The sequence below is a fragment of the Ricinus communis genome, chromosome 3 (genome assembly GCF_019578655.1).
Source record: "Ricinus communis isolate WT05 ecotype wild-type chromosome 3, ASM1957865v1, whole genome shotgun sequence".
NCBI classification, from domain to species: Eukaryota; Viridiplantae; Streptophyta; class Magnoliopsida; order Malpighiales; family Euphorbiaceae; genus Ricinus; species Ricinus communis.
Genome location: NC_063258.1, coordinates 17,815,634 through 17,887,722, shown reverse-complemented (window position 1 = coordinate 17,887,722; position 72,089 = coordinate 17,815,634). Strand labels below are relative to the sequence as shown.

At 35.5% G+C, this 72,089-nt stretch overlaps 2 non-coding genes across 2 annotated transcripts; both read right to left on the bottom strand.

Moving 5' to 3' along the window:
* Positions 1 to 17,943: 17,943 nt before the first annotated feature.
* On the bottom strand, positions 17,944 to 18,048 carry LOC112534151. Its single transcript, XR_003078460.2, has one exon. It is a non-coding gene; the product is annotated as a small nucleolar RNA R71 (small nucleolar RNA).
* A 12,989-nt stretch (positions 18,049 to 31,037) lies between these two features.
* LOC125369613 lies at positions 31,038 to 31,142 on the bottom strand. Its single transcript, XR_007215290.1, has one exon. It is a non-coding gene; the product is annotated as a small nucleolar RNA R71 (small nucleolar RNA).
* Between the last annotated feature and the right edge of the window lie 40,947 nt (positions 31,143 to 72,089).

Below are 72,089 nucleotides of genomic sequence, written 5' to 3'. Positions count from 1 at the left end.
GTTGAAAATTACAGAAAACTACGCGTGAAAAAGCGCTGGAAATGAATTCTGAGTTTCAGCACGGTTTTGGAGCTCAACATGCCCCGTATACACACCCGTGTTGTCAACACGGGCGTGTTATGGGCAACCAAACCGTGTTGATAAAAACATGTGATTTCAGCACTTTTCGCAAGAGTAACACTTGTTGTAAACACGTCAGTGTCACATAACACGCTCGTGTTGAGGGCACCCAAACCGTGTTGTGCTAAAATGGGAATTCAGCACATCTTCTGAGAGTAACACGTGCTATGGACACGATCATGTCATGTAACACGCCTGTGTTGAGGGCACCTAAACTGTGTTGATAGAAAAAAATGGACTTCAACACGTTTTCGGCGACTAACACGTGCTATAGGCATGCTGGTCAGCACGGCCTAGAACACGAGTGTATTAGTTCATCGTCTATATAAGCCGTGCCATATCACAAGTAGCAAAATTTTCGCTCTTCTCTCTTTTCGTGCGTATAGGCCGATATCCTCTCCCCCTTTTCCTTCAAATTTCAAGTGCTTTTTCGGCGAATCAAGTAAGTTCTTCCCTTAACTTTGTTCAATTGGTTTGTGATTTTACTCTTTTTCTCTAATTTCTTTAATTATTTTTGAAATTTTTGGTATCGTTTCTTATTTTCATTAATCTCCTTGTTAATTTTATTATATTGTTAAATTCATCATTTTTGGTGCATTTTATTCGTTGTTTTATTGAATTTCTTATTTTTCTTTTAATGTTGATTTGCTATTATTGTTTATTTTTCTTTATTCGTTACTATTGTTTATATTTTTTATTTCTTATATCCTGTATTTGAATTGCCTGATTGCTGCTGTTTAATATATTTAAACTTGCTGGATTGTGAGCTAGTTTGGTAAATTAGTCATTATGCTACTGAATTGGAAATTAACTAATGCAAGGGTCTCTTTAGTGTAAGAATTACAGTTTTGGCAAGAGTTTTGATCAATTTCCATGCAAGTACTATGGCCGAGCAGCGTGAGAGACCCCGAAAGGTAGGTGTCTCCAAGAGAAGGCGTTCAGACCTGATTGAGCCACCTGCACCTTGACCACCTGCCCCAAGAGTCCAGCTCCACCTCCAGCTCCCGCATGACATAGAGTTTTATAGTTTCAGAGCCCTACTCACGAGGCTCGTTACCAGCAACTGCTATACAGGCAGTTAGGCTGTAGAAGATGCATCGACTGGCAGGCATTAGAGACAGTTGGCCTAGCTACTAAGGTTTGAGAGTTACTTCAGACTCCACATTTTGAGGCCTTCTTCGGGATTATAGAGCCCACTTACAAGGAGCTCACACTTGAGTTCACCTCCACTTTCTTCCTTCAGACGTAGATCAGGGACTAGTTGCAGCTAGAGGCCATTTCGTTTCGGTTAGGGGGGTAGACTTGCATGATGAGTATTCCCCCAGTTTGGTGTTGCACTTGGCTTCTATGACTAGGCAACCATAGAGTCAGATGATTTCAGAGGTTCCTTATACAACTTAGGAGTTTCTTTTGACAAGGCTTAGGAGACCATCTCAAAGGGAAACGACCTTACTACTCGAGCAAGTCCAAGGCATCCAGCCTCTTTAATAGCCTGCGCTATCTTCACTGCCTGCTTGCATATACAATGATAGGGCGAGGGGAGAATTTTATAGTGGTCACCCAGACTGATGTATTTTGTTTATGGGCCCTACATTAAAGGTGGAGGGTGGACATATGGTATGTGTTAGCCAAGTAGTGCAAGATTGTTACTGGGGACCCGAAGAAGACTTTTATCTGTTTTTGACCTTATGTGACTAGGATTGCTAGGAAGATGGAGCTACTAGACAGAGCTCTGCTGGATGAGTTGATGCTTGTGGGCGAGATGACCCCTGCTCACCTCTCTACTATGCAGCATATGAGGATGATCACCCAGAGGACAGGGACCTTAGGACTAGAGTATAAACTTCTTCGGTCAATAGCCCGGGCAGCTCGGGAGGAGCAGGGGAGCACCCTAGACCTGCAGACATTCCTGGCTCCTCCCGACCTTCATCCTCATCAGCTCCTCAGCCATCTATTATGCAAATTGATGAGCTGACTACAACATTTGATCAGATCACCAACATGCAGCAACAACACACAGAATGGTCCCACAGGTTTAAGGAGGAGGTTCCAGCACTTTGATGCTATGTAAAGGCAGATTCTAGATTTGCTACATAGGCAGTAGGCCTAAGAAGACAGGAGAGAGGCAACCTTGCAGCAGAATATGATGGACGATTTTGACTTTGCTGATTTTGGCGAGTATTTTCCACCTCTAGCAGCCGATGATGCACCTCCTCCAGTAGCACCACCGCCACTAACCCAACAGGATGAGTAGGGAAATATCTCTTCATATTTATCTCTTTTCTTTTTTTGTGTACTTGTTATGTTGCTTCCCAACTCTTTTATACATTGCAGACAACATGTCCTTCAAGTGTGGGGTGGGTAAGCTATTGTTTTGGCTTTTCTTTTTCTTATATTTTCTGATTTTTATATAATGTATTATTGATGGTGTATAGATTTAGGACACTTAGGATGTTTATTAGATTTTTGTTTATCTTTGAAAGATTGATAGTTATGATTATGAGGATGAGAATTTTCCTCCTTGTTGCTTGTTGCTTTTGGAATATTATTGAGTAATTTTTAGTTTATCATAGTGGCTGTGTTAAATCAGTGTTACTTAACCATTCTTTAAGTCAATTAATTTGAATTTGATTAGTTGTTAGATTTTGTGTATGAATTAATTAAATGATGATTTGATTATGGTATTTGGACACCTTATGCAAATGTACACACTTAAATTGTGAGTTTTGAACCTAATTGAGCATACATCATAAATGCTCATTTTTTCTTGTTTGAGAGTGCATTATGTTCTTCTTATTTCTAGAACTTGCTTGATATGCATTGTTTCCCACATGTTTATATGTCCAATTACTTCTGTTTTTATGCATAGTTATCTTGTTTTATGCCACAATCACCTGTATTTTGGTTCCTTTCATGTTTCAGGTGATCATCGATGGACATTATCAGTAATCGAGGGAGATACGTGCAAATACGAACCAGAATCCATCAAAATTGAGTAAGGGTTAGCATTTTAAGGTTGAGCACGGCCTGCACTATGGCCATGCTGAACCATCAACATTTGACCCTCAAAAGTGTCCTTTAGGCACATTTTTCGAGGCCACCACGGTCTCCATCACGGCCTGTGGTGGCTCAGCACTAGCGAGGGCACGGTCAGGGAGAAGACCTAATTTTTGGGATTCGGAGGTCCAGCACGACCTGGACTGGCCGTGCTGGGACAATTATATAGGCAAAATCAAATTATTTTGTTAGGGTTCAATTTTCTGACTTGATTTTTCACATACACGCACAAGCCACACTATTTAAGACTTCGATATTCGACTTTGGGAGACTATTTCGCATATTGAAGGACAGACTCTAGTGGTTTAAGCATCATATTGAAGATCAAGAGTGTATTTTGAGGCATTCAAGAGGCAATTTGAGGTTCATCATTTAAATTTAGGGATTTAGGGATGTTCATCTGACTTGAAAAAGAAGGGTGTACATGTTTTCAGTTTGCTTTTCTGTATTTGTTCCTTACTTTATGTTATTTATTAGCATGAGTAGCTAGAACTGTTGAACCCTTTGGGGTTCCTTTGTTGTTGGATTGCATTGAATGTTTATGAGATTTTGATTATCAATGCTTGTATTTTTCTTGCTTTCATTATTAATAAGAAATTGAATTATTCATGAGATGTTGTGAATTGTGATGTTCAGATTGCTTTATGTAATTGAGAAGTTAATTTAGTAATTGGAAATTTAAATAGAAAGAACTAGTTAATGATCACTTAGAGATAAGGGTAATCGACTAGCAGGATTAAGAATTAACAACTCTTAATAGTAGTGGATTTAATCTTAAAGCTAACCTAAAATCAATCGTTAGGAAGAGATTCCATCGTTTAGGTTCTTAGGTTTAGGGGAAATCGAATTCAATTTAGAATCCGCTCACCGGTAATCACAATTGGTAATCAATATAATCTCTACCTTCAATAAAATTCAACTAGCTTAGGTCCCCATGGGTTTGCTTTTTCCCTTAATTGTTTCATTAAATTTTCTGTTTGACATTTTGTTAATCACTTAGCTTGCATCAAGTTATAGAATAGTAACTTCATCGACTTTGTTAAGGTTAGATAACATAAGACGTTGCAGTAGCTCTAGGATCATCCTCCTGAGAATACGACCTTGATACTCACCATTAGTGCTAGTGTGCATTGTATTCTTCTTATTTCTAGAACTTGCTCGATAATTCCTGTTGAGGTCACATGAACAATCAAATGTTATGAAATGATAAGGGCACTTAGGATTCACCATTCTAGCCAAAAGCAACCTGTGAATATTTCCCATTAGTTAGCCAAGTTGAGCATATCCACTTTCTTCATGTTTACCATTATGCTTAATTATCACACTTTGTTAAGCCTTTCGTTTGTCAATCCTTACCCTATTTGTAGAATTTTTGCAATGCGTTCATTGAGTTGTTGAGTAAAATGCCAGTTTTATTTATACTTTGAATTCACTGAGTCCTTTAAAAACTTTGGTTTAGATGCTCCCTTCAACCCAAAGTAGTTTTATTATATTGTTTCTTCTGAAAAAAAAAAAGAACACAACACACAAACAATAGAGTCCTTTATTGAGTGTTAATTCATTTCTCACTCTTTGAGCATCTTGTTTTAGAGACTTGGAACTATAGTGAATTTAATTATCTTTGTTTGGCATTTAGTCTTTTTTGAGCTGAAATTATGGGTAAGGCATTACAAAGTCTAGAAATTATTTACACCTCACTTCTAAATCTCCATACCTAAACCTAAGCCTTATTACAACCCTTATGAAGACCCTTTAATTGTGATATATGATTGTTTGTAGTAGGGAGATGGGATTTGATGTGTGCTAAACACGACTAGCAATCTATAGGGAAATGCACCTATCGAATGTAATCTAGCTATGGTAAGTATCAATATCATATCCCACGGAAACTAAGAAACTACTGCTACTACGCTATTCCTATTATCTAACTGATCAAAAGGTCGTGAAACTTAGTAACTAAAAAGGATCGAGAATGCAATTGAAAGCTAAATCTTAACAGAGAGAATGAAAGTTGAAGAAAGACAATAAGATGAGTTAACCCAATTGGAGATCACTTTAGCTAGCTAGCTTACAAACAACAAATTATGAATTGATTGATTAAGAATTACGATCTGTGGATAATTTCTTGAATGAATTAGCTTCTCTCTCGAGTTAACAAATCCCTAATCCTAAAGATCTAAAGCTGGAATCTCTTCCTAACAATCGATTTTAGAACAACATTAATGTCTAAAATACTGCTAATAAGAGTGCCTAGTTCTCATTCCAAGTGGGTTTGCTAGAATTAGTTACACATGTTCACAATTAAACTAAAACAAGAATTGAATACAAAGTAGACAAGAATCAAAAAGAACATGAACACCCTTTTCTCAAATGGTGAGATGCTATCCTCTCTTGGATAACTTTGTATCAACACTCTACAGCTCAGATCTCTTTCTTCTTTCCTTTGAATCTTCGACCTAATCCTTAATGAGTAGCTACCTTGATAATGTTGAAGTGGAAATCATCTTTGTTTTCCTCTTCTTGATCGTCTCGAAGTTAGCCCTAAAGTTTGTCTCAGATACTTCAAAGTTATGCTCTTTTTCTCTCTGTGTGGCTCTCTCTTTTCTTTCTTTCTCTTTTCTTTTAATTTAGGTTTCGGGACTCAACACGGCCTGGATTTGGGTCGTGACCGTGCTGTGTTGAGCCAAAAGTGTATCGAACAACATTAATCTCTAAAATACCGCTAATAAAAGTGTCTAGTTCTTATTCCAATAAGCTATTACACCTATTTCTAGGATGCAAATCACCTAATCACACAAGTAGTTGTCTAAACTCAATTGAATTTCTCAATTACAAAGGACTTCTTAAATTAATTCAACCTTGAAGAAGAAACAATAAATTTATTATACTTGAATGAAAACTACAATCTTAAATCAATAATCCAATCATTTAAGCACAAAGCAAGCCTAACATGGCTAAAGATCGCCCCAAGTGGGTTTGCTAGAATTAGTTACACATGTTCATGATTAAACTAAAACAAGAATTGAATACAAAGTAGACAAGAATGGAAAAGAACATGAACACCCTTTTCTCAAATGGTGAGATGCTATCCTCTCTTGGATAACTCTGTATCAACACTCTACATCTCATATCTTTTTCTTCTTTCCTTTAAATCTTTGACCCAATCCTTAATGAGAAGCTATCTTGATAACGTTGAAGTGGAAATCGTCTCTGTTTTCCTTTTCTTGATCGTCTCGAAGTTAGCTTTAAAGTTTGTCTCAGATACTTCAAAGTTATGCTCTTTTTCTCTTTAATCGGCTCTCTCTTTTCTTTCTTTTTCTTTTCTTTTAATTTAGGTTTCGGGACTTAACACGGCCTAGATTTGGGCCGTGCTGACCATGCCGCATTGAGCCAAAAGTGTACTTTTGCCCTTCTGATGTGTGCTACTTGTGTTAGCTACAATCTAAGGCAGTGTACCTATCGATGCAGTCTAGCACTAATGGCGAGTATCAAGGTCGTATTCCTCGGGAAAGTGAAAGCCTAGAGTTACTCCTTTGTTCTTTGTTATATTAACCTAAAATAAGTGATGAATATTTTCTAAAGTAACTAATAGCTATAATCTAAGTTCTAAGGGAGATGCAGGAGTAATTAATAATTAAAATAACCAAGACAAGAAAGCAAACCCAAAGGGAACCTAAACTAGATAGCAATCAAACAAAAGATAAAGGATTGGTGAGTCTAATTATGCTACCCGTGGACGAATTCTTAACCGAATTCAGTTTCTCTCTCGAGATAACCGAATTCCTAAACCTAATAACCTAAAGTTAGAATCTCTTCCTAACGATTGATTCTTAAATTAGCATTAAGCTTTAATCCGCCTCTATTAAGCTTTGTTAATTCTTAATCCGGCTAGTTAATTATTCTTATCTCCAAGCGATTATTAACCAGTTCTTGCTATTCAAAATTCCAATTGCCAAATGGACTTCTCAATCACACAAAGCAATCTAAACACACAATTCACAACGTCTCATGAATAATGCATTATCTTATTAATACTGAAAGCAAGAAGAATACGACCCTTTGTCCCGGCCATCCCAAACAATCCAACAATATAATACTAAGCCAACATAGTAAAGAAATCCCAATGGATTTAATCAATCTAGCTAATCATGTTCATTATCAAAATACACAAGAATTCAATTACAACAATGAGTAAAAGTAAAGAAAACCTGATTACACCCTTGGATGAGAGTAAACCGCCCCAATTCCTCTTGCTCGAATTGAATCGATTCTTGTTCCTCTTGCTCGATTTGAAAACCAATCAATGTACCTCGCCCAATCTTCAATCTTTGAAGGGAATCCAATTGAAACCTTGATCCAAGTCTCCTTTTCCCTTGGTTTTAACTCAGAAAACCCTTAGGGAGAGAAAAATTAGGGTTTGGGACGTTCTCCCCCGCTCTCCCTTTTCTTTCCTCTCTTCTTTCTTTTAACTAATTCCCCCTATCGCCAGCCAACACGGCCGTGTTGGTGGCCGTTTTCCCAACACGGTCTGGTGTTGATGCCCATGTTACTCTCTGTGGCCGTGCTTCCTAAAACTTCTGTTTTTTTTATGTTTAAAGCACCAACATGGTCGTGTTGGTAACACGGCCAGTGTTGAAACCAACACGGCCATGTTCAGATTAGGGATGTGCAAACTCGACTTGTTTCGGCAACTTTGACATCCAATTCTTCCCTTTATCACTCTTTGACTTCTTTTGGACCTAAAGCACACAAACAAATGCATAGGGTGAGTGTTGGGACCAATTCACATCCAAATGTACATAAATTCTGCCTTAAAATCCCTATTTAGATGTGTGTATTCTACATACATCAAATAACCCCACACTTAGCTCATTGCTTGTCCTCAAGCAATCAAAAGTAAAATAAGGAAAATAAACCACTAAGGAACAACACTTAAACTGACAGACAAGCTAGAGAGCTCCTGCACATATCCTTAACAAGCGCAAGTCAAACAAAAAGAAACGAAGCAATCAATTCAAGTATCACAACCAAGATGCCAATAATTCACAAAATACTATCTCAATAAAATTATTCAGAACCAACTCCTTACCAGATTCACTATAAATCACTCAAAGTGTTTAAAGGGTAGTGTTTAATCACTTAATGCATCAACTACTGCCATACTTCATCAGATGCTTGTTTCCAAATCCTACTCCTACCACTTATGGAGAGTCAACAACCATGTCAAGAGGTCTTTATAAGAGTTGTAATGGGGATTAGGTAGGGGTAGGTAAATTTGGTAAGAGTTGAACCTATGGTGTCCTGCAATGAAATACATGACCTGCACACAAGCCACAGTGATCACAAAGGGTAAACAATGGACAGTAGTCCAAGGTGGGAAATAGGAATCAAGTTAAAATGTTTAGCTCACTTACTTACTTTCTTTCTTTTCATTACCTTTCCCTCTTATTCTTCTATTTATTTTTTTTCTTTTTTTTTTTGGATTTAATCATAAGGGAAGAACATTCACATAATAGAGTGAATTTCTTTTGGATTGAAGAAAGCTGCTATAAGATTCCACACTATTCCCAAGACAAAAATTCCCAATAAAAACAACTCATATGAAAAATCATAACCCAAAGCAGAATAAAACTAAGTGGTAATGAAATATGATAGAAAATGGTGAAAGAGGGGGTTATCTACAGAATCAATAAAGGAATGAAGGCTATTTGGCTAGAATAAAAAACCTAAGTGCCTCTATCATACCAAAGTGTTAAACTCTCCTTGTGGCCCTCATAAGCATTACCGAGCAAGTTCTAAAAGTAAAGACAGTAATTGGCACTCTCAACAAGAAATAAATACAAGCATATAAAGTGTATGCTTACAATTTAGGCTCAATTTCTCACAAGTGTGCTTTTGAGTAGGTTCCAAACAAAAATCATCAAAACAAAATTAAATAAACCAAAGCAACTTAGTGCAAAACTCAAACTAATTATCTTACATTCTTCCGCAAAACTCAACACTATCGGTTTTACCCGATCACATGGACATAAACAGGATTTCAAAAGCAAGTCAACAGTAAGAGCATCGAAACAAAGTGAAAATTTTCAAAATTTTACAAAAAATTGCACAAAGAATAAATAAATAACTGAGATGGGATAAATATCACCCACGCCACACTTGAAGGACACACTGTCCTCAGTGTACAAAATATAAGAAATCAAAAAGGAGAAAAGAACTAATACTGCCCTGACTATGGCTCCGGAGTGAAAAGAGGTGCATCGTCAGGGATATCAGGGTGTTGGCTAGTCTGTGGTAGAGGAGTGGCTGCAAATAATAAAATGAAGAATTAAAATCAAAACTGAAACAAAAATTAAATAAAATATGAAAACTAAACTAATAAAATGTTTCAAAATAAAAGATTAAAATATTAGAGATTAAAGATAAAAATTGGGGTGCCTCCCAAAAGCGCTTCTTTTTTATATGTTGAGTCTTCTTAGCTGGACTCATGGTAAAAAGCAAACAGTGGGGATTGACGACCATCCATCCTTCTTCCAAGAAAATGGCTTCAAGTATCCGCTTAAAGGGATAATTGTCGACTTCCTCTTCCCAACTGTCAAGCAAGCTGCTAGTATGGCAAAACTCGCTCCTCAAATAATTGAACGTAGTCATGATGCTCTAGGGGCTCTTCCAATTTGAAAGCTGGAGTTTCAACAATTGGAAGGATCGATGGTTGGGCAATTTCTTCAAGAATGTCGATGGTTTTCTTCAATCCTTGGCTTGGTTCACTTGCTAGAAGAAACTCGAGCTCTTCCAAGACTTCTTCATTGGATAATTCGTGCTCATCTTCCATCATCAAAGGAACTTATGGAAAATCTACCAACAGCCTCTAATCGCAACTCAAAGATCATCAATCGACATTCTTGTTGATAGTCTTTCAGAGGAATTATGTTCGCCTCTTCCTTTTCTGGTTCCATCTCCATGTTAAAGAAATCGTCCTGCACAGAAGCATCATCGTCAAACATAGTAGATAAACCAGAAAAATTCTCACCTGAACGCAAAGTGATGGTGCTCAAGTGTGCCTCGGATTCAGTAGCGTTTGATGGAGTTCCCAATTGCTCTTCAGCTAGTAACTTGAAGATCAAGCCTACTTGATGCTCTATGTTCTTAATTGAGGCTTGTTGACTTTCAAGTACCCTCTCTGTTTGTTGGAATCTATCATCAAGACTTGTAATGAACCTCATCAGCTCCTCCGACGCTAACTCTTCATCTTGAGTTGAAGGTGCAAGATTAGGCTGCTGAGATTCTGGTGGTTCTGGGCCATCTAAGCTCCATCCAAAGGGTGAATGAGTGCTCTACTCTTGATTGTAGGTGCTTCCATACGAGTCATTTGGCCAACTTCCCGTATAATTCACCTGTTCATAGTTATAAGAACAATGAGCAACATCACTATACAATGGACAATCATTACTCAAATGTAAACCATAACAAAATTCATAAAAGACTTGAGATGAAAGGATAGGAGTGGAGAGTTGATAGGTAGCCCTACAAAACGATTCCACTCGAGCTTCTAAAGATGCATGGGTATCCCAATTTTTAGCACTCTCTTGGTTCCTAATCCCATTTTCCAACGCATCATACAAAGAGTTTGAATTTAACATTGAACCTCCTTATCATTCACTACCTGAAAAAAAAATGGCTAAATTAACAAATAGCAAATTTCACTCTAGTTTTCAAACATTCCCCGGCGACGGTGCCAAAACTTGATGTGTGCTACTTGTATTAGCTACAATCTAAGGCAGTGTACCTATCGATGCAGTCTAGCACTAATGGTGAGTATCAAGGTCGTATTCCTCGGGAAAGTGAAAGCCTAGAGTTACTCCTTTGTTCTTTGTTATATTAACCTAAAATGAGTGATGAATATTTTCTAAACTAACTAATAGCTACAATCTAAGTTCTAAGAGAGATGCAGGAGTAATTGATAACTAAAATAACCAAGACAAGAAAGCAAACCCAAAGGGAACCTAAACTAGTTGGCAATCAAACAAAAGATAAAGGATTGTTGAGCCTAATTATGCTACTCGTGGATGACTTAATCAATTCGGCTTTCTCTCGAGATAACCGAATTCCTAAACCTAATAACCTAAAGTTGGAATCTCTTCCTAACGATTGGTTCTTAAATTAGCATTAAGCTTTAATCCGCCTCTATTAAGCTTTGTTAATTCTTAATCCGGCTAGTTAATTATCCTTATCTCTAAGCAATTATTAACTAGTTCTTGCTATTCAAAATTCCAATTGCCAAATGGACTTCTCAATCACATAAAGAAACCTAAACACAGAATTCACAACGTCTCATGAATAATGCATTATCTTATTAATATTGAAAGCAAGAAGAATACAAAACTAACCCAAACAATCCAACAATATAATACTAAGCCAACATAGTAAAGAAATCCCAATGGATTTAATCAATCTAGCTAATCATGTTCATTATCAAAATATAAAAGAATTCAATTACAACAATGTGTAAAAGTAGAGAAAACCCGATTACACCCTTGGATGAGAGTTAACAGCCCTAATTCCTCTTGCTCGAATTGAATAGATTCTTGTTCCTCTTGCTCGATTTGAAAATCAATCAACGTACCTCGCCCAATCTTCAATCTTTGAAGGGAATCGGATTGAAACCTTGATCCAAGTCTCCTTTTCCCTTGGTTTCAGCTCAGAAAACCCTTAGGGAGAGAAAAATTAGGGTTTGGGATGTTCTCCCCCGCTCTCCCTTTTCTTTCCTCTCTTCTTTCTTTTAACTAATTCCCTCTGGCCGCCGCCACCGTGTTGGTGCAGGTTGGTTCCCAACACTCGGCCTCGTGTTGATGCCCGTGTTACTTTCTGTGGCTGTGCTCCCTAAAACTTATGTTTCTTTGATGTTTGAAGCACCAACACGGCCGTGTTGGTGCACATGTTGGTAACACGACCAGTGTTGAAACCAATACGGCCATGTTCAGATTAGGGATGTGCAAACTCGACTTGTTTCGGCAACTTTGACGTCCAATTCTTCCCTTTATCACTCTTTGACTTCTTTTGGACCTAAAGCACACAAACAAATGCATAGGGTGAGTGTTGGGACCAATTCACATCCAAATGTACATAAATTCTGCCTTAAAATCCCTATTTAAATGTGTGTATTCTACGCACATCACCTTCTTCAACATAGCTTGGATTCTCCCCGTGCTCCTCAGCACGGCCATGATCCTAGGCCGTGTTACTCATGGAAACCGTGTTGCAGATCACTTCTTTTCACCCTAGGTAAGGCATTTCAACACGCCTCCTGACCCTGACCGTGCTCCCAAGACGCGGCTGTGGTGTGTTGAATACCAACACGATTCATCTGTTTCTTCCCGATTCTGGTATGAATTCTCTCTAACTTAGATGATGTGCCTAGAAAAACCCTTGAGATACAAAGGAAACTAAAACAGGGTGATTCTAATACAAAAACACATAAATTGCTCTAAAAATAACTCAAGATCAAGCATGCAAAGATGTATAAAATCAAGGATATTAAATCACCCCCATACTTAAGCTATTGCTTATCCTTAAGCATTCAATAGTTCAGATCATAGGCTTGCAATGAATCCTTCTTAAAGTTCATGAATTGAATTACAATTAAGCAACGTTCAATCTATCCCAAATTGAAACTCAACCAAAAACTAAACAAGGAATCTAAACAAGAGTGATTGTCATGTTAGTGGATGAAAAAGTTAAATAGCGTAGTCATCAATCGATCGACACAATTATATTCAACCTACTTACCATAGGCTTGCTCATAAATCTCATTTCCGCTACTACAAATAATCAAATATCATAATTCAAGGGTCTTTACAAGGGTTGTAATGGAGCTTAGGTTTAGGTGTGGAAACTTTAGGAGTTTGTAAATAATTTCTGAACTCTTGCACTGCCTCCCCCACAATTTAGCTCAAAAAGGACTAAATGCCAAACAAAAGTAATTGAATTCACTATAGTTCCAAAATCTCTAAAACAAGATGCTCAAAAGGTGAAGAATGAATGAATACTCAATAAAGTACTATTTATTATGTTTGTTTCTTTTTCTTTTTTTCTCTTTTTTGAAGAAGAAACAGTAGATTTGTTTTTGGGTTGAAGGGAGCATCTAAACGAGATTTTTAAGGGACTTAGTAAATTCAATAAAACCGGCATTTCATCCAATAACTCAATGAACACATTGCAAAATTTCCAGAAATAGGGTAGGGATCAAAAAGGGAAAGACTTAACAAGGTGTGATGATAAAGCAAAGTGGTAAAATGAAGAAAATGGATAGATCCAAAACTTGGCTAACTAATGGAAAAAATTCACAGGTTGGATTTTGGCTACAATGGTGAATCCTAAGTGCCCTTATCATTTCATAACATTTGATTGTTCATATGACCTCAACAAGTATTATCGAGCAAGTTCTAGAAATAAGAAGAATGTAATGCACACTCAAACAAAAAGAAAGGAACATTTATGATGTATGCTCAATTATGTTCAAAAACTCACAATTTAAATATGTATATTTGCATAAGGTGTTCAAATACCGTCAATCAAATCATCATTTAATCAATTCATACACAAAACATAACAACTAATCAAATTCAAATTACCAACTTAAAGAATGGTCAAGCAACACTAGTTTAACCCAACCACTTGCTCAATAATATGCCAAAAGCAACAAACAACAAGGAGGAAAAATCTCATGCTCATAATCATAACTATCAATCTTTCGAAGATAAACAAAAAGGTAATACACATCCTAAGTATCCTAAATTATATACATCATCAATAATACAATAAATGATGATAATTGAAAAACATAAGAGAAAGAAAAGGAAAGCCAGAACAACAGCTTACCTATCCCACACTTGTAGGATACATTGTCCATAGTGTATAAAAGAGTTGGGAAGCAACAAATTAAGTACTCAATAGAAAAAGAGATATTGCCCTACTCATCTTGCTGGGCTGGTGGCTGAGGTGGTGCTGCTGAAGGGGGTGTATTATCGTCAACTAGAGTTGGGAAGAATTCATCAAAATCAGCAAAGTCAAAATCATTTGTCCTATTCTTTTGCAAGGCTGCCTAGATCCTATCTCCCTAGGTCAACTGCCTATTTAGGAGATCCAGAATCTGCCTTTGTATAGCATCAAAATGCTGGAACTGCGCTCGAACCTCCTACTAAAACCTGTCGAGCCTATCTGTGTGCTGTTGTTGCATGTTAGTGATATGATAAAATCTCGCAATCAACTTATCAATCTGCACACTAGACGGCCGAGGATCTGATGAGGATGAAGGTTGGGAGGAACCAGGAATATCTGTAGGTCTGGGATGCTCCCCTGCTCCTCCCGAGCTTCCCGGGCTATTGACCGAATAAGTCTGTATTCTGGCCCCAAGGGCCCTATCCATTGGGTGATCATCCTCATATGCTGCATAGTAGATAGGCCAGCAGGGGTCATCTCGCCAACGAGTGTCAACTCATCCAATAAATCTCTGTCTAGTAACTCCATCCACCTAGCAATCCTGGTCACATAAGGTCCAAAACATATCCAATTCTTCTTTTGGTCCCTAGTAACAGTCTTGCACCGCTTTAACTGATGCAAAGGCCCATAAATAGAATATGTCAGGTTGGGTGACCACTCCAAAAATTTCCCCTCGCCCTGTCAATGTATATGCGAGCAGGCAGTGAAGATAAAGCAAGCTATTAGAGAGGCCGGATGCCTTGGACTTGCTCGGGTAGTAAGGCTTGTCCCCCTCAGAGATGGTCTCCCAGGCTTTGTCAAAAGAAACTCTTGGATTGTATAAGGAGCCTCTGAAATGATCTAACTCTTTAGTCACCTGATCATAGAGGCCAAGTGCGACACCAAATTGGGGAATACTCATAATGTAAGTCTACCCCCCCAACTGAAATGAGATGGCTTCTGGCTGCGACCAATTTTATCTGAATCTGAAAGAAGAAGGTAGATGCAAACTCAAGCATGAGCTCCCTGTAAGTAGGTTCCATAATGCCGAAGAAGGCCTCAAAGGGTGGAGTCTGAAGTATCTCTCGAACCTCAGTGGCTAGGCCGACTGTCTCCAATGCCTGCTAGTCTATGTCGTGCTGGAGTTGTAGGTGGAGATGGGCGAATTGGATCTAAATGCCTTCTCTTGCACATACCCACCTTCTTGGGTCTCTCATGCTGCTCAGCCATGGTACCTGCATGAAAATTGATCAAACTATTGCCAAAATTGTATTCCTTGCACTAAAGAAATAATTATTCCAATAATAGCAATAGTTTAATAGCAATACAACATTAATTTAACACATTTTCGGCACACTTGCATTAGCTAATTCCAATTCAGCAGCATAATAGAAGAACAAGAATTTGAGCAAAATAACAGAATTAACAGAGTCAAAAAAATAAGAACAAAATCAATAATTTCGAAACAATGGAATAAATTAGGAAAAAGAGTAAAATAACATACGACAATAAAAGAAATCCATAATATCCATAATAGTAACTAATAAACTAAAATAAATCATAACAGCAATTCAACATTAAAGGAAAAACAAGAAATTGAACAACATAACAGAATTAACTAAGACATTAAAAATAGAAAACAAAATAAAAAATTTCAAGAAAATGAACTGATATGCATAATTTTAAACATATTTGTCGACATATTATTATGAATTTTCTTAGCATTAATTATGTTTTTATTCCAAGATCACCCATGTTTTGTGTCCTTTCATGTTTCAGGAGATTTTATAGGTCCATCATCAGTGCCTTAGCAATTTTAGATCAATCGGGCGAAAATGAATGGAATCAGAAGCTTTTTGACCTTGGGTTGACTTCTAGGAAGTCAATCGGCCTGTGTTGGAGCCTACGCAGAAATTCCAGGCCGTGTAGCTTAAACACTTTGAAGCAGCAAGTTTTCTAAGGGTATACCCTAGAGCATGCCATGCTCGATTCAGTTCATTCTGTCAATTGAAGTCCAACACAGCCCGGACACAACCCGTGTTGGGGGACACGGGCTAGAACTGCTTGGTATTTACTTAATGAATAAAGGCGAGGCAAAAGAAAGAGAGTTCCGGATTGACGATTTTGATTTTTGATCTTTTGTTGTAATTTTGCTAGATGTGTTGTCAGGCATTTTAGGGGGCTTCCAGGAAACTGATTCCACCTTGGAATGGCAGATACGTGATCTGGATTTTGGATTGAAGATTGAGGAGGAGTTTTGGAGCAAATCAAGAAGCAATTCTATAGATGACCTGCAACATAGATCAAGGCTTTGAGCTACTCATCCAATTCTAGGAAAAGGGAGTATATGTTTCAATTTCTTTGTTCTTTCATTGTAATTGAATTCCTATTTGCTTTAGACATGAACATGTGTAGCTAGATTGGTTGAACCCCTTAGGGTTCCTTGCTATGTTGGCTTTGTACTGAATTGTTGAGATTGTTTGAGTTACCTTTCTTGTATTCTTTTTGGAATTAATAATATAAATCTAGTTTTCATAACATTGATTGTATTGATTACTATTCATAGAATTCTTTTAGCAATTGAGAAATTGTAATCGAGTTCGGAAATTTAATTGCAAGAACAGGTTAATTTTCACTTAGAGGTAAGGTTAATTAATTTGCCGGATTAAGAATTAACAAAGCTTAATAGAGGTGGATTAAAACTTATGGCTTATTTAATAATAAATCGTTAGGAAGAGATTCTAACTTTAGGTTCTTAGGTGTAGAAATTCGGTTGTCTCGAGAGGGAAACGAATCTAGTTTAGAATCCATCCACGGGTAGCATAATCGGACTCAATATTCTATTATCTTTTGTTTGATAGCCAGCTAGTCTAGGTCCTCTTTGGGTTTGTTTCTTGTCTTGATTATTCTATTTGCTCATTCATTATCGCATTACACTTAGAATTTAGTTTTTAGTAAATCTAGAAACCTCCATTATTAATTTTAGACTAGATAACAAGGAACGAAGTAGTAACTCTAGGATTTCACTTTTCTTAGGGATACGATATTCTTAATACTTGTCGTTGTGCTAGGCTGCATCGATAGGTTCACTGCCTTAGTTGTAATTGCATAAGATTATGCGCATCAAGTTTTTGGTGTCATTGCCGGGGAATCTTTATTTGAAAACTAGAGTGAAATTCTCTATTTGTTACTTTAGCCATATTTCTTTTCTATTTTTGTCATTTACTTTTTATTCATTTATTTGTTTGGTTTGTTGCTGCCTTGCTCATTTCAGGTAGTTTATGACCAGGAGTTCTAATCCTACACTAGTAGACCCTCTACCCGAACCAAAGCAATCCCTCAGGCAGTTGAGGAAGCGATTAGATTTTAGAGGAGGAGCAGTTTAAGATTCCTGTCCATACACCAGTAGACATGGGAGACGGTAACAAGACGATGTATGAGTTTGCTAGACCTTCCTTGGAGGGGACGCGCACTAGTATATTGAGGCCACCTGTTGCAGTGAACAATTTTGAATTGGAGCCAAATGTCATTTAGATGGTGCAAGAGAGTGTACTGTTTGGGGGCCCAGTGAAGATCCTAATGCTCACATCATGAATTTCTTAGAGATTTATGATACCTTCAAGATAAATGGGACTAGCGATGATGCCATTTGGCTTAGGCTATTCCCATTTTCCTTGAGGGATAGAGCAAAAAGATAACTACAGTCCCTATCAGCTAACACTATCATCACCTGGAGTTCTTTGGCTGAGAAATTTCTTTATAAGTACTTTCCTCCTACTAAGACAGCAAAGATGCGTAATAATATTCTTCTTTTGAGTAGTTTGATAATGAGAGCATGTATGATGCGTGGGAGAGGTACAAGGACCTACTGAGATGTTGCCCATACCACGATTTGCCATTATGGATGCAGGTGCAGACTTTTTATAGTGGCTTGAATTCAGCCATGAGGCAGATGGTAGATGAAGTTATTATGCTATGACTAAATAAAAACAAGCAGTTAACTAAGTGTCAAATAATCTGAAGAGATTTAGGAAAACAATCAAAGAAAAAAGCAAACCCTTAGGGGACTTAAGCTAGTTGGATTTTAGTGAAGATAGAGATTATATTGATTACCAATTGCAATTACCCGTGGACAAATTCTTAACTGAATTCGGTCTCCCTCTTGAGATAACCGAATTCCTAAACCTAATAACCTAAAGTTGGAATCTCTTCCTAATGATCGATTATTCAATTAGCCTTAAGCTTTAACCCGTCTCTATTAAGCTTTGTTAATTCTTAATCCGGCTAGTGAATTACCCTTATCTCTAAGTGATCATTAACCAGTTCTTGCTATTCAAATTTCTAATTACTAAATGAATTTCTCAATTACATAAAGCAATCTAAATACCACAACTGACAACGTCTCATGAATAAAGTGATTTCTCATTAATAATGAAAGCAAGAAGAGAGAAGCATTGATAAATAAAATCTCATAAGCATTAAAATCAATCCAACAAAATAGGAACCCCAATGGGTTTGACAAATTTAGTTACTCATACTAATAAGCAACACAAAGTGAAGAATAGATTTAGAAAAGTAAATTGAAGGCAGGTACACCCTTCTTCTTCAAGTTGGATGAAAAACCCTAAATTCCCAATTCGAAATGATAAACCCTAATTTGCCTCTTGAATGCTCCCAAATCTCCTCTTGATCTTCAATTTGATGTTACAACCAATGTAATCTTTCCTTCAATAGATGAAATGGTCTTCTAAGGTCGAGTATTGAAGTTTGGAAAAAGATGGCTTAAGCTTGTATATGTGAAATCAAGTCAGAAAATCGAACCTAATTCAACAAATTGTTTTTGCCTATATAAATCTTTCAGCATAACTATGGTCAACCTCTGCATTCCACTACTCACGACTTCTTCCTGGCCATGCCCTAGCCGGTGCTGAGCCACCACGGGCCGTGGTGGCTTCGGAAACCGTGCCAAAATGGCACTCTTGAAGGGCAACTATTTTATGGTTCAGCTCGGCCAAAGTCCAGGCCGTGCTCAACCTTGGAATGCTAGTCCTTGCTTAATTTGATGGATTCTGGTCCGTAATTGCGCTTATTTCCCTTGATTACTGATAATGTCCCTTGATAATGACTTAGAACGTGAAAGGAACCAAAACACAGGTGATTGTGGCATAAAACAAGATAACTATGCACAAAAATGTAAACAATTGGGCATATAAATATGTATGAAATGATACACATCAATTACCTTCACACCATACTTGTTGTTTAACTTTTACCTTAACCTTTCCCTTTAAACCCTTTTCTCAAAAAATGCGTTACTTAAGCTTTAGAAAGATTTTGAGTTATTAGTGTCAATTAAGCTCTAAAAATGCTATTTTGATTAAAAAACACTTAGTTCTTACAAGAACTATAGAAAAGAATTAGAGTGGAAGAAAGCAAGTGTGTGAGTCTAAAAGAGGGTAAAAGCCAATTTGTGTGAAACACAAGAGTGTGATCTTTTTTTAGTGCAAATGCGTAAGGGAGTGTGTGAGGAACAACAAATTTCTTTATTTTGGAAATTTACATAATGTCTCAAAGAAAAGATAAAGGAACTGCGGAGGAGGAGCCAAAGGATATGGACCTAAAATTATACATGAAGGTTATACAAGGGACTTTGGAACGGCTCAATATAAGGTTCGAGAGCAAGGATGAGAGGTTGGAGAGAGTAGAGTCAAGCTCCCAAAGGGGGGGGCAGCCTAGGCGTCACAACCAACATAATAGGAGGCCAAGGTACACCCATGACATGGACCATGAAAAATGTAATGAAGAGGTGGACCGTGGGTCTAATGCAAACTGGGGCAGACTTGACAATGATGAAAGAGGAGCAGAGTATATGAGAACCTGGGAAATATTAAGATGAAAATCCTAACTTTTCAAGGAAAGAGTGATCCTAATGCTTACAATGAGTGGGAAAAGAAAGTGGAGCTTGTGTTCGATTGCCACAACTACTCAGAAGAGAAAAAGATAAAACTTGTTGCTGTTGAATTTACTAATTATGCTATTATTTAGTGGGATCAACTTGTGATAAGTAGAAGGAGGAATCGAGAGCATCCTATTTCCACATGGGAGGAGATGAAAGTTGTGATGAGGAAACATTTTATTCCTCAACTTTATCATAGAGAGTTGCACAACAGACTACAAAGTCTAGTGCAAGGATCTATACATGTTGAGAAATATTATAAAGAGATGGAGATTGCAAAGATTTTAGCTAATATGGAAGAAGATCGCGAAGCAACAATGGCATGGTTCTTGCATGGATTGAACTGAGATATAGCTGATGTGGTTGAGCTTTAACACTTTGTGGAGATAGAGAATATGTTGCACATGGCCATGAAGATTGAGAGACAATTGAAAAGCAAGAGTGCCAAAACCAGTTCGGCCTCAACTTCCTCATGGAAGTTGAATTGGAAGAAGGACGACAAGGCTGTTTCTAAGCCTAGATTTGAGTCTTTCAAGGATCCTAAAGTGGAGGGCAGCAACAATTTCTAAGGTAAATCCACTCCTCAAACATCTAAAACTAGAGATATTAAATGTTTTATGTGTTTGGAAATGGGCCACATAGCTTCGTAATGTCTAAACAAAAGAGCCATGATTATGAGGGATAATGGGGAAGTGGAGTCCGAAAGTGATGCCACCCCAAGAAGATGGTAGTGACCAAAAGTATGCTGAACATGGTGATATATTAGTGGCAAGGCAAGCATTGAGTTTGTAGGCAAAAGAGGAAGAGGTACAAAGAGACAATATTTTTCATACTAGATGTCATGTCAACGATAAGGTATGTAGCATGATAATTAATGGGGGTAGTTGTACCAATGTGGCTAGTACTGAACTTATTAAAAAATTATGTTTGCCAACTTTTAAACACTCTATGTGATAGCCTGGCCTATAGAAGCGGTCTGATGAAGGAGGGAAGTGGATGGAGGGTTAAGGATAGGATACAAGGACAAGGAGCGGCTTCATGTAATCTTCTAGGATGGCAGCACTCTAAGGTATGGGGGTATATGAATGAATCGAATTGCATGTCGAAATGGGGCGAGGAATGGTTAATAACATATAGGTAAAGAGTCATAACTAATCACATCAGGTTCCTTTTGGTTGTTTGGCTGTGGAATTGTAGGAACTCCAAAGTTAAATGTTCTTGGTTTAGGAAATTTTCAAGATAGGTGACTTCTTAGGAAGTTCTCGAATCTGCCAAGGGGACAATTTCGAATTTTCAAGCTAGTGGGGGTCAAAGTAGATAATATCTTATGTGATTTAGTTCTGATTCATTACACCTTAGGCCATATAAGCTTCAATGGTTGAATGATTATGGTGAGATTATAGTTGCTAAGCAAGTATTTGTGTCTTTCTCTATTAGTAGGTATAAGGATGAGGTGTTGTGTGATATGGTGCCTATGCATGCTAGACATATTCTTTTAGGCAGCCCATGGCAATTTGATAGACGAGTCATTCATGATGGTTTTACTAATAAATACTCTATTGGAATGAATGCCAAATCTATTACCCTTGTTCCTTTGACACCCAAAGAGGTGTATGAAGAGTAAATGCACATGAAAAAGGAGAGCAATACAAAACAGATGAGTGAAGGTGCACAAGAAAAGAAAGAAAATGAGAGCATGAGTGCACAAAAAGAAAAAGATAAAGAGAGTATGTGCATGAGAGAAAAAGAAAAAGGTGAGGGTGTGAAAAATGAGAAAAAGGAAAGAGAAAAAGAGAGTTTCTATGGAAGAGAGAGTGAGGTGAAAAGAGCCTTTTTGGTCAATCAGACCATGTTTGTACTTATGTAAAAAGAGGCCTACTTTAATGCTAACGAGCTTAACTCTTCTTTTCCTAGTGCTTTTGTTTCTTTATTGTAGGAATTTGGTGATTTATTTCCTAAAGAGATCCTATATGGATTGCCACCAATTAGGGAATAGAGCATCAAATTGATTTCATTCCTAGATCATCTATTCCTAATCAGCCTGCCTATAGGAGCAACCTTGAAGAGACTAAGGAGCTCCAAAGGCAAGTTGAAGAATTTACGACTAAAAGAACTGATTAGGGAAAGTATGAGCCCATGTGCAGTTCTAGTTTTATTTGTGCCTAATAAGGATGGAACATGGAGGATGTGTATTGATTATCGTGCCGTTAATAAAACACTGTAAAGTATAGATATCCCATTCCTAGGTTAGATGATATGCTTGATGAATTGCATGGTGCTTATATCTTTTCTAAGATTGACTTAAATAGTGGTTATCATCAAATTCGCATGAAAGAGGGCGATGAATGGAAAATGACATTAAAACAAAACATGAATTCTATGAGTGGTTAGTTATGCCTTTTGGCCTTACTAATGCACCCAGTACTTTTATAAGTTTTATGAATCATGTTTTGCGTGCTTTTATAGGAAAATTTATAGTTGTCTATTTTAATGATATACTTGTTTATAGTCATAACTTGGATGATCATATGGAGCATGTGCACATGGTGTTAGATGTTTTGCACAAGGAAACTTTATTTGTCAATTTCAAGAAGTGTTCTTTTTGCCTAAATAAGCTTGTGTTTTTAGGATTCGTTGTGATTGCAAATGGAATAGAAGTTGATGAAGAAAAGATAAAGGCCATTAAAGAGTGGTCTAAACCTACTTATGTTAGGGATATAAGGAGTTTCCATGGCTTAGCTAGCTTTTATAAGAGGTTTGTGGAGGATTTTAGTAGCTTAGCCGCGCCTTTAGCTGAAGATGTTAAGAAAAGTGTAGGCTTTAAGTGGGGTGAATAACAAGATAAGCCTTTAATTTGCTTAAAGAAAAACTTATTTCGGCACTTATACTTTTTTACCTAACTTCGCTAAAAGTTTTGAGGTTCAGTGTGATGCTTCAGGTATTGGCATTGGAGCCGTGTTGATGCAAGAAGGATGCCCAATTGCTTATTTTAGCAAAAAATTCAATTGGGAAGCCTTGAATTACCCAACATATGACAAAGACAGAGATTAGAAAGAGAGATATAAAATAAACAAAAAAAATGAGAGTATCAGTAGGATTTCAGATCTAATAAGAAAAGCAGTCACAAGTCTTTGTTCTCTTCCATATGGCTAATTGTAAGAATATATCCTTGCTAGCACGAGTGTTGATTAAGTCCAAAAAGTTCTTTAAAGAATCCATAACTTGATTTCCCGTAAGGTAGAAAATTGAAATAATATACTCATTATCCTTAAGTATTCAATTGCAAAAACAAGGGTAAGATTCCCGTGGGCCTACCTAAAATCACTCCGACCCAAATTACTTCATCATCTGCATTTCAAACATCAAAGAGCTCGAATTCAACTTGTATTACGCTTGAAATAATGGAAAACAACATGATTTCTCACTTACACGCATGGATTTACATCTCCTTTTGCTAATCATCAAGCTAAGGCCCAATGCCATCAGTCAAGCTTGTCAATTGGGTTTTAAGAATTCTTTATGCTAAACCATGCATCATCAAGAGTTCTGATGCCTAGAGGAACAAGGAAGGATGGAGATCTCAATGGTGTAAATCCTGAATTGGAATATTTGGGTGTGCCTTGATTCTTGTTGTTCCCTCTTTCCTCCAAAAGATTCATTCGCGATCATTCAAAGAAGTCCCAATATTCCAATTTAGAATTTACACTATTGGAATCTCCATCATTCCATGTTCCTCTAGGCATGAGGACTCTTGATGACACAAGGATTGGCGTAAGAAATCATGGGAATGTAATTGACAAGCTTGGGCGTGACATGATAATCTAGTAGGACGAGACACAAATCTACATGTGTAAAGGAGAAATAATATTGTTTTCAATTAGTCTAAGGGGGAATGCACGCATTTTGATGTTTGGGACACATATAATTATATAATTTGGGCTGGGGTTTTATTAGGTATGCCCACACAAATTTTTCCTTGTTTTTGTTATTCTGGCTCATTAAATTTAGGAAGCGTGTGCAAGCGGCAATCAAAAAACGAATCAAACCACTTGGAAACTTAAAGAACACAATAAAATAACATTAAAGAAGGATAAGTAACCTGATTGAGAGCTAAAAGCTCTAATACCAAATTTTAAAGAACCTTCAAGAACTTTAATCCTTATGAACCCGCGAATTACTAACTTGAAAACCCAAAGAGCACCTACAAATCAAATACTAGGATTGTCTAATCATAATGTAAGATGATCAAGAATTAGAACCTAAGGAAAACTAAGTTCCTTAAACCCCAATTCTAAGTATGTCACAAGGATAGATAAACTCCTTGATAAGTAAGTTTTGCATTTAAAGAAGAACACAAGATACAAGTAATTTTGGCTTGAAAGAAAGTAAAAATTTAATTAATCATAATATGGAAAATGGCATACAAATTTGATATGTTTTAAAGACATACCCAAATTCCTAAGAAGAATAGAATTGATATGAATATAACTAACTTATGCCAAACCCATATCAATGTTGTTATCTTTACCAAGGATCGTTCACCTAATCAAGCAAAGAAACTCTAAGTCCCAATAGGATCCTTAAAAACTTGTTCTGAAGAACCTTAATTATAAAGAATTAAAGGTTGTTTAATCTAAATAAAAGTTTAGATTCAACTAAGTTTATAAAATATCAAGCCTTCACTTCTTAAATTCATCAATTCACCAAGTTTATAAAGAACAAAAGAAGAGAATTAACTCTAAACTAAATAATATTCAACCAAACTTTACATAGAAATTCGTACTAGCTTATATAGGCCTTAAAAAAACCTAATTCTATAATGATACGGAAGCATATAACACTAAAACTAGGAATATAACTCCTAAACTGAAAGGATAACTTAAAACAAAACTCCTAACTATTAAAAGACTTCTTTAAATGAACAAATACTCCTAAAATTCGTCCAACCCTAGCCCATCTAATAAACATGACATTTGGGCTTAACTAACATGTAATAAGCGGCCAATTCTTAAGTATTGGGCACCAATTAGCTTAACTTATTTATTTTGGGCCAATTTTGACTTGTTGATGCCTCCATATATTAAATTAAGCTGATAAGAGTATCTTGAGACCAATTGTCTTAATTAAGCCCAATCTTACTTGGACTTTGGATCTCCAACCCAAGCTTCAACTCTTGCTTCACGAATACTCCTAAAGCATCCTTGAACTTCTTCATGTGAGCTCCAGTCATTGGTCCATCATATTTGAGTGACTCGTGTATAATCCTAGTTTGATTAGGATTTCTAGCTGGAGTAAGATTCCTTGTGGGACTAAGATTCCTAGCGGAAGTAGGATTCCTAGTTGGAGTAGGACTCATCATGGGACTAGGACTCCTAATTCAAGTAGGATTCCTAGTGGGAGTAGGATTCCTAGTCGGAGTAGGATTCCTTGTGCTTATAAGATTCGCATCAAGAACTCTTACTTAACTAACTTGGACTTTATGAACATTAGACAAATCTCATTTAGCCTTCATAAACTTGGATTTTTTAAGAACATTAAACAAAGTCCATTCTTTATAAATTTCATTTGGGCTGAATTCTATTGGACTTCCATTGTTAGCCCACTCTTGCACATAGCCATTTAAGGACTTTTGGAGCTTCTTGGCCCTTGACCTTGTAATTGGACCTTATGGCAAACTTAATGGATCCTTTCTTGATTTTTTCTTGTTATCCTTGTCATGAAGCCTAACCAAATCAACATCTTTAAGCCTTAGCAGATCTATATCATTCCCTCATTCTTTAGGATGATTTGTCCTTGAATCAAACTCATCACCTACATCAAAAGGGCTCAAATCAGCAACATTAAATGTGCCACTCACATTATACTTACCTTGTAAATCAATTTTGTAAGCATTATGGTTGATTCTCTCAAGTACTTGAAACAGTGCATCACCCCTTGGACTTAGTTTTGGCTTTTTTTGATTTGGGAACCTTTCCTTGTGAAAATGCACCCAAACCATGGTTCCAATCACCAGGTTTCAACACCATTGGCCTTTTTCCTTTGTTAACCCTTTCGGTTATTCTAGTATTTTGTCTCAATCCTCTCTTTAACTTGTTCATGTAGTCTTTTAACCAAATCTGCCATAGAAGAACCATTAACACTAACAATCTTGTTAAGAGGCAAAGGAACTAGATCGATAGGAGTTAATGGGTTAAAACCATAAACAATTTCAAATGGAGAACAATGTGTAGTGCTATGAACAACCCTATTATATGCAAACTCCACATATGACAAAGGATCCTACCAAGATTTAAGATTCCTAAAATTAAAGAATAAAGCAGTTGAACCAAAGTTCTATTAATAACTTCGATTTGTCCATTTGTTTGTGGATGGCAAGTAGTAGAAACTAATAATTTAGTGCCTAACTTACCCCATTACACACGCCAAAAATGACATAAGAATTTAACATCCCAATCACTTACAATGGTTCTTGGAACTCCATGCAATCACAAACTTTCCTGAAAAATAATTCAGCAATATAAGTAGCATCATCTGTTTTATGGCATGGTATAACATGAGCCATCTTACTATATCGATCCATAATAACAAATATACTATCTTGGCCCTTCCTAGTCCTAGGCAATCCAAGTACAAAATCCATAAAATAAATATGTACAAGGAACATCAGGAATAGGCAAATGAGTATATAACCCATGGGGTTGTAATTTAGACTTAGCCTTTAAACATACAATGCATCGACCACACACCTTATTTACATCACGTTTCATATAAGACTAAAAGAAATGTTCAATCAGTATGTCACAAGTCTTATGCACCATAAAATGATCCATTAAACCGCCCCCATATGCCTCCTTTACAAGTATCTCATGCAAAGAACAATTAGGAACACATAGGCGATTCTTTTTGTAAAGATATCCGTCAAACTCATAGAAATCATTAAAAGCAGCCCCATTAGCACAAGTATTAAACATATTACCGAAGTCATTATCATTCAAATACCACTGCTTAATAAACTCAAAACCCTAGAATTAAAAGAATTAAGTAAAGCATACTTCAAGATAATTTATCAGCAACCACATTCTCATTACCTTTCTTATACTTGCTCACATATGGGAATGTCTTAATGAACTCCATCCATTTGCATGTCTTCAGTTCAACTTGTCTTGCTCCTTGAGATGCTTCAAACTCTCATGATTTGTATGTATGACAAACTCCTTAGGCCAAAGGTAGTGTTGCCATGTATGCAAAGCACGAATCAAAGCATAGATTTCTTTGTCATATGTTGGGTACTGAAGTGCTGTCCCATTTAGCTTTTCACTAAAATAGCAAATTGGCCTTTGTGCTTGCATTAAAACAGCACCAACACTAATGCCACTAGCATCACATTCAATCTTAAAGGTTTTGTTAAATTTAGGTAAAATAGGCAAAGGAGCACTACACAATCTATCTTTAAGCAAATTAAAAGCATTTTCTTTTGCATCACCTCAATTAAACCAAACATTCTTCTTGACAATCTCATTCAAAGGTGCGGCAATGCTACTAAAGTCCCTAATGAACCTTCTATAAAAGCTAGCAAGACCATAAAAACTCCTAACTTTGCTAATGTTAGTAGGTGTCGACCATTCCTTAATTGCTTTCACCTTTTACTCATCAACATCTAGACCTTTAGGACTAAATACAAAACCTAAAAATATGACTCTATCCATGCAAAAACTACACTTCTTTAGATTACCAAACAACTTTTCTTTTCTAAGAACATATAAGACCTTATGCACATGCATAACATGATCATCAAAAGACTTAAATTAGATTAGAATATCATCAAAACATACAGCTACAAATTTACTAAGAAATTCACACAATACATGGTTCATCAACCTCATGAAAGTGCTAAGTGCATTAGTAAGCCCAAATGGCATTACAAGCCTCTCATAAAGACCATACTTAGTCATAAATGTTGTTTTCCACTCATCCCCAACTTTCATGCGAATTTGATAATATTCTAAATGCAAATCAATCTTAGTAAAGTAACATGCACCATGCAACTAATCAAGCATATCATCTAACCTAGGGATAGGATGACAATACTTTACTGTTATTTTATTAATTGCACGATAGTCCACACACATTCTCAAGTGCCATCCTTTTTCAGAACCAAAATGACTGAAACAGCACAAGGACTTGAGCTCTCTCGCACATACCCTTTAGATATCAATTCATCCATTTGCCTTTGAAGCTCCTTTGTCTCCATTGGATTACTTCTATAGGCTAGTCTATTTGGTATGGCGGCCTTGGAGTGAAGTCTATTTGTTGCTCAATCCCTCTTTGAGGTGGTAAACCACTTGGCATCTCCTCGGGAAAGACATCAATAAATTCCTGTAAAAGGTTTGCAAATGCACTCGACAAGAAAAGGCCAAGTTCAGTAGTGTTCAAGTAAACATCATTATAAGTAACTATAAACAACAACTTACTTGAGTGAAATGCATGTCCTACTTCACTTTTCCTAGCCAAAAAGCTTCCTTTTTTTTATTTTTCTCTCTAGGCCGAACCTCACTCTCTTTTGTATGTTTAACACTCCTTAAATTTTCTCCCTCATTTTTGCTACTTTCAGCCTCGCTCTATTCCCTCTCCAATTTATATTGGTCATTATACACTTCTTTTGGAGAAAGAGGTATAAGTGTGACTTTTCTCCCATTTTTTACAAAAGAGTATCTATTAAGGAACCCATCATGGACAACACTTCTATCAAATTGCCATGGCCTACCAAGCAAGATATGGCCAGTATTTGTTGGCACTTGATAAGCATCATACTACACATGTTTTCATGCCCGATTGTTCACATTTTTATGCATGATTATCCCGTTTTATGCTAGAATCACCTGTCTTTTGTTTCCCTTTTCGTTTGAGTCATTTCGAAGGACACCATCGGTGTCGAGGGAAATCATTGGGATTCTGGAGCAAAATCCATCAAATTGGGCGAGAACAAGCACCCCGAGGGTTGAGCACGGCTGGACTCGGCCGTGCTGAATTATCAAGAGGCTATCCCCAATTGTGCCATTTCGACCCTTGCCAGTAGTAGCCACCACGCCTCGGCCGGCTGTGGTGGATCGGCTGCGCCAGGCCGCGGCACTGGTGGCTCGGCTGTGAGACTCCGCAGTTCAGCCTGACTGGACTCCGTGCGTCTTTGAATCAACTATAGGCGATTTTGAATTCTAATTGAAGAAGACGATTTTTGGACTCAATTCCAAGACACACACTTAATCAAATATTTCCTATACCTTAATTGTAGACACAAGAGATCAATTTTCATCAATTGAAGGGGGATTCCACTTATTCCAACATCGAATTGAAGATTAAGACAAACTTTGGGAGCATTCAAGAGGCAACTAGGGTTTGAGATTTTGAATTTGCAAATTTAGGGTTTCTCATTCAGCTTGAAAGAGAAGGGTGTACATACCTTTAATTTGTTTTTCCCTATTTTGTTCTTTAATTGTTTTGACTATGAACATGAAAGTGACTAGATCTTTTGAATCCATTAGGGTTCACCTTTGTTGATGGATTATGCTTAATTGTTAGTTTTTTTATAATTGTCATTCTTGCAATCTTCTTGCTATTCAGTAATAAAAGTTTGATGCAGTTAATTTGAGACGTTGGATTAATTGTTTATTAGGTTGTTTCTTGACATTGAGAAATGCTTGTTACAACTGGATTTTGAATAGTAAGGACTGGTAGTTAACACTTAGAGATGAGGTTGATTTACTCGCCGGATTAAGAACTAACAACTCTTAATAGTCTTAAATCATACTTAATGCTAATTTGTAGTAATCTAATAGGAAGAGATTCCATTAGGTTAGTGCAGTTTAGGAATCCGATAAGCTCGAGAGAGCAAGGATTCAATTCAGGATTTAGGCAACGGGTAAGCAAGATCGGCAATCCATAAAATTCATCTTTAGAATTCCATCACTTAGGCTCCCTTTTGGATTTATTTCTCTCTTTACAATTGTCTTTTAATTGTCCATTGTTGTCCTTCATTTACTTAATTGCACTCATAACCATTACTGGTATGTTAGAACTTTCACACCCTATTTCGGACTAGATAACATTGCAAGCAGTAGTAACTCTAGGTTCATCCGATCTCTAGGGATACGACCTTGATACTCACTAGTGCTAGGCTGCATCGGTAGGTTCATTGCCTTAGGTGTAGGTTGCATAAAGAACCCATCAAGTTTTGGCGGCCGTTCTTAGAAACTGTAACGGTGAACTAAAGTGAATTGTTTTGTGTTAATTTAGTCATTATTTGTTTTATTCATTTATTCTTTAATTTTATTATTATTTATTATTATATTATTTTTGTTGATCGGTGGTTGTGTGGACTTTCGGTTTCGGGTAGTTTATGACCGGAGCTCAAACTCGAATCTTATAGAGCCTCTATCTGATCCAGACGATCCCTCAGACTCTTAAGGAAGAGGTTGCAATTAGAAGAGGAGGAGATTGAGGTTGAGATACCTGTGGGTAGACTAGACACGATGGAAAACCATGACCCCAGCCGATGAGGATCGGGAGGGACGATGTACGAGTTTGCTCGACCATCTTTGGATGGGACGAAAACTAGTATAGTCGGACTTACTTTATGTGGCCAACAATTTTGAGATAAAGGCCAATGTTATCCAGATGATCCAACAAAGCGTGCAGTTTGGAGGATTGCCCAGTGAGGATCCCAATGCACATATCTCCAACTTTTGGAGATTTGTGACACATTCAAAATAAATGGAACAACCGATGATGCCATTCGGTACCGAGATTGTTTCATTTTCCTTGAGGGACAGAGCAAAGAGATGGTTACAATCTCTTCCACAATGACGATCACTACACGGAAGGCGTTGGTAGAAAAATTTTTATATAAGTATTTTCCTCCCGCTAAAGCGCTAAACTTAGAAATGACATATCTTCTTTTGTGCGGTTTGATGATGAAAGCATGTCGATGCATGGGAGAGATTTAAAGATCTTTTGAGATCTGCCCACATCACGGATTGCCGGTGTGGATGCGAGTTCAGACCTTCTACGGCCGGGTTGAACCTCGCAACGAGGCGGGATGGTGGATCTTTGCGGCGGTGGGGCGCTAAGCGATGGGCCTTGCAGAGCAAGCTCGAGAACTTGATAGAGGAAATGGCCATGAACAACTATCAATGGCAATCCTCTAGGAGCCGACCAGGAAGACAAGGAGTGGTCAACCAAGTGGACTCTACAGCCTTGGCAGCTCAGTGGAGCTTCTAGCCAGAAGATCGACTAACTCTAGATCTTGGGTTCACTTGTGACGTTGGTGCGAGTTTGTGGTGGCATTACGGTCTGACTGTCTGCGGGAGGTATATTGCTTCATCTTCTATTAGTTTTCCATCTAATTCTACTATATCTTCCGATGTTGAACAGTTGATTATATGGGAATGCCCCGAGGCAGTGAGAATAACCCCTATAGCAATACATACAACCCTGGATGGCGCGAATTACCCCAATTTCGGTTGGAGCAACAATAATGCCCGGTCATGAGTTTTCCAAAGACTTCATCAATGACCACAGCAACAACCAATTTGGGCTGCAAGCTCCTCCTCCCAAGAAAAGAAGTCAAATTTAGAGGAGCTCATGATGAAGTTTGTGACATCTACAAAAACAAGATTCCGAGGCCCGATAGTGCACTTAGGAATCGGCAGGCCTCGATTCGAACTTGGAGACTCAAATTGGCCAAATTTCTAAGATGCTTTCAGGAGACCTTGAGGATCGCTCCCTAGCACTCTGAGTCAAGCAGGGAGCATTGCAAAGCTATCACCTTGCGTTCGGGTAAGAATTTGGTTCTTAGCCTTTAGGCGATAAGGATAATACAATAGTGCAGTCGAGCCGGCCTAAGGAAGGACCGGACCTTGAGATGGTAGAGAATGAGAGAAAGAAAGAAGGCGGGCAAAGAGCCTGTGCGGGAGCATCGACCCCGGTACCATATCCTGCAAGGTTGAGACAGGGATATGGTGGACAAGCTGTCTGATGGTTTCTTGACTTATTTAAGCGGTGAAAATTAACTTACCTTTGCTAAGGCAATTTCACGAGATCTTGAAATCGCCAAGTTCTTAAAGGAGATTTTGAGCAACAAGAGGGAAGTTGGAGGATCTTGGTCGGGTGGTGCTTAATGAGGAGTGTTCGGCTATTCTCCGAACAAGCGCCACTCAAGCGGCGAGATCCAGGGAGTTTTACTATCCCTTGTATGATTGGTGATTTATCAATTAGTGGTGCATTGGCTAATTTAGGGCCAGTATTAACTTAATGCCCACTAGTTTATTTGCCAAATTAGGGTTGCATGAGCCAAAGCCTACTAGGATGAGTGTTCAATTAGCAAATAGAATTTGTTAAAATTCCTAGAGGTATTGTTGAAGATGTACTTGTAAAGGTAGATAAATTTATCTTTCCTGTAGATTTTGTGGTAATGGATATGGAGGGTGATAACCTTGTGCCTCTTATCCTGGGTGGGCCTTTCCTAGCTACATCGAGGGCATTATCGATGTAAGCGATGGAAAGCTTAAGCTTAGAGTTAATGATGAGACCATTACCTTTGACTGGCCATTTCCATGGGGCGATCCAGCGGACTATAATGTCTGTATGTTCTATTGATGTTATTGATGATGTGGTTGAGTCCCATTTACAAGAAATTTTATGTTCGACCCTTTGCAAGTAGCATTAGGCCGAGGGATGAGGAGGAGTTGTCCAACGAGCAAGTGTTGGAGCAACTCGTTGTTTTATTAAGCCCGGTAGAGCTTGTCAACTGATCCCTATCTTTTTCTTGGCCAGATGCGGGGTCGCGGAAAGTAAAGACTTCATTCGAGGACCCACCAGTTTTAGAATCGAAGGAGTTCACAAACCACTTGGTTTATGCCTTCCTGGATGAAGAGAAGCGCTTACCGGTAATCATAGCGGTAGATCTAACTCCTGAAGAACAAGCCATGCTTTGTTGGAAGTTCTAAGGAAGTACAAGAAGGCCTTTGCTTTCAATATAGCCGATATCCCGGGCATAAATCCAAGTTTCGCTCTCATAAGATTTCATTGGGGGCGGTTTGGGCCGGTCGTTCAGCCTCAAAGGCGACTCAATCCGAACATGAAAGAAGTGGTAAAGAAGGAGGTAATTAAACTTCTTGATGCGGGTTTGATATATCCCATTTCGGCGGTTCGTGGGTTAGTCTGTGCGAGGTTGTACCCAAGAAAGGAGGCATCACAGTGGTAAGGAATGAGAAGGATGAGTTGATCCAGACTCGGACGGTATGAGGCTTCCGAGTTTGCATTGATTCTAGTAGAGCTTAATGATGCAACTCGGAAGGACCACTTTCCTCTTCCTTTCATTGATCGGATGATTGAGCGTTTAGCAGTCACATGTTTTATTGTTTTCTTGATGGCTTTTCAGGTTACTTTCGGATTCCTATTGCACGAGGACCAAGAGAAGACTACCTTCACTGCCCTTATGGGACGTTTGCTTATAGACGGATGCCATTCGGACTGCAATGCACCGGCCTACATTTCAGTGCATGATGGCTATTTTGAGGACATGATTGAGGAGTCTATGGAGGTATTTATGGATGACTTCTCTATTTTTGGTAATTCTTTCTCTCTTTGTTTGGCAAACCTTGAGCGCATGTTAGCTAGATGTATTGAGCCTAACTTGGTACTAAACTGGGAAAATGTCATTTCATGGTGAGAGAGGGGATTGTTTTAGGGTATAAGATCTCTCGGTCGGGATGGAGGTGGATAGAGCTAAGGTAGAAGTAATATCTAAGCTACCTCCTCCTAGTTCTGTTAAGAACATTAGGAGTTTTCCGGGCCATGCGAGGGTTTTATAGGAGATTTATTAGAGATTTTTCTAAGATTGCTAGGCCCTCACTCAATTGTTAGTTAAGGATGTACCTTTTATTTTTGATGATGCATGCGTGGCGACTTTTGAGTTCTTGAAGAAACTTCTAACTCATTGATCATGGTTTCTCTGATTGGGGCTGCCTGAATTGATGTGCGATGCTAGTGATTATCTGATTGGGCTGTGCTTGGACGGAGGATTGAAAGAAGTTTCAACCCATTTACTACGCTTGACAAGACCTTGGCGGGGCCAAGAACACTACACCACCACAGGAGAAGGAGTTATTGGCGGTTGTTTATGCCTTCGACAAGTTTAGATCATACCTCGTTCTCTCCAAAACCATTGTCTTCACGGACCACTCGGCATTGAGGTACTTATTCACGAAAATGATGCGGCAAGAGATTGATTCGGTGGATTCTTTTGTTATAGGAATTTGGCGTCGAGATCAAGGGATAAGAAGTAGCGGAGAATCGGCGTGAGACCATTTATCGAGATTGGAAAATCCTCACTTAGATGCACTTGATGAGACGACCATAGATGATCGATTTCCGGAAGAACATTTGTATGTCACTCGGTATACACCCGATACTCCCTGGTTTTCCCGATTATGCTAACTATTTGGTTGCTAGGGTTCTACCAAAGGGTATGACGTATTAGCAAAAGAAGAAATTCTTCACGATTTGAAATACTATATTTGGGAAGATCCCTTTTTGTTTAAAGTATGTGCGGATCGGGGTGATTCATGCGTTGTGTATATGGCGAGGAGACTCTCCAAATATTGAAGCAATGCCATGAGGGACCCATGGAGGTCATCAAGTAGCAAACCATACTGCGAGGAAGGTGCTAGAGGTAGGATTCTATTGGCCTACGCTCTTCCAAGATGCACGGAAATTTGTTAAGGTTTGTGACCCTTGCCAGCGCGCAGGTAATATCTCTTCTCGTGATGAGATGCCCCAAACCCGGTGTGCAAGTCGTTGAGATTTTTGATGTCCGGGGCATCGACTTCATGGGACCCTTTCCCTCTTGGTATGGTAATAAGTACATTATGGTTGCTTTGTTGAATATTTCTCTAAGTGGCACAGGCTCGGTGTAGCCACTTGATGATGCTAGGGTTGTCTGCAGGTTCCTTAAGCGATTGTTTGCTAGATTTGGCATACCTAGGGCGCTTATTAGTGATAGAGGAACACATTTCGCAACACCCAATTAGAGAAAGTACTTAAGCGATGCGGAGTTACTCATCGGTTCTATACTCCCTATCATCCCCGGACTAGTGGGGCGGGTTGAGGTAACTAATAGGGGTATTAAATGTATTTTAGAGAGAGCCGTTAGTACCGGTGGGAAGAATTTGGACTCTTAAGTTAGATGATGCATTATGGGGCGTTTAGGAGTTGCTTTTAGGACATCTATAGGTTTTACGCCCTATCGCCTTGTTTATGGAAAGTCATGTCATTTGCACATTGAGTTAGAGCATAGGGCACTTTGGGCCCTTAGAACTTGTAACTTTGATATTGATTATGCGGTGGGAGGCGACAATGGCGGTGAGTGAGCTAGATGAGTGGTGTCGGCGGGCATACGAAAACTCCTCAACTTACAAAGCAAGGACTAAGAAATGGCATGATCAAAGGATTCGTGAGCCTAAGGAATTTCAGGTTGGGGATCGAGTGTTGCTTTACAACTCTCGCCTTCGTCTGTTTCCCGGAAAGCTACAGACTCGTTGGTCTGGACCATTTCAGATCGGACAAGTCTTTCCATATGGAGTGGTAGAGTTGCATCATCCAGAGAAGGGGAACTTCAAAGTGAGCGGCCATCGGCTAAAGCGATATCATTGTAACTCGTTGGATAGTGAGCATCGAGTTGACTGGCTTTGTATGCATGAAGGGTGATCCAAATGAGTCACGCTTAAGACTCTGCAAATAAGCACTTCTGTACATTCGACTTGGATTATACTTTCATGTTTTTAATTAGTTGTGATTGTTTCATTATTTTCATTTGACTTTATTATAGTTGCTTAAAAATAATTAGGTTAATTTTAATTTTTCGGACTTATAGAATCGAAGAGGACAAACTCTTCCGTTTGACCATATCTACTTGTTTAATGATCTAATTACATGCATATGTGTTAATTATAGGTATGGGGGCAAGGCGACTCGAGTCGGCAAAAGGCAAGCCAGAAAAACTCGTTTCACCACGGTTTACATGGCCATCACGGGCTGCATCACCGGTAGTCTTGATGGCTCTGACGAGTCAAGACCGTGTTGAAGGATAAAGAGCAATTGTCACGGCTTGAAGGCGTACGGGACACAACCCTAGCCGTCTTTGAGAAGCCTGGCCGTTATAATCTTAGTGCCAGGAGCATCAAAGAAGGCTAAAGGATCGTACGAAATTTTGAGTCTAGCCGTCTTGATCAACCTGACCTTACCCTCACCCGTCTTTGAAACCGTGCCTATAAGAATTGGAGGCCTCTGAAAATTTTGCTTCCCTTTTGTTTTTCTTAGCTCAAAGGTGTTGTTCTTATACCCCTATCTCACCATTCTCACTTTCCTAAGCGAACTCAGGTGATATGACGGACCGCGATAAATCTCGTAGAAAGCAAGCTGAAGCAGCGTCAGCTACCGGTAAGCGATTGTGTGGTGAAGGAACGTCTTCCTCCACAACACCGGAACCGGCACTGACACTTCCACCTCCACCACCACAGCAAATAGTCCGACCTCGGAGAGCACCTACTGTGAATCCATCCACACCTGGCCGTCATCCATTGTGGACATTCCCTAATGCAGACAATGAGAGTAGATTCCAAGTCATGAGATGGAAGCAAGTGATGGCGGGCCGTTGCATGAACTTCACATCCTGAGAGAGTGGGATTGGCTCGAGATGTGCACACACCCGATCGAGACTACGCCATATGCGAGATTCTTTGACATCATTGAGCCAACCTACCGTGAGCTTACGATCGAGTTCCTCGGCACCTTCTTCCTGCGTAGCGGATCCTGGCTGGCATCGGCTGATGCAATTTATTTTAGGCTTGGGGAAGGGAGTTCTCGATGTCGGTCCCACAATTTGGAATGCATTTGGGATGATGGGTGAACAAGAAATCTCGGGGGAGGAGTATCGGGGTTGTCTCTACATCCACCCAATTTCATATGACGCCATGTGGGATTCATTGGTAATGAGGTAGGAAACATACTACCCAAGCGGGTCTAAGGCATCTAGCCCTCTAGGACCATCTCGCTACATTCATACCCTACTAGCTTACACCATTCTGGTAGGGGGGCGGTTTGGGGCGATCCACCTGGTGATGTCTTTATTCTCTGGGCTATGCAACATCGGAAGAAGCTAGACTTGGGATATTTATTGGCTCGCCAAGTCCGTTCATTTATAGTAGATGCTCGGGAAGAAGATGCATTGTTGTTTCCCGGTCCATATGTGACTAGGTTAGCTAAGAGACTAGATGTATTAGGCGGTATGCATGCAGACTTTCAAATATTGGTGACATGACACCACTAGGGATCGGACAAATGATCAACATGCGGATGATCACGGCCACTAGACATCCACATGGTATTGAATATAGGCTCGTGAGCACAATAGTCGGGGGAAGCTAGAGGCGGGCTAGAGGAGCCCAACATCCGTCGGTGGGATTCCGGATGTTAGGATTCCTAACCCGAGCTAGAGTGTTTATGCCTTCATCCCGGAGCCTCATCCTCTCATTCGGTAGAGCCATCGAGCGTCCGGATCGGTGCTTTGGCCGACCGTCTAGATCGAGTCTGCGATCTGACGGCGATACCGCTGAGTTTGTGCGGTTTCAAGAAGAAAGCGAAACGCAGACGGGCCACCCAGACAGACTTCATAGTAGTGCAGATTCAAAAGATGCAAGAGGTCGGAGCACAAAATCAATGGCTCATTGATGATATGGAGTTCGATTTGGTGACATGCTTCACGGACCACGATCCACCACATGACCTCCTCGAAATTTCCACCTTTGACTTCGTGATCAACGGTGAGAATACCGTCAATGAGACTCTAGCGGAAAGAAAAAAATTTGTGATATTTTCCTCCATCCTTTTTCTTTATTTTATTTTTTTTATTTTTTATTTTTTTTTTATTTCAATTTGTTATCTCCTTTTACTTTCTTGCTTGTAGCTTGTCTACTTTTATGTTATTTCCTTGCACTTGTTTGTTTATGTTAAGTAGAACATTATGCCTTTTTAATTATAAAAAAAAAAAAAAAATTCAGCATGATCTTCCATAACCATAATGTGTGAATCATATGCTTCCTCGGTCTAAATCTCTCAACAACGTGGACGGTGTTATACTAAAATGTGGGGTAGGGACCTCTAGATGTTGTGCCTATCTTGAGTTTTGTTTTAATTAAGTAGTTGATGACTTTTTTCTCCTTTGAATGGATTCCCTTATAGCTTCTATCGAACCTTGTTCGGAAGAAGGCAATGAATAAATCTCTCAACTACAATCCAGGCCGAAAATCGGTATTTTCCTTAATTCTTCCATATTACTTTATCGTAGATATAGAACACTTTATTAATATTGCTGCTTATTATTGTGATTGACTATTTAAACTTTGGGTTGAGAATTCATGCAATTTTAAATCACTCAAATGGTGAGATTTTGAGCCAATTGGTGCATCACTATTATGCTCTCTTTTCCTTCATTAGTGAGCATTTTACAGAATCTCTGTTTCTAGAACTTGCTTTACGATATCTATTGAAATTACATGAATTGTCAATAATCGTGAGATGATTTGGGCACTTAGGATTTACACAATTTGGCCAAAAAAAGCCTAACCCTAATGTTCTCTTAGTGAACCAATTCTGAGCCTTAACCATTCCTTTCTTGACAATAATAACAGTGACACTCATCTTATCACTTCTATTCATTTGACCATTCTTTCTACCATTGTTGCTGGAAATTATATAAGTTATACTTGCATTTTACTTTGGATCAACTGCATTCATATATTTCACTAAGTTGCTAGATTTTTCATAGATGCTTCCTTGATTATTGTATGTGTCAATAACCAACAACTCCTACATAATTTGTAATATATATACATAGTATATATATTTATATATAAAAAACAAAAAAACAAAAAAAATAAAAAAAAAAGTAGAAAGTATTAATTTAGTTCATTTCGAGCATCATCTTATTTTTAGAGCAACTTAGTGTTCATTTTGGTACGTACTTGATCCTTCATTACTTTCTTGCATTACTTGCTTAACTTCCGAGCAACTTGTAGCCTACTTTCCATATTTATACGTACCTTACCTTAACCCCATTACAACTGGCTCAAGACCCTTTGATCATGATTATTGATTATTTCGTAGTAGTGGAGATTGAATCCATAAGCAAGCCTATGGTAAGCACTTTTACGTATTTTTGCGTTGAGGCTTGGCGATCTTCTTTCACCTATATACACTTATGTGTTTTGAGTGATATCTTGTGAGGCATGATTCTCAATTTCTTAATTTAGATGGTTTATCATTTTAACTTTAGCAACTTTATTAAGTTTGCTCTTTCTCTTAAGGATTTAGTGATTTGGGGATTTTGGGAAAAATCATTACGGAGTTTTGAAATTTATTTTGAGCTAACCTCCTGCAATGCGATTGATTGAGTTATTTGATATCTTTTGAGGAGTGAGTTGTAAATTGCTTGAGGACAAGCAAAAGTTTAAGCATGGGGTAATTTGATAAGCATCATACTACACATGTTTTCATGCCCGATTGTTCACATTTTTATGCATGATTATCCCGTTTATGCTAGAATCACTGTCTTTTGTTTCCCTTTTCGTTTGAGGTCATTTTGAAGGACACCATCGATGGTGGAAATCATTGGGATTACGGAGCAAAATCCATCAAATTAGGCGAGAACAAGCACCGAGGGTTGAGCACGGCACGGACTCCGGTCGTGCTAAATTATCGAGGCTATCCCAATTGTGCCATTTCGGCCGCCTTAGTAGCCACCACGGCCTCCGGCCGCGACTGTGGTGGATCGGCCGCCTTAGGCCGCGACTGTGGTGGCTCGGCCTGTGAGACTCCACAGTTGACCTGACTGGACTCCGTACGTCTTTGAATCAACTATATAGGCGATTTTGAATTCTAATTGAAGAAGACAATTTTTGGACTCAATTCCAAGAGACACACTTAATCAAATATTTCCTATACCTCAATTGTAGACCTGAAGAGATCAATTTTCATCAATTGAAGGGGGGATTCCACTTATTCCAACATCGAATTGAAGATCAAGACAAACTTTGGGAGCATTCAAGAGGCAACTAGGGTTTGAGATTTTGAATTTGCAAATTTAGGGTTTCTCATTCGACTTGAAAGAGAAGGGTGTACATACCTTTAATTTGTTTTCCCTATTTTGTTCTTTAATTGCTTTATTTGTGAACATGAGCGGCTAGATCTTTTGAATCCATTAGGGTTCACCTTTGTTGATGGATTATGCTTAATTGTTAGTTTTTTTATAATTGTCATTCTTGCAATCTTCTTGCTATTCAGTAATAAAAGTTTGATGCAGTTAATTTGAGACGTTGGATTAATTGTTTATTAGGTTGTTTCTTGACATTGAGAAATGCTTGTTACAAACTGGATTTTGAATAGTAAGGGTAGTAGTTAACACTTAGAGATGAGGTTGATTTACTCACGGGATTAAGAACTAACAACTCTTAATAGTCTTAAATCATACTTAATGCTAATTTGTAGTAATCTAATAGGAAGAGATTCCATTAGGTTAGTGCAGGTTTAGGAATCCGTGCTTCGAGAGAGGCAGGGATTCAATTCGAGGATTTAGGCAACGGGTAAGCAAGATCGGCAATCCATAAAATTCATCTTTAGAATTCCATCACTTAGGCTCCCTTTTGGATTTATTTCTCTCTTTACAATTGTCTTTTAATTGTCCATTGTTGTCCTTCATTTACTTAATTGCACTCATAACCATTAGCTGGTATGTTAGAACTTTCACACCCTATTTCAGACTAGATAACATTGCAAGCAGTAGTAACTCTAGGTTCATCCGATCTCTAGGGATACGACCTTGATACTCACTAGTGCTAGGCTGCATCGGTAGGTTCACTGCCTTAGGTGTAGGTTGCATAAAGAACCCATCAGCACTACATCACTTAGTACTTCATCTGAATACCTCCCAATAGTGAAAGTCACAATAACCTACTTATTCACTTTTATCTCACCACAGTTGTTTAATTATAATAATTTATAAGGTTTTGGATGTGGAATAAGATTTAATCCCAATTTCTCTACCATCGTGCTAGCAATGTTTGTACAATAACCACTATCAATAATGACAATGCATGTCTTAACTTGCACATGGCATCTAGTATGAAATATGTTGTCCCTTTGCTGCTCCATATTATCTTCCTCCTTCATTTGCACATTAAGTGTGTATCTAGCAACCAAAAGATCACCTTTAGTAAGCAAATAGATTAAAGCACTGGTCTAGGCACCAATCTTGTCGAAGAGAAGGAAGAAGTCGTAACTAAGTAACTAAGCCCCAAGCAAAGGCTAGCGAGTCACCTCCATTTTATTAGCTTCGGTTAGGTTGGTCTCCTTATGATATGAACCAAACTAGCACAATGAATGCTACTCCAACAAGGAGTCTTGATGATGCAAATCCTACTAGCTCAAGGAATCCTAATCCAATAAGGAGCCATGACTCAACTAGGAGTCCTAATCCTGCAAGGAGTCCTAATGATATTAGGAGTTTAAGCAACGAAAGGAATCCTAATTCAACTAGGAGCCCTAGTTCATTTTAAATTATAAGACAATGAGCTTATCCAAGACTTTTGGGCTAAGGACACATCAAGGCTTGAAGAATTGGATTTAAGTTCAAGGCTCATTAATCTAATTCAGTTTATTGGGCTTGAATGAATCTAATTAGGCTTAAAAAGAGCAAAGAAGCTAAATTAGAGCATATGAAGACTTTGGGCTTAACTTGGCTTATGTTATGAGTCCCATCTACATGACTTATGTAAATTAGGGTTTTATGGCTTATTATGGGCTGCCAAATATGTATTTTAACCTAATTAGGACTTTATTTAAGTTATCTCTTATAGTCATAAAGGTTATCTTTATCCTATATCAGATGTAAATTCTTATAAGTTAAGATTTAGGGTTTTCTAAGGCCTATATAAGGCTAGTACGAATTTTGATGTAACAAAAAAATTAGGTTGAAGTTGAAGTTGAATAATAATTAGTTTTTAAACCTTAAAGTTGTTTGCTTTGTCTTTGTGTTCGTATTTGAATGCAAATCTTACTTATTAAGGAGTTGATTTATCCTTGTGGTGTACTTGGAATTGGGGTTTAAGGGACTTAGTTTTCCCTAGGTTCTAATTCTTAATCATCTTTCTAAGTAATTTGTTTTCTAACCTTTCTTAGGGGTTGAACCAAATTGGTTCTTAGAGTTTTCATGTTAATGTGTTAGAGGTCCACAAACTCAAAAGGGGTTCTCAAGCTTATTCATGGAGGTTCCATATCACCTTGTTGCCCGAAACATTCTTACTCCTTCTCCATCAAAAACAGCCTTATCATCTCCTCTTTTGTTTCCTTTCCATTGATTAGACCAATTAGGTCTATTGCTTGAAGTGCCATTTTGTTCCAACCTTGTTGTGCCCCTTAGTTTTAATTGCTTTTCAACGTTAATTGCAAGATGAACTAACTCCTCAAGTTCTACATAATGTTGCAATTTGACCCTATCTCCAATCTCCTTATCAAGCCCACCAATAAAATGTGCCATGTTAACTTCCCTATCTTCATCCAAATCAGTCCTTGTGATGAGCATCTCCATTTCCTTATAGTAATCCTCTACCTTCCTATTACCTTTCTTCAAACCTTGGAGTCTTTGATGTAACAAAATGTCTTTTCATGATGGTTTTGAGAGCATGCTAAGTATCAATAGGCTCTTTCATGTTTCTTCTCCTATTCACCACCAATTGATCCCACCACACTATTGCATACTCAGAAAATTGAGTAACCACTAACTTTATCTTCTTTTCCTCATAAAAATTATGACAATCAAAGATAAGGTCTACTTGCTTTTTCCACTCCAAATATGGCTCCGAATCTTATTTTCCTATAAAGGTAGGAATCTTAAGTTTGATACCACCCAAATTTCTATCCACATCATCATTATACCCATACCAAACTCACCTCTACTATTCCCTCTACCCATTGCATTGTTTCAGCCTCTTTTAGCTCCTCAACCCATGCCACGACCAACACCCACAGTTGTGGCATTATCATCATCATCATAGACTAAATCTAAAGCTTCCTCATTGCCTACTAAGTTTTTCCTATTGTTTCCTATTCGAGCATTAGCATTGATTTGCTCTAATATGGCTCTTTGGTTGGCTACCATATATAACTACATCTTCTCCATAGCCTTATTGATGTTCAATATACTCCACTGAACTCTTTCATTTTCATGTGGGCCTACCTAATAATACTCCAATCCAAATTACTTCATTGAATGCCTCCCAAACATCAAAATGCTTGTATTACTACTTGTATTACGCTTGGATTAATAAAAAGCAATATGATTTCTCCCTTACGCACATGGATTTACATCTCGTCTTACTTCATCATCAAGCTAAGCTCTAATGCCACTGGTCAAGCTTATCAATTGAGTTTCCATGATTCCTTATGCTAATCCTTGTGTCATCAGAAGTCATCTTACATAGAGGAACTGATGCAAACCCAAAGCCCAAGGAGCCAAGTAACCAACCACGTCAAGGAGATCAAGTTCCAAGCCCAAATGATCCATTAATATCAAGTTCCAAGCCAAGTAGCTAAAATTAATTAGGAAATAATGGCAGCCGCGCCTTGTGGTTATTTAGAAGTATTAGTTCTTGTTTTGGTCATTCCTTCCTATATTAAAGATGCCAACTTTGTTTCTTGTTTTGTCATTTAGGAAACATTCTAATAATGCCTAATATACTACTTAGGCATTTTTTAGGAGAAACTCAATAGGGAGGCACCATTTTAGTTGATTAGGAATATCTCTTGATACTAAATCAATTAAGTTGCTTATTTTGCTATTTAGGAAGATATTAATTTAGGCTTTATTTGTTATATCCTATCTTAGATTAATTCCTTGTTGCATATGGAAATTAGTTTTTGTTTTCTCTATTTAAACTCATTACACTTATCAAGACTTGTCTTCTGGAATTCCTTTGTGACTTATCATTCACCTTTTTCCTTAATCTTGAATGTGTCGTCCAAAAGCTTTTCTATACCAAGGTTCATACTTCTAGTAAAGTGTTAGGTCGGGGTCCTTATTCGTGAATCTGACTTTAGACGTTCTTCGTAACAATTTCATAATGTGGTTCTTGCAAATCCATCAAGAATCACATTAGGAACAATGAATGATGGAGATTCTAATAGTGTAAATCCTGAATCAAAATATTGGGCATGTCTTGATTCTCGTTGTTCCCTCTTTCCTCTAGAAGATTCATCCACGATCATTTAGAGAATGATATAAATACACGACCAACTAATTTTGTTTCTTCGCATTTGTCTAAGCATTGGATCGGTACCTATGATTGCCGCTTCCACGCGCTTTCACTCAACCTCGTGTTTATGCTCTCTAGATAAAACCAAACCATTATAATAGATAGAGATTAGAAAGAGAGGTACAAAACAAACGAGCAAAATGAGAACATAGGTAAGATTTTCGATTCGATAAGGAAAGAAATCACCAGTTCTTTATTTTTTTCTATACAACTAAGTGTAAGGATCAAATCGAATTTATTTGAAGTAATTTGAGTCGAAGTGTTATTAGGTAGGCCCACACAAATTTCACCTTGTTTCTATTATGCTGACTCATAAGATTTGGAACCATGAGAGTTTTTTACCAATCTACCCCTCTTTCGTTCTTAATTTGACTTCAATTTATTCATTTTATTTATTTATTTATTCATATTCAGCTCTAGTTTCTTCTTCTTATGGAAAGAGGGCTTTCGCACTATAAAAACTGCATGCAACCGACTTATGAAGACCCGCACTAGTAAACCTACACTTATCATTCACGTCCTTCCTTTATGTTGCTAAACATCACTTATACTTGGTTAAAGTGTTTTAATTAATATTGAAGATTTTAATATTAAACTCCGACTGCCAATTAATAATGAACCTAAAAAGCCACATACGTTAAGATCAACTCAAGCACGGTGATGGACTTAACTTGTACCTCAAGTAGGAACACTACTATCTTCCGAAGTTAAAGTCTATAAATGTCTAAATAATGTATAACCAAATTCCAATTGAAATGAAATCTTTAGGATAAATCAATGCAATTTAGGAGGAATTAATGAAAGGACATCAATTCAAATCCTGGTTCGGTTGCATGCAGTTTATATAGTGCCATAGCCCTCATTCCATAAGAAAAAGAAATGACAAGCTAAATATCAATAAATAAATAATGGATTAGTAAAGCTGTAGGAACTTGGATAAATAGAAACGAAACACATGGAAATTAATATAAATTTTATTATTTTTTTCATTTCTATTTTATTTCTACGAAGAAGTTCCGGGAGTTACAAAGGAAACTTCGAGCTCATATTGGTCATATTATCAATTGCTTTCCCATGATTCCTTAATGAAAATAAGAGGAAATTTGTGTGGGTGTACCTAATAACACTTCGACCCAATATACTTCATTATATGCCTCCAAAACATCAAAACACGCTCATTCATGCTTGGATTAATCAAAAGCAACATGATTTCTCCCTTACATGCATGGATTTACATCTCGTCTTGCTTAATCATCAAGCTAAGCCTCAATGACACCGGTCAAGCTTGGCAGTTGTGTTGTCTTGATTCCTTACGCCAATCCTTGTGCCATCAGGTGTCCTCATTCCTAAAGAAACAAGGAATGATGTTAATCGGCTAGCTGGATTAAGGATTAACAACTCTTAATAGACTTGAATCTAAGCTTCATGCTGTGTTGAGATTAATTGTTAGGAAGAGATTCCAACATTTAGTTCCCAGAGTTAGGAATTTGGTGAGCTTAAGAGATGATCCGAGTTCATTTAGGATTCAGGCACGGGTAACAATTTGGTAATCAAGATAATCACCTTTAGTAATTCCATCGCAATTAGGTCCCATTTGGGTTTGCTTTCTTCCTGTGTTGCTCCATTATCCTTTTAGATTATTTGACATTTAATTAATTGTTTGTTCATAATCAATCATAGCATAATACTTCATTGAGTTGTTCAGACTAGATAACATAGCGAACAGTAGTAACTCTAGGTTCACTCGATCTCTAAGGATACGACCTTGATACTCACTAGTGCTAGGCCGCATCGATAGGTTCACTGCCTTAGCTGTAGGTTGCATCAATAGCCCATCATATCACTATATTACGGGATTATTTTCACATATTAAAAAATTTACCCCTTTTACGAGGATGTTTTCTCGTATTAAAGAATTGTACCCGTTCTACGAGACTATTTTCTTAGATTCGCAAATACACTACTTTTACGGGGTTGTTTGCTCAAATTCATAAATATACATGTTGTACGGGGTTATTTTCTTATATTGATAAATATACCACTTTTACGGGGTCATTTTCTCATATTAAATTATTAGCACTATTTTGGGGTTGTTTTCTCAAATTCATAGATAAACATGTTTTACGGAGTTATTTTCTTATATTGACAAATATACCCCTTTTTCAGGGTTGTTTTCTCATATTATAAAATTAATCCATTTAAGGGATTGTTTTCTCATACTCACAAATTTACCAAAATTACGGAGTTATTTTCACTGATTGATAAATATCCCCATATTACAGGGTTGTTTTCTCATATTAAAAAATTTACTCCTTCTACGAGGCTGTTTTCTCAAACTCTTAATTACACTATTTTTATGGCGTTGTTTTCTCAGATTCATAAATATACACGTTTTACGGGGTTATTTTCTTATATTGATAAATATACCAAACTTACGGGGTTATTTTTTTATATTGTGAAATATACCCCTCTTTTACGAGGTTGTTTTCTCATATTATAAAATAAACCTATTTAAGAGGTTGTTTTCTCTTACTCATAAATACACCAAATTTACGGGGTTATATTCTCCGATTGATAAATATCCCCGTATTACGGGTTTGTTTTCTCATATTAAAAAATTAACCCCTTCTATAAGGTTGTTTTCTTAGATTCGCAATTACACTACTTTTACGGGGTTATTTCCTCATATTCATAAATATACACATTTTACGAGGTTATTTTCTTATATTGATAAATATATCACTTTTATGGAGTTATTTTCTTATATTGAGATATATAACCCTTTTACGGGGTTGTTTTATCATAATAAATTATTAGCGCTATTATGGGGTTGTTCTCTCAAATTCATAAATATACACATTTTACGAGGTTATTTTCTTATATTGATAAATATACCCTTTTTACAGGGTTGTTTTCTCATATTATAAAATTAACCCATTTAAAAGGGTTGTTTTCTCATACTCACAAATACACCAAAATTACGAGGTCATTTTCTCTGATTGATAAATATCTCCGTATTACGGGGTTATTTTCTCATATTAAAAAATTTACTCATTCCACAAGGTTGTTTTCTCATATTAAAAAATTTACCCGTACTGCAAGGTTATTTTCTTAGACTCGCAATTACACTACTTTTACGGGGTTATTTTCTGATATTCATAAGTATACATGTTTTACGGGGTTATTTTCTTATATTGATAAATATACAACTTTTATGGGGTCATTTTCTAATACTAAATTATTAGCACTATTATGATGTTGTTTTCTTAAATTCATAAATATACACATTTTATGGGGTTATTTTTTTATATTGACAAATATACCCCTTTTAGGGGGTGGTTTTCTCATATTATAAAATTAATCCATTTAAGGGGTTGTTTTCTCATACTCACAAATATGTCAAAATTACGGGGTTATTTTCTCCGATTGATAAATATCCCCGTTTTCCGAAATTGTTTTCTAATATTTATAAATGTACCCCTCTGACAAGGTTGTTTTCTCATATTAAAAAATTTACCTCTTTTACGAGGCTGTTTTCTCAGACTCACAATTACACTACTTTTACGGGTTGTTTTCTTAAATTCATAAATATACACGTTTTACAGGGTTATTTTGCTTATATTGATAACTATACCACTTTTACGGGGTCGTTTTCTCATATTAAATTATTAGCATTATTCTACGATTGTTTTCTCAATTTCATAAATATACACATTTTACGGGTTATTTTCTTATATTAACAAATGTACTCCTTTTACGGGGTTGTTTTTTTCATATTATAAAATTAATCCATTTAAAGGGTTGTTTTCTCATAGAAAAAATTTACCCTTTCTACGAGGCTTCAGACTCACAATTACACTACTTTTACGGGGTTGCTTTCTCAAATTCATAAATATACAAGTTTTACGGGGTTATTTTCTTATATTGATAAATATACCACTTTTATGAGGTCATCTTCTCATACTAATTTATTAGCACTATTATGGTGTTGTTTTCTCAAATTCATAAATATAAACGTTTTACGGGGTTATTTTCCTACGTTGACAAATATACCATTTCTACGGGGTTGTTTTCTCATATTATAAAATTAACCCATTTAAGGGGTTGTTTTCACATTCTCACAAATATGCCAAAACTATGGGGTTATTTTCTCCGATTGATAAATATCCCCGTATTATGGAGTTGTTTTCTAATATTAAAAGATTTACCACTTCTATTAGGCAGTTTTCTTAGACTCGCAATTACACTATTTTTACGTGGTTGTTTTCTCAAATTCATAAATATATACATTTTACGGGATTATTTTCTTATATTGATAAATATACTATTTATGCGGGATCATTTTCTCATATTAAATTATTAGTACTATTATGGTGTTGTTTTCTCAAATTTATAAATATACACGTTTTACGAGATTATTTTCTTATATCGACAAACAAACCCCATTTATGGGGTTGTTTTCTCATATTATAAAATTTATTTATTTTAAGCAGTTGTTTTCTCATACTCATAAATATAACACAATTACGAGATTATTTTCTCATATTCATAAAAATCCTCATATTACGGAATTGTTTTCACATCTTAAAAAATTTTACCCTTCTACGAGGTTGTTTTCTCATATTTTAAAATTTATCCATTCTACGAGGTTGTTTTCTTAGACTCGTAATTACACCACTTTGACGGGGTTATTTTCTCAGATTCATAAATATACACTTTTTACGAGGTTATTTTATTACATTAATAAATATACCACTTTTACGGGATCATTTTCTCATATTAAAAAATTAGCATTATTCTGGGGTTATTTTCTCAAATTCATAAATATACACCTTTTACGGGGTTATTTTCTTATATTGACAAATATACATCTTTTATAGGGTTGTTTTCTCATATTATAAAATTAACCTCTTTAAGGGGTCGTTTTCTAATACTCACAAATAGATCAAAATTACGAGGTTATTTTTTCCGATTGATAAATATCCTCGTATTACGGAGTTGTTTTCTCAAATTCATAAATATACATGTTTTACGGGATTATTTTCTTATATTGATAAATACACCACTTTTACGAGATCGTTTTCTCATATTAAATTATTAGCACTATTATGGGGTTGTTTTCTCAAATTCATAAATATACTCGTTTTACAGGGTTATTTTCTTATATTGATAAATATACTCCTTTTACTGGGTTGTTTTCTCATATTATAAAATTAACACATTTAAGGAGTTGTATTCTCATACTCACAAATATACAAAAATTATGGGGTTATTTTTTTCAATTGATAAATATCCCCGTACTACAAGTTTATTTTCTCATAGTAAAAAATTTAACCATTCTACGAGGCTATTTTCTCAAACACGCAATTACACTACTTTTACCGAGTTATTTTCTAATATTGATAAATATACTACTTTTATGGGTCATTTTCTCATACTAAATTATTAGCACTATTATTGTGTTATTTTCTTAAATTCATAAATATACATGTTTTACGGAATTATTTTCTTATATTGAAAAATATACCCCTCTTAGGGGGTTGTTTTCTGATATTATAAAATTAATCCATTTAAGCGGTTGTTTACAGGGTTATTTTCTTATATTGATAAATATACTCATTTTACTAGGTTGTATTCTCATATTATAAAATTAACACATTTAAGGAGTTGTTTTCTCATACTCACAAATATACCAAAATTACAGGGTTATTTTCTCCGATTGATAAATATCCCCGTATTACAAGGCTGTTTCCTAATATTTATAAATATACCCCTCTGACGGGGTTATTTTCTCATATTAAAAAATTTACCCCTTCTACGAGGCTGTTTTCTCACACTCGCAATTACACTACTTTTACGGGTTGTTTTCTAAGATTCATAAATATACACGTTTTACGAGGTTATTTTCTTATATTGATAAATATATACCACTTTTACAGGGTCGTTTTCTCATATTAAATTATTAGCACTACTCTGGGATTGTTTTCTCAAATTAATGAATATACACATTTTATGGGGTTATTTTCTTATATTGACAAATATACTCCTTTTACAGTGTTTTTTTCTCATATTATAAAATTAACCAATTTAGAGGGTCGCATTCTCATACTCACAAATATAGCAAAATTACGGGGTTATTTTTTCCGATTGATAAATATCCGCGTATTACGAGGTTGTTTTCTCATATTAAAAAATTTACCCCTTCTACGAGGTTGTTTTCTCATACTCGCAATTACACTACTTTTACGAGTAATTTCTAAGATTCATAAATATACACGTTTTATGGGGTTATTTTCTTATATTGATAAATATACCACTTTTACGGGGTCATTTTCTGATATTAATATATTAGCACTATTATGGTGTTGTTTTCTCAAATTCATAAATATACACGTTTTACGGGATTATTTTCTTATATCGATAAACATACCCCATTTACGGGGTTGTTTTCTCATATTATAAAATTAACCTATTTAAGCTGTTATTTTCTCATACTTACAAATATACCACAATTACGAGATTATTTTCTCATATTTATAAATATCCTCATATTACGGAAATATTTTCACGTTTTAAAAAATTTGCCCCTTCTACGAGGCTGTTTTCTCATATTTTAAAATTTACCCATTCTATAAGGTTGTTTTCTTAGACTCGCAAATACACCACTTTTACGAGGTTATTTTCTCAGATTCATAAATATACATATTTTATAGGGTTATTTTCTTATATTGATAAATACACCATTTCTACTGGGTCGTTTTCTCATACTAAATTATTAGCACTATTATGGGGTTGTTTTCTCAAATTCATAAATATACACGTTTTACGGGTTATATTCTTATATTGACAAATATACCCTTTTGACGGGGTTATTTTCTATTATAAAATTAACCCATTTAAGGGGTTGTTTTCTCATACTCACAAATATACCACAATTACGGGGTTATTTCCGCAGTTTCATAAAATCTCCGTATTACGGGGTTGTTTTCACATTTTAAAAACTTTACCCCTTCTACAAGGCTATTTTCTCATATTAAAAAACTTACATGTACTACGAGGCTGTTTTCTTAGACTCGCAATTACACTACTTTTGTGGGTTATTTTCTAAGATTTATAAGTATACATGTTTTACGGGGTTATTTTCTTATATTGATATACCACTTTTATGAGTCATTTTCTCATACTAAATTATTATTACTATTATGGTGTTGTTTTCTTAAATTCATAAATATACACGTTTTACGGGTTTTTTTTTTATATTCATAAATATACATACTCACAAATATACCAAAATTACGGGGTTATTTTCTCCGATGGATAAATATCCCCGTATTACGGGGTTGTTTTCTAATATTTATAAATATACCCCTCTGACAGAGTTGTTTTCCCATATTAAAAAATTTATCCCTTCTATGAGGATGTTTTTTCATACTCGAAATTACATTATTTTTACGGGTAGTTTTCTAAGATTCATAAATATATATGTTTTACGGGAATATTTTCTTATATTGATAAATATACCACTTTTACGGGGTCATTTTCTCATATTAAATTATTAGCACTATTCTGGGGTTGTTTTGTCAAATTCATAAATATAAATATTTTATTGGGTTATTTTCTTATATGGACAAATATACTCCTTTTCCGACATTGTTTTCTCATATTATAAAATTAACCCATTTAAAGGGTTGTTTTCTCATACTCACAAATATATCAAAATTATGGGGTTATTTTCTCCGATTAATAAATATCCCCGTATTACGAGTTTGTTTTCTCATAGTAATAAATTTACCCCTTCTACGAGGCTATTTTCTCAGACTAGCAATTACACTACTTTTACGGAGTTGTTTTTCCAAATTCATAAATATATACGTTTCAGGGGGTTATTTTCTTATATTGATAAATATACTACTTTTACAGGTTATTTTCTTGTATTATGAAATATACCCCTTTTACGGGATTGTTTTCTCATATTATAAAATTAACCCATTTAAGGGGTTGTTTTCTCACACTCACAATTATATCAAGATTATGGGGTTATTTTCTTCGATTGATAAAAATCCACGTATTACGGGGTTTGTTTTCTCTTTTTAAAAAATTTACCCCTTCTACGGCGCTGTTTTTCCATACTCACAATTACACTACTTTTACGGGATTATTTTCTCAGATTTATAAATGCAAACATTTTACGGGGTTATTTTCTTATATTGATAAATATACCACTTTTATGGGGTCATTTTCTCATACTAAATTATTAGCACTATTATGGAGTTGTTTTCTCACATTCATAAATATACACGTTTTACAGGGTTATTTTCTTATGTTTACAAATATATCCATTTTACAGGGTTGTTTTCTTATAATTATAAATATATCAAGATTATGGGGTTATTTTCTTCGATTGATAAAAATCCTTGAATTACGGGGCTTATTTTCTCATATTAAAAAATTTACCCCTTCTACGAGGCTGTTTTCTCATACTCGCAATTACACTACTTTTACAAGATTATTTTCTTATATTCATAAATGCACACATTTTACGGGGTTATTTTCTTATATTGATAAATATTCCACTTTTACGGGGTCATTTTCTCATACTAAATTATTAGCACTATTATGGGGTTGTTTTCTCAAATTCATAAATATACACGTTTACGAGGTTATTTTCTTATATTGACGAATATACCCCTTTTACGGGGTTGTTTTCTCATATTATAAAATTAACCCATTTAAGGGGTTGTTTTCTCATACTCATAAATATACCACAATTACGGGGTTATTTTCTAATATTTATAAATATACCCTTCTTACGGGGTTGTTTTCTAATATTTATAAATATACCCCTTTAACGAGGTTGTTTTTTCATATTTAAAAATTTACCCCATCTACGAGGCTGTTTTCTAAGACTTGCAATTACACTACTTTTATGAAGTTGTTTTCTCAGATTCATAAATATACACATTTTACGTGGTTATTTTCTTATATTGGTAATTATAACACTTTTACGGGGTCATTTCTCAAACTAAATTATTAGCACTATTATGGTGTTGTTTTCTCAAATTCATAAATATACACGTTTTACGATGTTATTTTCTTATATTGGCAAATGTACCCCTTTTACGGGGTTGTTTTCTCATATTATAAAATTAACCCATTTAGAGAGTTGTTTTCTCATGCTCACAAATATACCAAAATTATGGGGTTATTTTCTCCGATTGATAAGTATCCCTATATTACAGGATTATTTTCTAATATTTATAAATATACCCTTTTTACGGGGTTGTTTTCTCAAATTCATAAATATATACGTTTTACAGGGTTATTTTCTTATATTGATAAATATACCACTTTTATGGGGTCGTTTTCTCATATTAAATTATTAGCACTATTGTGCGGTTTTTTTCTCAAATTCATAAATATACACATTTTACAGGGTTATTTTCTTATGTTTACAAATATACCCATTTTATAGGGTTGTTTTCTCATACTAAAAAGTATATCAAGATTACCGACTTATTTTCTCCGATTGATAAAAATCCCCGTATCACGGGATTGTTTTCTCATATCAAAAAGTTTACCCCTTCTACGAGGTTGTTTTCTCATATTCACAATTACACTACTTTTACGGGTTTATTTTCTAAGATTCATAAATATACATGTTTCACGTGGTTATTTTCTTATATTGATAAATATACCACTTTTATGGGGTCATCTTCTCATACTAAATTATTTGTACTATTATGGGGTTGTTTTCTTAAATTCATAAATATACACGTTTTATGAGGTTATTTTCTTATATTAACAAATATACCCCTTTTACGGGTTGTTTTCTCATATTATAAAATTAACCCATTTAAGGGGTTGTTTTCTCATACCCACAAATATACCATTACTACGGGGTTATTTTCTAATATTTATAAATATACCCCTCTTACGGGGTTGTTTTCTCATATTAAAAAATTTACCCCTTCTATGAGGCCATTTTCTAGGACTCGCAATTACATTACTTTTACGGAGTTGTATTCTCAGATTCATAAATATACATGTTTTATGTAGTTATTTTCTTATATTGGTAAATATACCACTTTTTCGGTGTCATTTCTCATACTAAATTATTAGCACTATTATGGTGTTGTTTTCTCAAATTCATAAATATCCACTTTTTACGAGGTTATTTTCTTATATTGATAAATGTACCCCTTTTACGGGGTTGTTTTCTCATATTATAAAATTAACCCATTTCAGGGATTTTTCTCTCACGCTCACAAATATACCAAAATTACGGGGTTATTTTCTCCGATTGATAGGTATTCCTACATTACGGGGTTGTTTTCTAATATTTATAAATATACCCCTTTTACGGGGTTATTTTCTCAAATTCATAAATATACACGTTTTACGGGATAATTTACTTATATTGATAAATATACCACTTTTACAGAGTCATTTTCTCATATTAAATTATTAGCACTATTACGCGGTTGTTTTCTTAAATTCATAAATATACACGTTTTACAGGGTTATTTTCTTATGTTTACAAATATATCCATTTTACGGGGTTGTTTTCTCATACTCACAAATATGTCAAGATTACAGGGTTATTTTCTCCGATTGATAAAAATCCCCGTATTACGGGATTGTTTTTTCCTATCAAAAAGTTTACCCCTTTTACGAGGCTGTTTTCTCATATTCGCAATTACACTATTTTTATGGGATTATTTTCTAAGATTCATAAATATACATATTTTACGTGGTTATTTTCTTATATTGATAAATATACCACTATTATTGGGTCATTTTCTCATACTAAATTATTTGCACTATTATGGGGTTGTTTTCTCAAATTCATAAATATACACGTTTTACGATGTTATTTTCTTATATTAACAAATATACCCCTTTTACGGGGTTGTTTTCTCATATTATAAAATTAACCCATTTAAAATGTTGTTTTCTCATAATCACAAATATACCACAATTACGATGTTATTTTTTAATATTTATAAATATATCCCTCTTACGGGGTTGTTTTCTCATATTAAAAAATTTACCCCTTCTACGAGGCCGATTTCTGAGACTCGCAATTACACTACTTTTACGAAGTTCTTTTCTTAGATTCATAAATATACACGTTTTACGTGCTTATTTTCTTATATTGGTAAGTATACCACTTTTACGGGGTCATTTCTCATACTAAATTATTAGCACTATTATGGTGTTGTTTTCTCAAATTCATAAATATACACGTTTTACGATATTATTTTCTTATATTGACAAATATACCCCATTTATGGGTTGTATTCTCATATTGTAAAATTAACCCATTTATGGGGTTGTTTTCTCATGCACACAAATATACCAAAATTACGGGGTTATTTTCTCCGATTGATAAGTATCCCTATATTACGGGGTTTTTCTCATATTAAAAAATTTACCCTTTCTACGAGGCTATTTTCTCAGACTCACAATTACAGTAGTTTTACGGGGTTGTTCTCTCAGATTCATAAATATACACGTTCAATGGGGTTATTCTCTTATATTGATAAATATACCACTTTTACGGGGTCATTTTCTCATATTAAATTATTAGCAATATTATGCGGTTGTTCTCTCAAATTCATAAATATACACATTTTATAGGATTATTTTCTTATGTTTACAAATATAACCTTTTTACGGGGTTGTTTTGTCATGTTATAAAATTAACCCATTTAGGGGGTTGTTTTCTCATACTCACAAATAAATCAAGATTATGGGGTTATTTTCTTCAATTAATAAAAATTCCTGTATTATGTGGTTTGTTTTCTTATATTAAAAAGTTTACCCCTTCTACGAGGCTGTTTTTCCATATTCGCAATTACACTACTTTTACGGGGTTATTTTCTCATATTCAAAAATACATACATTTTACGAGGTTAGTTTCTTATACGGATAAATATACTCCTTTTTATGGGGTTGTTTTCTTATACTCATAAATATACAAAAATTACGGGGTTATTTTCTCTGATTGATAAATATCCCCATGTTACAAGGCTGTTTTGTAATATTTATAAATGTACCCCTCTTACGAGGTTGTTTCCTCATATTAAAAATTTACCGCTTCTACGAGGCTGTTTTCTCAGACTCGCAATTGCACTACTTTTACGGATTTATTTTCTCAGATTCATAGATATACACGTTTTACGGGGTTATTTTCTTATATTGAGAAATGTACCACTTTTACGGAGTCATTTTCTCATATTAAATTATTAGCACTATTATGGGGTTATTTTCTCAAATTCATAAATATACACGTTTTACGGGGTTATTTTCTTATATTGATAAATATACCACTTTTACAGGGTCGTTTTCTCATATTAATTATTAGGACTATTATGCGGTTGTTTTCTCAAATTCATAAATACACACGTTTTACGAGATTATTTTCTTTTGTTTACAAATATACCTCTTTTATGGGGTTATTTTCTCATATTATAAAATGAACCTATTTAAGGGGCTGTTTTTCCATACTCGCAATTACACTACTTTTATGGGATTATTTTCTCAGATTCATAAATGCAAACATTTTACGGGGTTATTTTGTTATATTGATAAATATACCACTTTTACGGGGTCATTTTCTCATACTAAATTATTAGCACTATTATGTAGTTGTTTTCTCAAATTCATAAATATACACGTTTTACAGGGTTATTTTCTTATCTTTACAAATATATCCATTTTACGAGGTTATTTTTATATAATTATAAATATATCAAGATTATGGGGTTATTTTCTTCAATTGATAAAAATCCCCATATTACGGGGCTTGTTTTCTCATATTAAAAAATTTACCCCTTCTACGAGGCTGTTTTCTCAGACTCATAATTACACTACTTTTACGTGGTAAATTCATAAATATACACATTTTACGGGGTTATTTTCTTATATTGATAAATATACCACTTTTACGTGGTCATTTTCTCATACTAAATTATTTACACTATTATAAGGTTGTTTTCTCAAATTCATATATATACACGTTTACGAGGTAATTTTCTTATATTGAGAAATATAGCCCTTTTACGGGGTTGTTTTCTCATATTATAAAATTAACCCATTCAAGCGGTTATTTTCTTATACTCACAAATATACCAAAATTACGAGGTTATTTTCTCCGATTGATGAATATCCCTATATTATGGAGCTATTTTGTAATATTTATAAATGTACCTCTCTTACGGGGTTGTTTCCTCATATTAAAAAATTACCGCTTCTGCGAGGCTTTTTTTGACACTCGCAACTGCACAACTTTATGGAGTTGTTTTCTCAGATTCATAGATATACATGTTTTACGAGGTTATTTTTCTATATTGTTAAATATACCACTTTTACAGTGTCATTTTCTCATATTAAATTATTAGCACTATTATGCGGTTGTTTTTTCAAATTCATAAATATACATATTTTACGACGTTATTTTCTTATGTTTACAAATATACCCATTTACGGGGTTGTTTTCTCATCCTTATAAATATATCCATTCTACGGGGTTGTTTTCTCATCCTTACAAATATATCAAGATTACGGGATTATTTCTTTGATTGATAAAAGTCCCCGTATTACGGAGTTTGTTTTCTCATATTTAAAAAATTTACCCCTTCTACAAGGTTGTTTTCCCATACTTGCAATTACACTACTTTTACAGTGTTGTTTTCTCAGATTCATAAATATACACATTTTACGGGGTTATTTTCTTATATTGATAAATATATCACTTTTACGGGATCATTTTCTCATACTAAATTATGAGCACTATTATGGGGTTGTTTTCTCAAATTCATAAAATATACACGTTTACGAGGTTATTTTTTTATATTGACGAATATACCCCTTTTACGGGGTTGTTTTCTCATATTATAAAATTAACCCATTTAAGGGGTTGTTTTCTCATACTTACACATATACCACAATTACGGGGTTATTTTCTAATATTTCTAAATATAACCATCTTACGGGGTTGTTTTCTTATATTAAAAAATTTACACCTTCTACGAGGCTGTTTTCTGAGACTCACAATTACTTTACTTTTACGGAGTTGTTTTCTCATATTCATAAATATACACATTTTATGTGGTTATTTTCTTATATTGGTAAATATACTACTTTTACGGGGTCGTATTCTCATACTAAATTATTAGCACTATTGTGGTGTTGTTTTCTAAAATTCATAAATATACATGTTTTACAAGGTTATGGGGTTATTTTCTCCAATTGAAAAAAATTCCCGTATTACGGGGTTGTGTTCTCTTATTAAAAAATTTGCCCCTTCTACGAGGCTGTCTTCTCAGACTTGCAATTACGCTACTTTTACGGGGTTATTTTCTCATATTCATAAATTTACAAATTTTACGGGGTTATTTTCTTATATTGATAAATATGCCATTTTTACAGGGTCATTTTCTCATACTAAATTATTAGCACTATTATGGGGTTGCTTTCTCAAATTCATAAATATACACGTTTACGAGGTTATTTTCTTATATTGACAAATCTACCCCTTTTATGGGGCTGTTTTCTAACATTATAAGATTAACCCATTTAAGGGGTTGTTTTCTCATACTTACAAATATATCAAGATTACGGGGTTATTTTTTCCGATTGATAAAAATTCCCGTATTACGGAATTGTTTTCTCATATTAAAAAACTTTACCCCTTCTATGAGGGTGTTTTCTAAGATTCGCAATTACATTACTTTAACGGAGTTAGTTTCTCAGATTCATAAATATACATGTTTTATGTTGTTATTTTCTCATATTGAGAAATATACCACTTTTACAGGGTCATTTTCTCATATTAAATTATTAGCACTATTCTCGGTTGTTTTGTCAAATTCATAAATATGCACGTTTTACGAAGTTATTTTCTTATATCGACAAATATACCCCTTTTACGGGTTTGTTTTCTCATATTATAAAATTAACCTATTTAAGGGGTTGTTTTCTCACTCACAAATACACTAAAATTACGGGATTATTTTCTACGATTGACAAATATCCTCATATTACGGAGTCGTTTTCTCATATTAAAAAATTTACCTCTTCTACGAGGCTGTTTTCTCACACTCTTAATTACACTATTTTTATGGGGTTGTTCTCCAAGATTCATAAATATACATGTTTTATGGGATTATTTCCTTATACTGATAAATATACCACTTTTACGGAGTCGTTTTCTCATATTAAATTGTTAGCACTATTATGCGGTTGTTTTCTCAAATTCATAAATATATGCATTTTACGGGGTTATTTTCTTATGTTGACAAATATACCTCTTTTACGGGGTTGTTTTCTCATATTAAAACATTTACACCTTCTACGAGGCTGTTTTCTGAGACTCGCAATTACTTTACTTTTACGGAGTTGTTTTCTCACATTCATAGATATACACATTTTATGTGGTTATTTTCTTATATTGGTAAATATACTACTTTTACGGGGTCGTATTCTCATACTAAATTATTAGCACTATTGTGGTGTTGTTTTCTGAAATTCATAAATATACATGTTTTACGAGGTTATTTTCTTATATTGCAAATGTACCCCTTTTACGGGGTTGTTTTCTCATATTATAAAATTAACCAATTTAAGGAGTTGTTTTCTTATACTAAAAAAAATACCAAAATTACGGAGTTATTTTCTCCGATTTATGAATATCCTCATATTACGGGGCTGTTTTGTAATATTTATAAATATACCTCTCTTACGGGATTATTTCCTCATATTAAAAAATTTACCGCTTCTACGAGGCTGTTTTGTGAGACTCGCAATTGTACTACATTTACGGAATTGTTTTCTCAAATTCATAGATATACATGTTTTACGGGGTTATCTTATATTGAGAAATATACCACTTTTATGGCGTCATTTTCTCATATTAAATTATTAGTACTATTATGGGATTGTTTTCTCAAATTCATAAATATACACATTTTACGGGGTTATTTTCTTATATTGATAAATATACCACTTTTTCGGGTTCGTTTTCTCATATGAAATTATTATCACAATTATGTGGTTATTTTCTCAAATTCATAAATATTCACGTTCTACGGGGTTAATTTCTTATATTTACAAATATACCTATTTTACGGAGTAGTTTTCTCATACTCACAAATATATCAAGATTACGGGGTTATTTTCTCCAATTGACAAAAATCCCCGTATTACGGGGTTGTGTTGTCTTATTAAAAAATTTGCCCCTTTTACGAGGTTGTTTTCTCAGACTCGCAATTACGCTACTTTTACGGGGTTATTTTCTCATATTCATAAATTTACAAATTTTACGGGGTTATTTTCTTATATTGATAAATATGCCACTTTTACAGGGTCATTTTCTCATACTAAATTATTAGCACTATTATGGGGTTGCTTTCTCAAATTCATAAATATACATGTTTACGAGGTTATTTGCTTATATTGATGAATGTACCCCTTTTACGGGGTTGTTTTCTAACATTATAAGATTAACTCATTTAAAGGGTTGTTTTCTCATACTCATAAATATATCAAGATTACGGGGTTATTTTCTCCGATTGATAAAAATTCCCGTATTACGGAATTGTTTTCTCATATTAAAAAACTTTACCCCTTCTATGAGGGTGTTTTCTAAGACTTGCAATTACATTACTTTAACGGAGTTAGTTTCTCAGATTCATAAATATACATGTTTTATGTTGTTATTTTCTCATATTGAGAAATATACCACTTTTACGGGGTCGTTTTCTCATATTAAATTATTAGCACTATTCTTGGTTGTTTTGTCAAATTCATAAATATGCATGTTTTACGGAGTTATTTTCTTATATCGACAAATATACTCCTTTTACGAGTTTGTTTTCTCATATTATAAAATTAACCTATTTAAGGGGTTGTTTTCTCATACTCACAAATACACTAAAATTACGGGGTTATTTTCTACGATTGACAAATATCCTCATATTACGGAGTTGTTTTCTCATATTAAAAAATTTACCCCTTCTACGAGGCTGTTTTCTCACACTCTTAATTACACTATTTTTACGGGGTTGTTCTCCAAGATTCATAAATATACATGTTTTATGGGATTATTTCCTTATACTGATAAATATACCACTTTTATGGGGTCGTTTTCTCATATTAAATTGTTAGCACTATTATGCGGTTGTTTTCTTAAATTCATAAATATACGCGTTTTACGGGGTTATTTTCTTATGTTGCAAATATACCTTTTTTACGGGGTTGTTTTCTCATATTATAAATTTAACCCATTTAAGGGGTTGTTTTCTCATACTTACACATATACCACAATTACGGGGTTATTTTCTAATATTTCTAAATACACCCCTCTTACTGGGTTGTTTTCTCATATTAAAAAATTTACACCTTCTACGAGGCTGTTTTCTGAGACTCGCAATTACTTTACTTTTACGGAGTTGTTTTCTCATATTCATAAATATACACATTTTATGTGGTTATTTTCTTATATTGGTAAATATACTACTTTTACGGGGTCGTATTCTCATACTAAAATATTAGCACTATTGTGGTGTTGTTTTCTGAAATTCATAAATATACATGTTTTACGAGGTTATTTTCTTATATTGCAAATGTACCCCTTTTACGGGGTTGTTTTCTCATATTATAAAATTAACCAATTTAAGGAGTTGTTTTCTTATACTAAAAAAATACCAAAATTACGGAGTTATTTTCTCCGATTGATGAATATCCTCATATTACGGGGCTGTTTTGTAATATTTATAAATATACCTCTCTTACGGGATTGTTGTCTCATATTAAAAAATTTACCGCTTCTACGAGGCTGTTTTGTGAGACTCGAAATTGTACTGCATTTACAGAATTATTTTCTCAAATTCATAGATATACATGTTTTACGGGGTTATTTTCTTATATTGAGAAATATACCACTTTTATGGTGTCATTTTCTCATATTAAATTATTAGTACTATTATAGGATTGTTTTCTCAAATTCATAAATATATACGTTTTACGGAGTTATTTTCTTATATTGATAAATATACCATTTTTCGTGTTCGTTTTCTCATATTAAATTATTAGCACTATTATGCGGTTCTTTTTTCAAATTCATAAATATACACGTTCTACGGGGTTAATTTCTTATGTTTACAAATATACCGATTTTACGGGGTAGTTTTCTCATACTTACAAATATATCAAGATTACGGGGTTATTTTGAAGATATTTGTCAACCATAGAAAATAACCCCGTAATTTTAGTGTATTTGTGAGTATGAGAAAACAACCCCTTAAATAGGTTAATTTTATAATATGAGAAAACAAACCCGTAAAAGGGGTATATTTGTCGATATAAGAAAATAACTCCATAAAACGTGCATATTTATGAATTTGACAAAACAATCGAGAATAGTGCTAATAATTTAATGTGAGAAAATGACCTCGTAAAAGTGGTATATTTCTCAATATGAGAAAATAACAACATAAAACATGTATATTTATGAATCTAAGAAACTAACTCCGTTAAAGTAATGTAATTGCGAGTCTCAGAAAACACCTTGAGAGAAGGGGTAAAGTTTTTTAATATGAGAAAATAATTCCATAATACGGGAATTTTTATCAACCGGAGAAAATAACCCCGTAATCTTGATATATTTGTGAGTATGAGAAAACAACCCCTTAAATGGGTTAATCTTATAATGTTAGAAAACAACCCCGTAAAAGGGGTACATTCATCAATATAAGAAAATAACCTCGTAAACATGTATATTTATGAATTTGAGAAAGCAACCCCATTTATGAATTTGAGAAAGCAACCCCATAATAGTGCTAATAATTTAGTAGGAGAAATGACCCTGTAAAAGTGGCATGTTTATCAATATAAGAAAATAACCCCGTAAAATTTATAAATTTATGAATATGAGAAAATAACCCCGTAAAAGTAGCGTAATTGCGAGTCTGAGAAAACAGCCTCGTAGAAGGAGTAAATTTTTTAATAAAAGAACACAACCTCATAAGACGGGGATTTTTGTCAATTGGTATTTTGTACACTGAGGACAGTGTGTCCTTCGAGTGTGGGGTGGGTGATATTTATCCCATCTTAATTATTTGTTTATTCTTTGTGCAATGTTTTGTAAAATTTTGAAAATTTTTCACTTTGTTTTGATGCTTTTGCTGTTGACTTGCTTTTGAAAATCCTGTTTATGTCCATGTGATCGGGTAAAACTGATAGTGTTGAGTCTTGCAGAAGAATGTAAGATAATTAGTTTGAGTTTTGTACTAAGTTGCTTTAGTTTATTTAATTCTGTTTTGATAATTTTTGTTTGGAACCTACTCAAAAGCACACTTGTGAGAAATTGAGCCTAAATTGTAAGCATACACTTTATATGCTTGTATTTATTTCTTATTGAGAGTGCTAATTACTGTCTTTACTTTTAGAACTTGCTCGGTAATGCTTATGAGGGCCACAAGGAGAGTTTAACACTTTGGTATGATAGAGGCACTTAGGTTTTCCATTCTAGCCAAATAGCCTTCATTCGTTTATTGATTCTATAGATAACCCCCTCTTTCACCATTTTTTATCATATTCCATTACCACTTAGTTTTATTCTGTTTTGGGTTATGATTTTGCATATGAGTTGTTTTTATTGGGAATTTTTTTCTTGGGAATAGTATGGAATCTTGTGGCAGCTTTCTTCAATCCAAAAGAAATTCACTCTATTATGTGAATGTTCTTCCCTTATGAAAAAAAAAGAAAACAAAAAAAAAAAGAAAAAAAATAAATAAAAGAATAAGAGGGAAAGGTGATGAAAAGAAAGAAAGTAAGTGAGCTAAAACATTTTGACTTGATTTCTATTTCCCACCTTAGACTACTGTCCACTGTTTACCCCTTGTGATCATTGTGACTTGTGTGCAGGTCATGTATTTCATTGCAGAACACCATAGGTTCAACTCTTATCAAATTTACCTACCCCTACCTAATCCCCATTACAACCCTTATAAAGACCTCTTGACATGGTTGTTGACTCTGCATAAGTGGTAGGAGTAGGATTTAAGAGCAAGCATATAATAAGTAAGGCAGTAGTTGATGCATTAAGCGATTAAACACTATCCTTTAAACACTTTGAGTGATTTAGAGTGAATCTGGTGAGGAGTTGGTTCTGAATAATTTTGTTGAGACAGTATTTTGTAAATTATTGGCATCTTGGTTGTGATACTTGAATTGATTGCTTCGTTTCTTTTTGTTTGACTTACGCTTGTTAAGGATATGTGCAGGAGCTCTCTAGCTTGTCTGTCAGTTTAAGTGTTATTCCTTAGTGGTTTATTTTCCTTATTTTACTTTTGATTGCTTGAGGACAAGCAATGAGCTAAGTGTGGGGTTATTTGATGTGCGTAAAATACACACATCTAAATAGGGATTTTAAGGCAGGATTTATGTACATTTGGATGTGAATTGGTCACAACACTCACCCTATGCATTTGTTTGTGTGCTTTAGGTCCAAAAGAAGTCAAAGAGTGATAAAGGGAAGAATTGGACGTCAAAGTTGCCGAAACAAGTCGAGTTTGCACATCCCTAATCTGAACATGCCCGTGTTGGTTTCAACCAACACGGCCGTGTTGGTGCTTCAAACGTCAAAGAAACATAAGTTTTAGGGAGCACGACCACAGAGAGTAACACGGGCATCAACACCATCCCATGTTGGGAACACGGCCACCAACACGGCCGTGTTGGCGGGCGATATGGGGAATTAGTTAAAAGAAAGAAGAGAGGAAAAAAAGAAAAGGAGAGCGGGGGAAAACGTCCCAAACCCTAATATTTCTCTCTCTAAGGGTTTTCTGAGCTAGAACCAAGAGAAAAAGAGACTTGGATCAAGGTTTCAATCGGATTCCCTTCAAGGATTGAAGATTGGGTGAGGTTCGTTGATTGGTTTTCAAATCGAGCAAGAGGAACAAGAATCGATTCAATTCGAGCAAGAGGAATTGTGTTGTTTACTCTCATCCAAGGGTGTAATCGGGTTTTCTCTACCTTTACTCATTGTTGTAATTGAATTCTTGTGTATTTTGATAATGAACATGATTAGCTAGATTGAATAAGTCCATTGAGATTTCTTTACTATGTTGGCTTAGTATTATATTGTTGGATTGTTTGGGTTAGTTTTGTATTCTTCTTGCTTTCAGTATTAATAAGATAATGCATCATTCATTAGACGTTGTGAATTGTGTGTTTAGATTGCTTTGTGTGATTGAGAAGTCCATTTGGCAATTGGAATTTTGAATAGTAAGAACTGGTTAATAATCGCTTAGAGATAAGGATAATTAACTAGCCGGATTAAGAATTAACAAAGCTTAATAGAGGCAGATTAAAGTTTAATGCTAATTTAAGAATCAATCGTTAGGAAGAGATTCCAACTTTAGGTTATTAGGTTTAGGAATTTAGTTATCTCGAGAGAGAAACCGAATTCGGTTAAGAATTCGTCCACGGGTACCATAATTAGACTCACCAATCCTTTATTTGTTGTTTGATTGCCAACTAGTTTAGGCTCCCTTTGGGGTTTGCTTTCTTGTCTTGGTTAATTTAGTTATCAATTGCTCCTGCATCTCCCTTAGAATTTAGCTTGTAGTTATTAGTTAGTTTAGAAATTATTCATCACTCATTTTAGGTTAATATAACAAAGAACAAAGGAGTAACTCTAGGCTTTCACTTTCCCGAGGAATACGACCTTGATACTCGCCATTAGTGCTAGACTGCATCGATAGGTACACTGCCTTAGATTGTAGCTAACACAGATAGCACGCATCAAGTTTTTGTAGCCTAGAGAGTTATACTCTACCAGGGCAAAAATCCATAATAACCTTGTTACCTATCTTTAATCATTACCGATGCGCACGCGGTCCTAATGTAACCCATCAGGTGGCATGTTCTACTAAAGCCTCATCCTAATAATCATAGTCTAACATAATCATTCAACACATATATAATAATCATAGTCTAACATAATCATTCAACACATACAAAAATAAAGATTTAAAGATTCGGGGAAAGCAAACATACAATTTGTGTGTGGAAATAATAATAATGATTGTATTAATATAACATTAACTATTAAGATAACAATATAATATTACTGATAATAATATTAAAATTATTCTCAGTAATTAATAATTAAATAAAATTATTTATATTACAATACTAATAATCATATTAAACATAATTTCTAAAGTAGCATATTAAATTTAGACTTGATAATAGTGCAGAGATTATGTGACTTTAACTCACTATTCTAATGTGTTCCGCAATCCGCTCCTACGCCTCGAGTGGAGCTGGCGGGAAGGCTGGATTATCTAGTCACAAAAAATATTCAATTAATAGACATTCTTAAATTATTCTTAGACCTAGACTCCTAGAGTAGACTGCCTAAAATTAATTTAGACTCGAGAAATTTGTCAAAAATTCGGTAGAACTTTCCCTAAATTACGGACATTTACCCCCGGTAAAACGGGTCAAGAACTTGCCAAAGACACATCAAATATGCTGGAATTAAATAACAGGAGTCGGGCCACAAGAACTGTATTATTATTTTCCAGACTCTGCAACACCAAAACACAATTAATTAAATTCAATTTATTTTTAAACTAGCCATCACAAGCAATTAATAGCCACAATAATTTTCTAACATTACAACATAATTTTCAGAGTCGAAATAAAATTATACCAAGTCGAAATCATAATATTTCATGCGTCCGGAAAACACCAGGGTCCGGAAGCCGGTCCTACTAACAGTGTTGGAAAGTGGCCGGATCGGGGCCGGAAAGAGGCTGCACCGATGATGCTTCCCGAGGCTACCAGCGGGGATTTTCCAGCGAGGGAGAGTTATTTCTAGGGTTTTTGGGGGTGGGGAGTCCGTTTCCGGCGTCAGATCACCAAACGGACACTGGTAAGGAGCCGAACCGAAGTCAGCAGTCCTCTCATTCGGTCGACGTTGCGCGGAGTGGAAAGGAGGAGAAGAAGACGGTGCTGTAGCGGCGGGAGGGGAGGAAAAGGTGGCGGCAGTAGCTCGGCATGCAGTGGGCGGGAGGTGAGGCGGAGGGAGAAGGGAAGAAAGAAAGGAGGGAGAGAGGAAGAGGGAGGAAGGAGAAAGAAAGAGGAGGAGAGGAAAGAGGGAGAGAGGGGAGGGAAAAAGGAAGAAATAAAAAGAATTTTATTATTTATTTATTTTATTATTATTATTATTTTTTTTTTTTAATTTTTAAAACTGGGTATTACATTCTACCCCCTTAGAAAAAAAATTCGACCTCGAATTTTAAAAGAAACACGGTTTACCTTAGGATTGAAACAAATGAGGGTAGACGCTCCTCATTTCCTCCTCGGTCTCCCAAGTACACTCTTCAGACGAATGATTCCGCCATAACACCATGACCATCGGAATAACCTTAGAGCGGAGTTGGCGAACTTGAGCATCCACGATCATGACTGGCTGCTCCTCGTAAGTTAGATCTTCCCTTACTTCCACATATTAAGGTTGCAACACATGCGAAGGGTCCGAAATGTACTTCCTTAACATCGATATGTGGAATACTGGATGCACGTGCGAGGAATTCGACAGTAAGTCCAGCTTGTATGCCACCTCTCCAATTCTGTCAATAATCTCAAAGGGTCCCATATAACGAGGGGCCAATTTGCTCTTCTTGCCAAACCCCATCACACCATGCATAGGAGACACCTTCAAGAACACATATTCCCCGATACTAAATTCCACGTGCTTCCGCTTCGGATCCGCATAACTTTTCTGACACGTCAGACACTTGGAGACAAACTCCGCCACATCCCTCTTCATCCCACTCTGCCAATAATTTCCTTTCAAATCATGATACATCTTGGTGGAGCCCGGATGCACACTGTAAGCTGTATAGTGAGCTTCTTCCAAAATCTCCTTTCTGAGATTATCCACATCGGGAACACACAGCCTAGAGGCCATCAATTAAGAAAATAACCCCGTAAAACGTGTTTATTTATGGATCTAAGAGAACAATCCCATAAAAGTAGTATAATTACGAATCTAAGAGAACAACCTCGTAGTAGGGGTAAATTTATTAATATGAGAAAACAACCCCGTAAGAGGAGTATATTTATAAATATTAGAAAACAACCCCGTAACATGGGGATATTTATCAATCGGAGAAAATAACCCCGTAATCTTGGTATATTTTTTATTATGAGAAAACCATCCCTTGAATGGGTTAATTTTATAATATAAGAAAACAACCGGTAAAAGGGGTATATTTATCAATATAAGAAAATAATCCTGTAAAATATGTATATTTATCAATATGGGAAAACAACCCCATAAGAGGAGTATATTTATAAATATTAGAAAACAACCCCGTAATTTGTTGACATTTATGAATCTGATGAAATAACCCCATAATTGTGATATATTTGTGAGTATGAGAAAATAACTCTTTAAATGGGTTAATTTTATAATATGATAAAAAATCCCGCAAAAGGGATATATTTGTCAATATAAAAAAATGACCCCATAAAACGTGTATATTAATGAATTTGAGAAAACAACCCCATAATAGTGCTAATAATTTAATATGAGAAAATGACCCTGTAAAGGTGGTATATTTATCAATATAAGAAAATAACTCCGTGAAACGTGTATATTTATGAATATGAAAAAACTACCACGTAAAAATAGTGTAATTGCGAGTCTCAGAAAATAGCCTCGTAGAAGGGGTAAATTATTTAATGTGAGAAAATAACCCCGTAAGAGGGGTATATTTATAAATATTAGAAAATAATCCTGTACGGGGATATTTATCAATCAGAGAAAATAACTACACAATTATGGTATATTTGTGAGTATAAGAAAACAACCCTTTAAATATTATGGTATATTTGTGAGTATGAGAAAACAACCCTTTAAATGGGTTAATTTTATAATATGAGAAAACAACCCATAAAAGGGGTATATTTATCAATATAAGAAAATAATCCCGTAAACTGTATATATTTATGAATTTGAGAAAACAACCACATAATACTGCTAATAATTTAGTATGAGAAAAGAACCCCGTAAAAGTGGTATATTTATGAATATAAGAAAATAACCCCATAAAACGTGTATATTTATGAATATGATAAAACAACCTCATAAAAATAGAGTAATTGCGAGTCTAAGATAACAGCATCGTAGAAGGGATAAATTTTTTAATATGAGAAAATAACCCCGTAAGAGGGGTATATTTATAAATATTAGCAAACAACCTCGTAATACGAGGATATTTATCAATCGGAGAAAATAACCCTGTAATTTGGTATATGTGTGAGTCTGGGAAAACAAGCCCTTAAATGGGTTAATTTTATAATATGAGAAAACAATTCCGTAAAAGGGGTATATTTGTCAATATAGAAAATAATCCCGTAAAACGTATACATTTATGAATTTGAGAAAACAGCCTCATAATAGTACTAATAATTTAATTTGAGAAAATGACCTTGTAAAAGTGGTATATTTATCAATATAAAAAAATAACCCCGTAAAACGTGTTTATTTATGAATCTGAGAAAATAACCCCGTGAAAGTAGTGTAATTGCGAGTTTAAGAGAACAGCCTCGTAGTAAGGGTAAATTTATTAATATGAGAAAACAACTCCGTAAGAGGAGTATATTTATAAATATTAAAAAACAACCCCGTAGCACGGAGATTTTATCAATCGGAGAAAATAACCCTGTAATCTTGGTATATTTTTTAGTATGAGAAAAAAATCCCTCAAAAGGATTGATTTTATAATATGAGAAAATAACTCCGTAAAAGGGGTATGTGACGATCCATTCTGTGGGCCCGTGATCGGCACCTAACCAATGGGTAAGCCTTACAGACCAATAATTCAAATAAACAGTTAATGAAATACAATTAATCATGACTGACATGCCATAAATAATTTTATTTGGTCTTTATAACATCCCATGTCCAACATGGATCAAAATAATCACAACAATTTAAAAATTCTCTACTGTGGATAGTCTAAAGTAAATAATAACAAAAGTATGGAAGTACAGGTTATTTACAAAAAGTCCGAAGAAGAAGAAGTCGGACTGTCAAAATGCAGGATGGCAAAGAACTCTAACTGTCACCTGAAAAATAAAACTGAGACTGTCAGTCTTAGGAGTGAGTTAAAATAAAATAATCTTGTGACTATTGCAGCCTTCTCAGAAAATAATAATTATTACAATCAGTATAACATACCATGTACATCAAATACGAGTCATATTATAATCATACCATAATCTTTAAAAATAAAATACATTTTAACATTTGCGGGACGAGTGGCTCAGTAGAACCCTAACCCAAAATTACTAGCAGCCTTTAGGCTCTCTTAATTCCAATAGGTCTGGCGCCCAGAGAGCGAAGCTCGACTAGGGTCCTTATATCCAGCCTGAACACTTGATTCCCAACTAAGCCAGCGCCCAAAGAGCATTGCTCGACCAGGGACCTTTCTCCGGCAGTCAACTTTCACAGCCTAGAGAGTTATACTCGACCAGGGTAAAAATCCATAATAACCTTGTTACCTGTCTTTAATCATTATCGGTGCGCACGTGGTCTTGATGTAACCCATTAGGTGGCATATTCTACAATCAACACACATATAATAATAATCATAGTCTAACAAAATCATTCAACAAATATCGAAATAAAGATTTAGAAATTCGGGGAAAGCAACATGCATTTTGTGTGGGAAGATAATAATGATTGTATTAATATAACATTAACTATCAAAATAACAATATAATATTACTCATAATAATATTAAAATTATTCTCAGTATTAATAATTAAATGAAATTATTTATATTGCGATACTAATGATCATATTAAACATGATTTCTAAAGTAGCATGTTAAATTTAGACTTGGCAATAATGCAGAGATTATATGACTTTAACTCACAGTTCTAATGCATTTCGCAGTCTGCTCCTACGCCTCGGGTGGAGCTGGCAGGAAGGCTGAATTATCTAGTCACGAAAAATATTCAATTAATAGACATTCTTAAATTTTTCCTAGACTTAGACTCCTAGAGTATACTGCCTAAAATTAGTTTAGACTCGAGAAATCTGTCGAAATTCAGCAGAACTTTTCCTAAATTACGGACATTTAGCCCCCATAAAACGGGTCCACAACCTACCAAAGACACATCAAATATGCTAGAATTGAATAACAGGAGCCGGGTCACAAGAACTGCATTATTTAAATCCAATTTATTTTCTTAAACTAGCCATCACAAGCAATTAATAGCCACAAAAATTTTCTAATATTACAACATAATTTTTAGAGTCTAAATAAAATTATATCGTGTCGAATTTGTAATATTTCACGTGTCGGGAAAACACCAGGGGTTCGGAAGCCGGTCCTACCAACAGTGTCGGAATTTGAATCCAAAAGTGCCTATGTGAAGCTCGAGTTGCAGGGAGTCCGGAAGTACAAGAATTTTGGTCAGAAAGCGGCGGATCGGGGCCAGAAAGGTGCTGCTCTGGTGACACTTCC